This window comes from Lolium rigidum, chromosome 4 (genome assembly GCF_022539505.1).
Source record: "Lolium rigidum isolate FL_2022 chromosome 4, APGP_CSIRO_Lrig_0.1, whole genome shotgun sequence".
Lineage (NCBI taxonomy): Eukaryota > Viridiplantae > Streptophyta > Magnoliopsida > Poales > Poaceae > Lolium > Lolium rigidum.
Genome location: NC_061511.1, coordinates 257721760 through 257793848, shown reverse-complemented (window position 1 = coordinate 257793848; position 72089 = coordinate 257721760). Strand labels below are relative to the sequence as shown.

Genomic DNA, 72089 nt, shown 5'->3' with positions numbered 1-72089 from the left:
GTTGTCTTTGGTAAACCCGATAACTTCAGGAAGGAAAAGATCGAGTTTGAAGTAGTGAATTGGGAATCACAGTACCACGCTATACTCGGAAGATCAGCTTATGCCAAGTTCATGGCTGTGCCACATTATGCATACCTCAAGCTGAAAATGCCTGGGAACAATGGGACAAATATCACAGTCTATGGAAGTTTCTCACGCTCAGACAATTGTGATCGCGAGTTTCAGAAGATTGCTGCAAAGTTCGGGCTCAGGCAGGAAGCTGTCGACCTCCCTTCAAAATCGTAGGTACGCGATGATAGGGAAGATGTACGCATCAGGAGGATAAAGAACAAGCCAGCTGATCTGGTCACAGAAGTCACTGCAGCAAAAACATCGGCAGCCGCTGGTACTGCAGTCACTGAAGGAAGCAAACCCCTAGCAATCACCGCCCATAATTCTGTTGAAATCGGTGAGGCTTCCAAAACCGCGGGCGCGGTAGACAAGCTTGAAGACAAGGAGAATCCTCCTATCGTTTAAAAGACGGCTAGTATTTCGTTTTTCCCGTTGTTAGGCAGGGTGTTTTCTCATCCCTTAGTTATTTGCTTACGATATTAATAAAAACTTGAGTTTCGTTTCTCTGAAGCATTGCAGTAATTCGGGTCACCCGAACCATATCATCTGAACTTCGTTTCGTATATTACAGCAAATGGAGGCGCGTTGGAAGAACATGTCTAGTAATTGCACTCTAAAGCCTCTGAAACTACGAGTGCTATGAGGCAAAACTGACGACGATCATACCCTTTCGCTATAGATGCCTCAACGAGTGCCGTAAATAGCAGGGGACATGGAACAAATAAGCTAACGACCCATGCTCGATACTTTACTTATGGAAGTGCCAGAGAGCGACGGAGTCATCGGCAGAGCTGGTGCTCCCAATATATTCGGGAGCTGCTGTCAAGACATACATCGGTTGAAAGCAAAGTTGCACATACAACGGGTTTAGCAAGACCCGCAACACGAGCTGATCACTCGAAATAATTTCCTGACCAACGAGTATACATACATTTTCACGAGCAATTGAGATTCGCTCCTTCAAAATTTGCCAACGGCACTAGCATGATAACAAGTTTCTCTTTCTTCAGGTGTCTTCGAGTCTTGTTCAAGTCTGTCGACAATCATATTGGCAGACATCATCACCTTCGGGTACAGAAGTTCTAAATCACCCGTCGCTTTGGCAATTGAAAGTAGATTTGCCGAAGGATAACGTGCCAGAACAAGGGACAGTGTAAATTCGGCCCCCGCGAAAATTTGAGCACGAACCAAGTCTCGGATCTTCCTGGCATTGCAAAACTCTGACATCAAAGTTAACAGCGTGGGAGGAACCGCATTTAGGGGAAACATTGTCTTCCAGATCACTCTGAGTGCCTTGTAAACCTTGTCAAAGAAGCGATGTACTTGCTGAACCCGGTCCTGGAACTTGGCGACAGTCGAAGCTTTTGCTTGTTCCCTCCAGAACACCTCATCTGCCGATGATAGTTGGGTCAGTGCATGTACACGTTCTTGTATGCGTTTGTTTTCTTCAGCCTTGTTCAGAGCTATGACTAGCAAAAAGAACCAGCAGACAATAAGAAGGTGCATTTCGAGATAAAGATGAAGCAAGAGGATCGGGGCACTTACAGTTTAAAATTTTAGCGGCCTTGTGCAATTCAGTCAGCGCGTAGCGCTCAGTGTCAGCCGCAAGCTCGTTCTTCTTATTAACAATGGCAGCTAGGGCATAAGTGTTGCGCATGTCCCTTTCCATTTGCGTGACCCGATCCCTCATACGTTGGAGCCGATCACTTTCAGGAAGGGAACTCGAAGAATCATCAACAAAGGAAGGCACAGGATAAACCTGCAAAAATTGTTGAAAGGCGCGATGGATTACATAGAGTCAGCATGGAAATATTACTCCCACCGGGAGCAAGCAAATACAATTATTATAGCAAAAGATATGCTGGCAACTGGCAACATTGCCAGCATAAAAGTCATTACAATTGCATGAGTTTTATAACAAGACATTGTTCGATCAATCAAAGATACAAGGCTCAGGGGGCTTGGGTTTGGTTCGATAAACTAGGACCAGCCGATGACTTTTTCGTCTCAACCAATTCAAGGAGCTGGTGAGCGCATATAAGGGTCGAGGCTTTGAAAGCACTCAGATCAACGAATTTTCCGTCGGGTCCCTTTGGCAGCTCTTTGGACATTTCTTCAATATTTTCTTTGAAGCCGTGATCCATCATAAGTTGAAAGGCTAGGAGGGCGCCGTAGGTATGTGAAGTGCGTTTGAATACCTCGATAACCTCCCTGGTGTTGACGCCAAATGCGTCGATCAGTTGGCCAAGAGTCTTGTCCTGGCTGATCTTGGGAAAAATCATCGAGTGAATCCGCGCCATGGCTCCCTTGCCCTTCTGAAGAAGATCTTGCACAAGCTGATGGGATGCAAGCGTCATTGATAGAGCGTTTGAAGGAGAATTTCTTGGGACCTTGTCCAGAGCTTCGACAGGGATGTCAGCAGCCCCTGAGAAGAATAAAAGCATGAAGAAGACATTAATACAAGAACCAATGTTTGCAAAGGCAATAATCAACAAGGGCGCAAGAGGAACATTACTGAGCAAAGCCAGGGAGGACTGGCGAAGAAGTTCATCCTTCTCCAACACCCGAGCCTCGACAGCAAGTTTGGCTGCCTCTTCATCCTTCAGCCTCTACTTCAGCTCCTTGAGCTCCTCTTTCAAAGTGTCGATTTCTGCGCGAGCCTCGGCAGCAATTTTAATTGCACCTTCTAACTTTGAGGAGGAAGACTTGACCTCCTTCTGCAGCCGCGCCTTGTCAACCTCCAAGGAAGCGTAGTGGGAGGTGAAAGATTCCAAAGAAGATATCACAGCTCACAGGTCCTTGAAGACGAAGGCAAAAGTTTTATCGAATGATGTATGTAAGGCCTATTCGAAAGTTGTTGAGCTTAAACGGAGAGAAGACTTACAGGCTTTCCAGAAGGAGGAGCTGCTACAACGTCAGCCGAAGGAATATTCTTCCCTTTGGAAAGGGAAGAAGCAGTCGACATTTGGGCCACAGGGATTGTAGCAGGGGCCGAAGCCTCAGAAGCTGCAAGATCCGACGGGGTGGCTCCGGTTTTAGACTTCTTGGGCGGAGGCTCGATGAAGTCTTCATCACTATGGAAGCAAGTGGTTTGCAGAGTTAAAACAGAGAATGGCAAAGGCAAAAAATAAAGCAAGGACTTACAGATCCCAAAGATCACCCTCATCGGCGAAACCGCCGGATGACCTCTTCGAAGGCAAAGCTTCGGATTCCTCCACAGCTGCATCAACAAAGGCAGCGTGATCAGCGTCATCATCGTGCATCGATCCCGCTGTGTCGCTAATATCATCGGCTGCAGATTTGGGATCGTTAAGGATGGCTTCAGGGTTTATTGGGTCATCATGCTCGGCTTCTGAGCTCATGTTTCCTTCGGTACGAGACCCCACGGGGACTGAGGAATCTCCCCTCTCGGAAGTATCATTCGGCATGTCTTGCGCATAGTCAGGATCTATGAGAATCTGTCAAAGGTAAAACAAATAAGTACAATGGCAGTTGTGTTAATCAAGAAAAATAGTACAATGAGAATGTAAGAGCAAGGGATTACCTCGGTTGGCGGGTGATCAGCATCAAAAGGTATATGAGAAGATATGAGAGGAATCAAGTCTTCCTGACTGAAGTGAGTGAGACGACGAACTTCGTCAAGTAACTCTTTTTCAGATAGTTCTGCAGCATTTATCCTAGTCTCGTCCTTGGGACCCGAATACAACCACATCGGGTGAGCTCTGGCTATGATTGGCTGGACTCGACGTTTCAAGAATACAACAGCTACTTCTGTGCCTATCATGGTTTGGCCATCGGCTCCTTTGATCCGAAGGAATCTGGCAAATAATCTGTCGACTACTGGTTTTTCGTCGGGTGAAAGGGTATTTTTCCAAGATTGTTTGGGTTTGGCTTCGAGAACATCGGAAAAGTGAGGAAGTTGGAGTTCGGCAGTCGAAGAGTCTCTAATGTAGAACCACTTCAGCCTCCACCCTTGTACAGACTCCCTCATCGGGAAATTGAAGTACTTTACTTCCTTGCGGGCAACGAAACCAACTCCACCAATAACGAAGGATCCGCCACTACTGTTGTACCTTTTCACAAAGAAGATTTTCTTCCATAGGCCGAAGTGTGGTTCAATGCCCAGGAATGATTCGCAGAGAGTTATAAAAATGGCAAGATGAAGGATAGAGTTGGGAGTTAACTCCCATAGCTGGATCTCATAAATTTGGAGGAGATGGCGAAGGAAACTGTGGGCAGGAAGCGAAAGACCTCGATGCAAAAAAGATAAGAACATCACGGTAAAACCAGCAGGGGGATTAGGCCGTGAGATCGCACCTGGGAGAATAACATTTCCCTCTTCGGAAGGGATATAACCAAGGCTTTTAGCCTTCTTCTCGTCCCGCTTCGTAGCAGTGGAGGCAGGCCAGTCGCTGGGGGCGGACCCAATGGCGGAACTCGATGGCGCCGGCGGCGCCGGAGCTGGAGGAGGAGCATGGGAGGTGCTCCTTTTCGGAAGGTTTGGACCAGATTTGGCGGCGGCGCTTCTGCTCGTGGCATCGGTAGCAATGGTGGAGATCTTCTTCTTCCCCATCTCACAGATTCATGAGGGATCTGGTTTTGGCGGCGGCGCAGTAGGTTTGAGTGCGGAAGATGAATGAGGAAGACAAGGATGCAATGATGAAGCGTAAAAGAGGAAAATATTTGCCATGAGATATTATAAGATGCAGAGTCAATGGTTGAACGGGCACGTGTCCTCAATTTACTGAAAGAGTCTCTTTTTCATCAAACAAATCGCGGGAATCGAGGAGACGTTTTGATAACCGCACGCGAGAAGCGGTCATTTCTCAAAAAAAAAAGGACCACACAGGAGTAGGATGGGCCCAACAGGTCGTGTCTTGTCATGTCAGGACTGCGCCAGTAGTTGCGTCATCACTGACGTCATGAAGCTCGATTGAGGAGTCGAAGGAACAAAATTGTCGGGTGGTCAACTTGAGTCTGCGCACGGATTGCAAGCATCCGCACTTAGACTCGGGGGCTACTCCCATCGGAAGCGCAGGATGCACACCCGATAAACGTGAACTCGAAGATTTTTCCGTAAAGAAGATCATGAAGAAGTATTTGAAGAAAAGGACAGTATGTTCGGCTCGAGTCTGCGCCCGGCCACAAGCGCCCGTGCCCAGACTCGGGGGCTACTCCCATCGGGAGCGCAGGACGCGCACCCGATAAAAGTTTTTTGCACTCCAGGATCATGCTCGGGGACTTGATTCTGTGTAGGGTAACGTTGTTTTGTCAACGGCAGTTAACCAGCAAAAGCTGGGCACGTTACTCACTATCCTTTACGCATTAAATATTATTGGGAAAACACAAGCCTCAGTATGAATTTATCGGATGGCTTATGAAGACTCACAAGAAACTTCGGCAGGAGAAAACATTCGAGTAGTACAACTTGAGTCTACACACGGATTGCAAGCATCCGTATATAGACTCGGGGGCTACTCCCATCGGGAGCGCTGCACGTGCACCCGATAAAAGAAGACGAAGCCAATACAAGATGGACAAGAACTATCGAGAGAAGAACTTTCAGCGGAGGCATGCTTTAGTCTCTACCCGAAGTTCCTTTGGCTAGACACTCGGGGACTACTGACGTGGGCATTACCCTTCGGGTAACTGGAATTGACCTATCCCGTGTAGCCCAGCTGGAGGCCCATGAAGACAATCGAAGGCAAGGTGGGCCACAAGGTCGGTGCCGAAGAAGATTCCTTGCAGACCAAGACAAGGATCGATCGAACAAGGAAAGTTTAGAACTAGGTCTCTTGTAAACCTAGTCGTACTCGTGTAGATCTCTTGAGACCTAGCCCCCTTTATAAGGGCCGGGAGAGGGACTGCCGAGGGAGACAATCAATCTCAACAGCCATAGCCACCGTAAGTCCAGAGCTAGGTCAACGTAGCACTTAGCTTCTCGACGAAAACTCAGCTGAAACCTTCGCACCCCATTGTAACCCGATATTTTCATAATCAAGATCAGACAGGCAGGACGTAGGGGTGTTACCTCATCGAGGGCCCTGAACCTGGGTAAATTGCTCTCCTCGCTTGTCTGTTAACCGATGTCTCGTGTCAGCCTACAGGATTCCGTCAACCCTAAGCCCCAACCGGAGGGCATTGTCGAGGAGCACCCTCGTCAACTGCTTGTGATGCAACACAAATTCATCAGCCGAGGGGTTAGTACATATCACCTCGCAAAATATACAGACTTAGCATCAGTTCTCATTAAACCTAGCTGCTCTTAAAATATACATCATCATCATCATCATCATCATGTAGTTCATCATCACCAGCAGAACAAGCACCACAACAAACACATCGTGCACTCCTCAAAGGTAATACTTCCTACAGTTAACCAACTCATCCTCCTGTGAGGGCTCATCGCAAGATACCTGGTAGTATGTTCCTTATGGTCCATGAGGTGAATCAGAGCATGGTGGATCGCTGCCGGCGAGATTGACGCATTTGAAACACGGCCAACAAAGATGATCTTCAGGTGACCATAGTTCTCTATGAGTTTGTTGATGAAATCAGCATCCTTTGGATTATCCTCTAAGCAAGAAGTTAGTTAGTTAGCTCTTTGGCATATGCTGGCTTACGACTTACTGGATGTGTCATCCTCCATCATGATAGCTGATGTCTCCTCCACCCATCGCACATCCTCAAGCCTTTTTAGATCTGCGATGGGTCAACTTCACATTCACAAAATTTGAGAACATCCTCTACAAAAACTTTAAATTCCTCAAGCCTGAATCCCGTATCCAGGGGGACCCCATTCTTGATGAGCTCACACATTCTCTTTTTAGGATGAAGGTGGATAGAGCAATTGGCCGTGTCGTGATGTTCCTCTTTCGAAATGGACAGTACTTGTAATGCACCAACATATATCAAAGTGACATCACCGGTAGCACTGAGTTCGTACATAGATCGAGATAGTTCTTCTTGTCCTATAACAAAAATCAAAACACCAGAATACAACAATAATGTTAAGGAATCTACTTCTAACAGTCTTACAAGCTAAGTGAGGATGAATAATGGAAGACTATGAAGCTTGCTAGATGCTCTTCGTTGTTTGGTGACATGTATAAGCGCAAAGCTGGTACAAAGAGAAGAACTACATATTGTAGAACCAATCCTCGTACCAATCATTATGCTTATACATGGACACACAACAATAAAGACCAGATAACGTATCCAACACACGGCCAAAATATCTTCCGCAAGCTGCATGATGAAACTACAGTTGCTAAATCAACTATATCACTATCACATCTTACTTAACAAGTCTATACTAATAGATCTAAGAAACCGAAGCTAACAGATCTAAGTTATTGTAGGTATATTACTCACAACAAACTGGCGGTCAGGTAAGGAAGACGATATGTTGAGGAGGCAATCATAGATGGCATGGTGTGAATAGGCGAGGCGATTCGGCGAGAGGTGACTGAATTCTTCCCGCAGGATTTTCTCGGACGCGCGTGACCTCCCGCCACTCCTCCCTCGCACGAGCTCGGCGTAAAATTTCCCCTGCCAGCACGCGAAGGGGTTGGCTCGCCAACGTCGGCCAAATCAAGCGTGCATCCTCGTACAAGTTCTAGGCTGCTAGAAGTGTGCGATGCAGAAAATATTTTCGACATGGAGAACCTAACGAGCGATTTTTTTTTCTCTTCCTAGAGGCGAGAAACGCTTGTAACTTTCACGCACATTAGAAGAAACGACACAACTACCTTGGGTAGGAGATAACAGGAACAAATATAACTTTCACGCACATTAGAACAGGTGGGATGGATAATCTCCAGATATGACTTTTTTTCTCGCTTTCTAACTACTTTTGCCCATTTAAATGATTTTCAGATTATTTTCTAAAAGTAATTCAAATTTAAACTACAGTCTTGCTCTTGTTTGGTCTGGAAATTTGGGAAAAGATATTAACCTTGCCTAGTACGATCATATTCATCATCCACAAAGAAACTTGAAATATTCGACCATCTCACGTCGATGCCCATGCCACCAATTTTGACCTCATTTTTAAAGAAATCAAAGAAAATGTAGGGTAATCAAAAAAATTCAAAACCAACGCAGAGTCATATTATGCAGTCTACTACCCAGTAAAAAATATCAAACTATGTTAGGTCAATTCCTTTCAAAAATTCCTCTAAAAAAATTCTATCATGTGTGACTTATCTTGGCATTCAAGCCAGATTTCCAAGGAATGGCCACATTCATGGATCCCTTCATGATAATCCACCCAAAATTTGCACATAGGTGCATCTTGGCATGGAAAACAACATTAACAACTATAATTTTAAAATTTACTATTTTATAAAAATATGATTTTGCAATTTTCTAGTGCCCATGAAGGATTTGTTTTTGTGAAGCAACTACCACAAGTAAGATGCAAAATGGAACAAATGTAATTTTCACGCACATTAGATCATGTGGGATAGGCAATGTCCGGATATGACGCTTTTCTCGTTTTCTAAATATGTTTGCCCATTTAAATGAGTTGCAGGTGATTTTCCAGAAATAATTCAAATTTGAACTAAAGTTGTGCTCTAGTTTGGTGTGGAAATTTGGGGAAGATCATATTAAGGTTGCCTAATGCGCTCATATGCATTATGCACAAAGAAGGTCGGAATATTCAACCATCTTATATGGATGCCCATGCCGCCAATTTTGACCACATTTAAAAAAAATTAAAAAACTAATGCAAAGTGTCCTATTATGTAGTCTACTATACAAGAAAAATACCAAACCTAAGTTATGTCAATTCGTTTCAAAATATCTTCTAAAAATTGCTATCATGTCTAACTTAACTTATACAGAGGTGTGTCAATCCTCTCTCCCTGAACCTTTTAGAAAGTTCAAAGAAAGGAGTTATTGGCATTCGAAGCTTTTGGACATACTCTACATAATTGGAGTTGTAGAAGTAGTTCATATTTGCGACCCTCTCATTATCTCGTTGTAACATAAGACTGTATGTGATGCAAGAAAAGGCGTCTGATGGATAAGATCCGACTAGTTGACCTAATCAAGTTGATCTAACATGACTACCGGCTAAATTGACCCTGTAGAGTACTGGCTAACTCGATCTATGATGGGACAAACATAGTAGAGGAGGAGAGTGTGATTTGCCTCCGCCATGGCAGATGAGGGAGATGAGCCGTTGTTGAAGAAGAAGGAGAAGAGACCCTGCCCTTACTAAATACGACGGTACGGATCTGGTGTGGTAGATTTTTGTCGCTCCACCCCCCTCGCCGCCGGTGTTGAAAGGAGAAATGGAGATTTCAGGTGGACGCAAATTCGCGAGGTGTCCAAAAATGGAGGTGGTGACAACGAGTTTTGGCACGAAACGTAGCCAGGATTTGCACGCACGGCTTCTCCGCCTTTTGCACCTCTGGGGCCTACTTGTCATCCACGCAACAAGAAATGCTTCTATAAGTTATATCTGCTTCGAGCATAATATGTGTACGACGATGGTTTGACAAAGATGTACTCCCTCAGTTCAGAAAAAAAGAATGTCTTATATTTTTGCTAAATTTAGATATATCTATAAACTACTAGTAGTATATGTACACATATCTCGAATAAGTGGTGGTCTCGTGTCACATATTCGTATCCATTGTCAATCTCTTTTGCCCGTCAGACGTGCAAGCAGACTAGCTATAAGAGATGTTTGGTACTGGTATTATTACAGTACATGGACAGACGGCGTCGCTGTCTACTGTCCGACGCTTGGAGGGATCTGAAATCTTGGCAGTGCGATCTGAAGTTGTGAACTGGAGTTGGCTGAGCAGTCGTTACTCGTTCGTCAGTGTCAGCCCGTTAGGTCGCTCGCGCCAACCGCTCCTCACTGAATCCAGGTTGCTTTCTGGTGGAGAAAATGGCGTAGGAGCGGGTGATCCGGGAACAGCCGTACGTCTTACTTTGAGCGTTCAGTGGCACCAGTTAGGAGGATCATTCGTCCGTGCAAGAAATGCGTCCCAATCATTTGGGAATATGGTCGCTCAGCTTGAACGGTCCACTTCATTTCCAGTATGCTGTTTACCTATATCGTGACTTGAATCGCACGCACTTCAGGATGGATAAAAGGTTGTGCAGCTTGCCGGTTTTTCTGAACTGTTTGTCTAATCGTTGGTGGTGCCAAACGTCTTGTGGAAGTAGCCAGGATGGTTTTCTCAACTGTGCCCAGGTGAGCTATTGCGCGAGAGAAAGAATCGTTTCATAAAAAGGCAGATTATCTCATCCACATATACTATCATCAGATGGAACAATACCACCTTTTCAAGTCAGGAAAGCACCAACTTTCGAGCCAGCAAATTCTTTGGTATTCCTCCAGCAGAATGGAAAGGATACGGAGACTTTGTGGCAGGCCGTTGTTCATACATTCGACAGGTCAGGTAGACTGTGATGGGCGGAAGCAAATTTGGTGCACATGAGCACCAGTGCTCTCAGTTTTTAAAATATTTAAAAACTGAATTTCTGCATTTCAAAAAATTATCAAATTTATTTCATGAATACATACACATATTATGAATAATCGTGCAAAGTTTCGGTAGAAATTACATTGTATTTTGAGCTACAGAAAAATAACAAATTTGTGGCTACGTATAGAGGTATATGTTTGTCAGAAATTTGTCTTTTTTGTATAGCTTAAAATATAACATATTTTTCTTCAAAATTTAAACCGTACCTTCAGACTGTTTATATGTATGTGGTTATTTAATTTCATATTTTTTCAAATCCAAAAAAATTGATTTTAAAAAATCAAGAGCACTGGTGCTCATGTGCCAAATACACTTTTCGGTGATGGGCTAGCTATAGGTAGCCCAGTCCGAGTCACGCCGTATTCCGGCCTCACCTTGCGCTTGCCAAGTGGCTGCACAATCAAGCCCAAACTCAAAAAAAACTGGAAAGGAAAACTCCATCGCTCTCAGCTCCAAATCGTCTAGATTAGGAGAACGGTGGCATGTAGAGCAGGAGCACAAGATCTAGGAGTATTCGCAAGAGATAACGTCGGTCGAGGTTTAAGCGCGATTCGTCGGTGTAAGCACCGTAGGAATCGCCTTTCCTTCCTCCGAGCGATCGATGACGACTCGGTGCGCTTCCGCTACGGTGTAGCCTTTCTGCCGGTGATGCGACGTGATGCCGCTCGCACGCACGGCCACGTCCGGCGTCCAATGGCGGCGGGGCTTCAGCAGTGCGCCGCCCCTTGCCGTCGCCGTCACACGATCGGCCGATTTTAGTAGCCAGACTCCTTTGGCGGGTTGAGATATCGCGTGCTCACTTTTCCGTACACGCGCGGCGCCGGCGTGCGCGTGCCCGTCCGCCGGTTTCTTCGAGTGGCACTGGCATAAGATTTTCGAAGCGATCGATCAGCCATGCAACGTGAACGTCACCAGATCTTTGAATCGATCGATCGATCAGCTGTGCGCCGTGGACGCCACCACATCATTGCCCGATGGGACGCCCTTGTACCGAGAACGTCCATGAATCCCAAAGCGTGTAAAGAAAAAAATCGTAAAAGAAAATATATATCAAGATAGATACAGATTATATTGGGTCTCATCAACAACATAATGTCAAAAGCGGTCTAGATATTAAAGATCCACATAGCCATATAAAAAATAAAAGAAAAAAGGCCTCAGCTAAGCGAAGTGTCATCTTCTCCCCTTCTTCTCCAAGATTTCCCTGGAACAGCAATCTCGACTCGTCACAAGCATGCGAGAGGGTACCCCGAGAGCCTGGTATTCGAGTCAATGGAAGTGTCAAGGTCAACGTAACCAAGATGTGGACATTTTGCAGTTGAAGGTCGCCCAATAGCCAAGCTCACAGCCTACAACGGCGTTGGCAATGCATCCAAAACCTAACCAAGACACGTGTCGTGGTGGATCAGATGGCATGATGCATAGCCCTTGGAGGCACACAACCAATTGAGGCATTGTGGGGGCAACCATAGGTAGCGCCACAAGGCCATATGCAGTCCGCACGGGGTGACACTCCTAGGATTATAGCTTTCCATATATGTAAATAAATATGTTAGGAGTATAAAACATATTTCGATCTAGTCAATCCCCCTGATTTAGTCAATCCCTGTAATCGCGTGTTACCAAATATGGGCTACTCGGCTGACTATATAAACACGGAACTGATGCGAGACAAAGCATCGCTTCCACCACACACCACAGAAAACTCACATGGTATTAGAGCGGTTTGACTCACGTCACTGATCCTACGTTCCTCACACTTCCGCATCGCGCGCTGCCCCTGGGGAGATGAATCTCTTCTCCTCGGGGGTGCGGCACCCGGTCTCGATCAAAGATCTATCGATTCATTAGTTTTTCCCATATTTAATTAGATCCATTTAGCCACAAACAAAATCCCTTCATCTCCAACATCCGTGCTGCATCAAGCCGAAGTACAACGAGCCGAAACACGACATAAGTTGCACGACTACATCGGGCCACAAGCCAAGATTTTCATCGAGCACATCACACCGTCGATATCATCGCCGCCACAAGGGACGCCTTCAAGCGACGTGATGAGGGTCAACGTGATCCAAAAGGGTTTAGGCCCAATCTTTCGCGGCGATAGCAACAACGATAAGTAACGTGGCTTACGATCTAGTAGATGCAAACTCACGCGAACAACAAGCAAACCCTTCTCGGCGAGAGAAATTACTTGGACGGTTCTAGACGAACCACGCAGCAATTAGAAGCACGACACCTCCAATCCGACGCACGAAAACAACCTCGATGGGTCTGAACGGCAAAAAGTTCAGTCAGCGGTCGGCAGATTCAGGCCCGACAGAAAATGCGGCGCGGCTAAACAAAACACGGTGGTGAACTTTTGTGTTGCAGTCGTGCAAAACGCCAGCAGCGGCCCGATTTAGTCAATCCATGTAATCGCGTGTTACCAAATATGACCTACTCAGCTGACTATATGAACATGTAACTGGTGCGAGACAAAGCATCGCTTCCACCACACACCATAGAAAACTCACATACACGACCTAGCAGCCCATCTAGATCTGGACCAGAAGAGATCCAACGGTGAAGCATGGCCGCATGACCTCGAAGAAGAAGGTGAATGATGAAATCTAGGACCCCAATCCAGAGGAGGAGTTGAACGAGATGTCGCCGGCTCCGACCACCGAGAGACTACCGACTCTAAAAGATCATCGAGTCGTCGCCTTCACCATCGAGCTATGTAGTTGTTGCCTTGGATCCACCTTCCTAGGCCACTGTCGCCCCACTAGGGGTGTAAACAGATCGGATCGGATCGGATTTTCTTCATACCATATCCTCTACCATATATTTTTCTTGGATTCGGATCAGAGTGCATATTGATAGGTTTCGATTCGAATGCGGATATATCGGTGTGCGGATTCAAATCGGAAATGGATCAGACTCGGATTGGAAACAAAACTATTTGGATATATGCTCTCATCGGTAGATAGTTATAGCTCTTGCAAATTTTGAGAGAGATTTAAACTTTTAGTCTTGTGTAGTTAAGAAGAAAGAGACATAATGCGCTAAAACTCAAGCATTGTTCGAAATTTAGATATAAACATGCTCGCCAAATGAATTTGGTAACTTAATAACTAACAAACTTTCCAAGATTGGCCTTTACTTTTGACTCAAAAATTGGATTATCCGGTTTCAAACCTTCGGATTATCCTAATCAAATTTCGGATAATCCATATCCTCATGCTATTTGCTATACTGTATCCTATACCATAGTTGGAGTACCACTTCGGAATCGGATATCCATATCTGCCGGATCCTTTAAAATCGGATATAGATACCATAAAACGGATTCGGCGCCGATTTCGTTGCGGAAATTATCATATCCGTTTACACCCGTACGCCCCATACAAGGCAGCTTCCACCGACGGAAGAATGTTGTGCCACCATTTGGTAGCGAGTCCACCGCCACCACAACTCAAGCCGTTTGTAGTGGCGTTCGGGGGAGGTTAGGAGGCTATGGTGGCGGCATAAGGTTTCTCATTGGCTAAGCCTAGGGAGCGATGCGAGGTGTTCTCTTGTTTTATCTATTTATTAAATTATGGAAGAATTTCACTTCTTGCTTAGTCTGTCCTCCCGTATTATAGGTTCCTAAATTCATGTCCGTGAGAATTTAAACCTAGATACATCCACTCCACTTGTGTTTAAGCTTGTGTTTTATCGCAGTATTTGTGAATGATATTCAGTGAAACTGAATAGATGATGATGCGGTTGGAAGCTACTCACTAAGGGTCTGTTTGTTTGGGTTGCAGCTTTTGAGAAGCGATTTGTACTGTTGATTGCGATAAGCATTGGTGAAAAGCATTGTGAGAAGCAGAGATTTGATGTTTGGCAGGAATGCTGTTAATGGCTGCTGTAGGTGTGATGATGGATGTAATCTCTGAAATGCCCCTGAATGCTGAAGAAGTTGTATAAATGTTGATTTGACACGAATCAACTAATTCTGCTTGTTGTTTTACGAGACTTGTTCATATTAAATATAAAATATTACATATATTCAAGATCGGTTTGCCCTAAAATAATATTGATTTGGCACGAATCAACATCGGCTTGCCCTAAAATAATTACATATATTCAAGATCGGCTTGCCCTGATTATGAGTGTAGAACTTAAATAAATAAAAATCAGCTACTTGGATAATTTCCGCAACACACATGCGCCATGCCGGAGTTTTACCGCTGTTTGTGTTCTTTCTTAATTCAAAATATCACAAACAATCACAACTAAAATTTGCACTAAACCAAGAGCTAGAAAATTTTGTACAGATGCATACCAGATACATACATACTAGTATTACTCAGATTGCAAAGAGCTCATGTCAACATGCTAGTACTATTTCCAGAATACGGACGTGGAGCTGCTGACCGGCGACGGTGACGACCAGACACGGGCGTGCGAGGAGGCCAAGCTGAGCAGTTTTGCACATCAGGTTTTTCCACAGCGCGGCGACGTACACGTTGTACGAGGCCACGCCCGGCACGAGGCCACGCCCGGCACGAGCCCACGCAGGAGCATTTCGTCGAACGCCTCGTCGGCGGCGTCGAACTGGCAGCGGTCGCCGAAGGCGCGCAGCATCAGCTCGAAGTCGGCCGCCCCAGGGGCCAAGCCGTCGGCGCCCATCTCCTCCCTGGCCTAGGAGACGAGGGCGGCACGAGCTGGACGAGGACAAGGACGCCGGCACCCCGACCTACAGGGACATGGACGGGGACGGGTCAAGCTTGGCGTCGACCTCCTAGGACGGCGGTGACCTCAGGGCCGGCCCTGGGGAGGGTCTGGCGGGGCGGCCGCCCCGGGCCCAGAAAAATTAGGGGCCAAACTTTTTATATAGGCTACTGTACATTGTAGGAAAAAACAATTAACGTTTTTAGATGGGCATGAATTTTTATGTTGGGCCTTTCCTTTTTCTTTTAGTTTTCGATCCGGTCGGCCAACCAGGAATCCCACTCAGCGCACGTACGACTGTTGGTCCGTCGGCGGTTTCCTGCTCTCCCGATCGTGACTGCTGACCACCGACCGCACGCGACGGTCGATCTGCTGCCCTGCCTGCTGGTCCACCGGCCGCAACAGTCCCAGTCCGGCAGTCTCCTATCCCCAATCAGGCAATCACCGAATTTGCATAGCTGGGTAATTCTGGTAAACCTGATACATGTGGTGTTGAGTTGAATGCACTTATTTCCAAGTTAAGTGTTATGAAATTCACTTTGCCAGATACACCAATGTGTGCTATGGAGATTTTTGAGTTTGTCAGAGAAACAGATTGTTATCCTCATATTTCTACCGCTTATCGGTTCTTATTTACTATGCCTGTGACTGTTGCATCAGCTAAAAAAAGCTTTTCAAAGTTGAAATTATTGAACAACTATTTGAGACCAGTAATGTCTCAGGAGAGGTTAAATGGTTTGGTTACTCTATACATCGAGAAGAAGTTAGTGGACGAGATTGATACTGATTCCATCGTCACTGACTTTGCTTCTAGGAATTGGCGCAGAACATTTTAAGGTATCATGTAAACATTGTTATTTTTCATGATCTCATACATGTGGGAAAAATTATAATAAGAAGGGCCCAAAATTTTAGTTCCTTCCCAGGCCTTCGAAATCTCAGGACCGGCCCTGGGTGACCTTGAGAAGGACGGGGACGGCCCGAGCTGGAGGAGGACAGGGACGGCCCGAGCGGGAGGAGGACAGGGACGGCGGCGCCTCGACGGACGAGCGCGAGCTCGCAGACGACCTCCTGGGACGGGGCAGAGGACGGGAATGGAGCGCGTCAGGACGATAGGGACGGCGGTCGCGGAGAATGGCGTCGGCGCTGGCCGGGAACGGCGGCGGCGGGCGGGGCGGGGAAACCCTAACCCTAACCCTAGCCCACCATTGACGGGAACGGGGAGAAAGAAAAAATGGGGAGGGGGTGTCCGGCCGGGTCTGATTTGGGAGGCTATGGTGCACATATATGGGGTGGCATTTTTGGGGTAAATAGTACGAAGGGTAGAGGACAACTCGGTCATTTGCCATTCGGGAAGCCGGGCGCAGCTCGGGAAGCAGGTTCCGACCTGCTTCGCGCCTTGCAGTGTATTTTGTGGCAGCGCTTCTCACAAGTGCTTTGCAAAATTTTGCTGTTTGTTTGGGCTGCTGCTTTTTAGACCCCAAAAGCAGCAAAAGCAGAAGTAAAAGACCAAACAAACGGAGCCTAAAGCAAGCTGAACCGATGGTGTTCATTCAATGCACGACAGAGGATACAGCTTGGGTAGGAGATGACAAGGAACAGAATAAACCTACAGCGAACGGTGAGTTGATGAGCACACACTGCCCGTGGCATTATGAGCTCTACAGCTTTGCTTGTGCTTGCGTAGTGGCAGCCGTCCAACTCATTACGATACGTGTGGCCCGTTTTGCCTCAATTGGGTCAACTCAAAATCCGAACCCCATGCTGGACGGGCACCGATAACATTCGCACGAAGCAAATCTAGACAGGGTACTGCTCAATTACGACTCACTAGTCACCCATCGTTGCCGCATCAGCTACAGCTAGTCAGCTACAGAATATGGGCGTAGACGGGGCGTGACGCACCGTCATGAATTGCAAGACAAGATTTTGTCTGCACGGACAGACCATATCTCTGCGAGTCCTACAAACATGCCTATGTTTTCTCGACTTCTTCTCTGAGATTCAGCAGGGTGTTGTCTCAGAGCCCACACACAAACGGATGCCGAGCTCTATAGAGCCTTTTATTTTGAAATTTTTGAAAACTATATTTACAATTTCCAAGAACTTCCTGTGAAAGGTCTGGATATACTGAATTAATGCTGTATACTCCAAAACGTGAAAAATCTCAACATAACATTCTTTGTGTTTTGGGATACAAGAAAATGGCAAGATCTGACAAATTGTATATATAGTTTCAAAATAAACACGGTTTACTATACTCACATCACTTTTCTGTCATTTATGTGTATCCTGTGATACAAAGAACTTCTGAGTGGTGTTTTGCACCCTAGTATACATCATTGTATAAGTAACTTTTCAATAAGATTGAAAGTTTCAAATGTTCTTTACACTGTGTATGTTAGGATGCATCGAATTTGAGTGTGGAATTGAATTGGACTCAAATTTCAAATCTAAGATGGAAATGAATTGGCTTCTAATTCGATTATGTTGTTCGGATGTGTTCGGAAATTGTTGTTGGAATCAAATTGTGTAACCGGTTCCAAATCTTGTTTGGATGAACAAACTATGGAAATGAATTGGCTGCTCACCCTCCCTGCCACCGGCAAGTCCGGGCCGGCGCCGCCGCTTCTCACCCTCCCGCTGCCGTCAATTCCGGACCGACGCCGCCGCTTCTCACCCTCCCGCCACCGGCAAGTCCGGACCGGTGCCTCTGCCACTCATCCTCTTGTAGCCGGCAAGTCCGAACCAGCGTCGCTGCTGCTTACTCTCTTGCTGCCTCCAGCACCACTGCTAAACCTCCCGCCGCCACCGTTGTTTACACTTCCGTTGCCGCTGCTCATCCTCCCGTCGCCTCCAGCCCACGATTTAGGTTTGGTCAGTCGGGGAAGGGAGATGGGGAGCCTCCATGGGAGGGGGAGGTCGAGGAAGGTTTAGCTCGCTCCACCTCCTCTATTTTGCTCAAGCGAACAGGTATGCATGGTGGGTGGGGGGCGTGTTTCCAAGGGATTCCGAGGGTCCGACCTCTGAATCGTGGGAGGGGAGTTTGCACGCGGGCAACCGGTCATGGAATTTGATTCGGTTTCCACAGATCAATTCCGAGCGCAAACCAAACGGTACAATTTGTGGAATTGAACCAAATTCCAATTTCATGCCCAGTTTCTACGCATCTAAACGGAGTGATTTTTTTGTAAAATGATGGGCTCTAAGGAGATTAGCCGCTGCTTAATTGGCATTTCTAGGTGTTGAAGGCATTATATCCAACCTAGCGCATCCTGTAACTTTCACAGTTTCGTGTATTTGGGCCTCTTTGCTTTAAATGTTTTAGTTTGAAAAAAGACAAGGAACATTGGAGGATTGCATTTGTCACGATATTTTCTAATGGAGCTCCTTTGTCTTGTAAATTTCATAATCGTAGAGTTTTGTTATGCTCTATTTTGCATATAATTCAATATAATTTTTTTTCCTTTAGGTCTTACCTGATGGAAAATTTCTTTTGTTTTCACAATAACTACGATGTACATAAATTTCTTCACATATATTAATGTGTATTCCTCAAAGAACAAAATGGCATGTATTATACATTCTAGCTTCCTGCTTGGAAAAAAACATAAGAGAGAGGGCTCTGCAATCTGCCACGTCTTCGGTTGTCGTAGTTTAAAAAAAAGGAATTTGAAAGCTTTGTATAGGTTTAGTTTCCAATTAATCCAGAGAAATCATGCAAAAGTATTTGTTATAAACAAAGAGGATGTGTGTCAGAACACAAGGAGACACCAAAGAGGGGGGCCAAGTGATACTACGGTGCAACACACCCTGGCCAAGTGGTGGGGCCTACAAATTCCCCAAATCTTCATCTCGCCCTGTTCTTCGGCCAAGGACTACATCTTGACCTGAAAAAGACTATATGCCTTGGTACTACTTCGGTACTACATTATGCTTACCAATCTGTTTGTGCTTCATGGCAACTACATTATATGCATATTGTGGTGTGCATACATGATTACAATGTTCCTACATTATTGCACATTGTATGAACATTAATTTAAGCACATTGGTACAATGCACTTACCACAATATTGTTGCACACTGTTGCTACATTGTTTGCACATAGCTAGCATGATAACAAATATATGTTAAATTAACAACAAGTTGCTTGAGGAGGAGTGGGACATAGTGGGTAGGGGCTGGCATCCCCCATTTGGGTTCCATCTTCCATGTCATGCACTTGTCCAACTGCTAGACACTAAACCTAAGATGCAGGGTTGGATATAGGCAGTAGCAATGAAGTTACACACTCCTCACGACCATCAAGCAAATTTGGACACATTACTAGAGCGTTGGTGATGGGGATATGCCCTCTGGGGCCCATCACCAAGCTCACTCGCCATAGAAGCAAGGTTCAAGAAGGAGCTAGTCGGCGGCGACTAGGGCAGGATCTTCGGCGACTGAGGCCCAAGATGATGCCTTGGAGAATAGGTTAGGGCCCATCCGGCCTCTTCGCTGGTAACAACCTTAGTGTTTACCCTTCTACCATAGCTAGGGGTACTCATATAAACCCCCGGGCAAAACCCTAGAAGGGTTTCGCTCTGGCCATCCCGTAACACCTTAGCTTGCAGTGGCTCTCAGCCGACTCAGCGAGCATCCCCATTGTGAACACCCTTATCAATACAAGTATAGCATGATGTAGGCCTTTTACTCTCCAGATGGGCTGAACCTAGGTGAAATCGTGCCTTAGTGCAATCTCGTTCCGCGGATGGCTTCACCCTCCTTTCCTCACACCAACAAGTGCTACACCTTGTAGTATTTGTTGTGGTAACATCCATAATAGTTGGTGCCTTGCCGGTTCCACTCCAATTAGATGTAGATGACATGCACATACTTTTCATCCCGTTGACTTTCCAGAATCCATTTAGGTACTTGCGAAGGATCCCTATGTCATGCATGCATGTGTCAGCCTGACTATGGTGTGAAGAATGTGTGCATGTGGCGCATTTCGGAGGCCAAGTGGTGCTCAACCAGAACAGGAAGTATCTCGTCCTAAAGTGCGACTAAGAGTTCAATGACATGGTTGAGTTCAAGCTTTTGGCATGCGGTTTCAAGGTGGCGATCTGCAAGGGTGGCACCTCCACTACCAAGGAGTATACCTGCCTGACCACGGGTAGCTAGTAAGTTTGTATGTGTTGTAAATATGTCTATATGTGTAGGATGTCGTGGTCATATGATGTGTCGTTTGGTTATGGGTTTGAACCCCTATGTACTAACTAGTGTGCAAGGACATGGGATTCCCAATTAATGGTCATGCAAGGGTGCATGTGTCAAGGAACTTAAGCAAGACGGTATTAAGAAAAGCTACTTAAGTATGCACGTGTACAATAAATGTTTATGTGTTGTTTCATGTATTGTTTAAGTTCAATATGTTGATGTGTATCAATGCGGTGGTAAGATCACTATATTTGAATATTGTGATCAAAAGAGATGACAACATGACACAACCAAAAACATTTCCATTTCCATTTCAAAAAAACACCCATTTCGTACACTAATCCACGTGTGTGGTCAACCAAAGACCACCATAGCGAAGCTCGTTTAGAATGTTGATCTCACTCGGATAAGCGGGATCTCAATTTCATGTGTCTACTCTAGACCATAGACTCTTATATTTTGTGGGACAATTGTGATAGTAATTAAATCCAGATTTATTTAAAATGAAAAAATGCACAGTGTAGAATGGAGATATAGAAGAGAATCCTACTATTTGTCCCACTCACACACCCTTGCAGATGTACTCTCCGGCCGTATCATAATCCATAAATACTTGGAACGATAGATTTCTTCGTGCAAGGACACAACTAGTAATACGCAACAGTGGTACTTCCCTGGCACGGTGGTGGTACTATCAACGAAAATCAATGCCGTTAGGCTATTTTGAACAGTTGCAGTTTTATTATTTTGAACGTACTGCATGGCGCGTGCTCGGTAGTACATAGCCGAGGCATGCACTTTTTACCCGCTCTTGTTCTCATCCGTCGCACCGTGCTGCCGCTCACGGCTCACGTACTACATACATGGTTTTCACCATGGGCCTTGTTCGCGTACTGATGGTAGTTATCCTCTGCCCCCAATCAGGCACAGTTCAGCCCATCAGTGTACACTCCTGCGACTGCAATCCATACAAAGGCGTACCGCGTACGTGAACCGCACCGCTGGCAGTTGAAAATACAGGTAGACATACGGTCGCTGAGGCATCGATCATTGGTTTGTGAGCGTAATGCAGTGTTGGCCTGCAACTGCAAGTGGATTGTGGCCGAGAGCGACCATCGCGCGCGTCCCTCTGCCCCTGCACCCGCAAGCAGGCGCGCCATCATTCGCGCGCGCGCGCGGGAAAAGCTCCCGGCACGCCCAGAAATGGCGGGAAAGCGAGGCTCGAGGGCGCCAAAATTTGGTTTGACCAAGCACAGCTGGCCCTGCGACCGCATGCAGGAAAGACGAGCCGCAGCGAGCGAGCGAGTGAGATCGAGGTGTGCACTGCTGTCGTCTGCATCTGCATGCTCGCCCGTGGTTTATCTACCTGGCAGTCGCATAAATATCTATCTCCAAAACCATCCTGCGCTGTCACCTCACTTCACTCCACTCACAGGTAGTTTCTCATTTTTCAAGCCCGTAGCCCCATGCCCTTGTCTGTCTCTCCCTGTAGCATGTTAGTAGGAGCAGTTAAACCAAGTGCAGAGGGACAGATTGTCCCACGAGGACGCCGCAGGGTTACTTATTTAACATCGTCCATTTGACTGCACTAATCTAATGCGACTCCCAGCAGCCATGCAATGCTCGGCTGCAGGCGCGCGCAGTGTAAACCCTAGAAAACCTAGGTCACGAGGCGGCAAGCAGGTCAGGTGTGTGGCGGCAAGCGATGCATCGCAGAGGGCGGCTGGCTCCGTCCGCGGAGAAGCAGAACCTGCGAGTGCCGCGCGCAGCGGGAGCGTGCAGGCCGGCATGGAGACAAACGCCGAAACCTTGCATTGGTCCTTCCCGCCACTCCAAAAATAATACCTCGGTCGGGTCGTCTTTGTTTGTGGTTCCGTTCCCACCTTTCGCTCCCGTGCTTCTTCTCTCCACGTTGGAGTTTTGCGTGCCTCGGGCTCTCGGAAACAAAGCAAGGTACGGTGGGCGAGAGATGTGCGCTACTCGGAGTAGTGTTCATGCTTTACGAAACCCTGCCTCCCTAAACCGCTCGGCCCTGCCCAAGTGCCCAACAATACGGGGCCCTAGGCGAAACAACGACGCTAGCTTGGCTAAGCTAGCGAGCTGCTTTATCGAAAGAAAAGATACCACGTCCCGGTCTCGCTTGCGCGGCGAAGAGCGAAGAGCATCCAATGCGCGGACGGCGAGTTTTCGCCGCAAAGACAGAACCATATGCCGTCCATCTCGCTAGCTTCATCCTCATGCACGGAAAGAACAGTGCTAATCTCGCGGGCTGCCGACGTCACGAGAACGCAGCCGACACGTACGCATCATTAGAGAGGTGCGTACTTCAGTTCAGATCAGTGCCATGTATGGATAGCGCCGAGCGCGGTCCATGCAAAGCGGACGCAGCAACATGTACCCGGTCAAAATAATACCACGTCACGTCCTGTCAAGAAAAATACGTCACGTACGTAATTGCTCCACGCTACGTATAGCATATATTCTTTTCCTGCCCGACCATGCAAACAAATACGGCGCCCGTTGGCGACAGCAAAAGGCGTAAGAGATGCTTAGAGCAGCTCTAGCAGCTACGTAAAAGGTGCAAAATCGAATAATAACCATAATTTTTCCGTTCCATGTAGAAAAATACGGAGTGCAGCACCCGTATTTCGACCTAAAACCTTGAAAAAATTCCAGACAACATCAAATTAGTTCGTCGAACCGAGTATACGCGGGGCGAGAGGCGAAACTGAGGGCGGCCTCTATCTGCGCGTGAAACTTGGCGTGCTGAAGTTTCATCCCCCCTCTCCTCTTCCTTCTTCCCCTTGCTTGTTCCTCCTCCGCCACTGCCCGTCGCCAACGATTCCGACCATCGTCTGCCACGCCCGAGCCAGTTCCTTGTGCCGAAGACCTCGTCGCGTCCGTGCAAGACAAGTTCAGATTCATCAAGCGGCGCAGGGGGTCGATCTCCGGACGGCTTTGCAACCCGTGGAATCGTACACTCGGCCACGCCAATCTGATGCAAGACTATTTTGCTGAGGTATCAAAATATCTGTCGCATCTTTTCCGTTGGAGGTACCGAATGCGCCTCAGTATGTTCGTCGACATAGTGAAATCTTGCGAGAAGCACTCCCGGTCTTTTATTCGGCAGCCGAACGCGGCCAGGATCTTTGGATTTAGGTCCTACCAAAAGATCTCGGTGGCAATGCGTGTGATTGCCTACGGCATCCCCGCAGACTACACGGATGAGTACCTTCGCATTGGCGAAGATACCACCATTTCTTGTGTTCGGATGTTTGCTAAGACGGTGTTGCGGGTGTTTGGGCCAAAATATCTTCGAGCCCCAAAAGATGAAGATGTGCAAAGATTCTTGCACATAATGAGAAGAGAGGTTGGCCGGGGATGCTAGGAAGCGTAGATTGTATGCATTGGAGGTGGAAGAATTGCCCGTAAGCCATGGTATGGGCAATATTGTGGCAAGAGTCATGATCCCACAATTGTTCTCGAGTTGGTGGCATGCCAGAAGGACATTGAAAGAACATTCGGTGTTTTGCAAGAACGGTTTGTTATAGCGCGTGGTCGTGCTCGTTTTTGGGACAACAATACTCTACGGAACATCATGACTTGTTGTGTGATTCTCCACAACATGATCATCGAAGATGAGAGAGGATTAGACTTAAAGTTTTTCTATGACAATGTTGGTACATGTGTGCAACCTCAAAGAAACCCTGATCGCACTCAACCTTTTCTTGAGACCCACAGGAGAATTGAAGATGCAAGCACACATGAATAACTCCACAAGGATCTCATTTAGCACCAACGGATGCTCAAAGGCATGAAATGATGTGCCCATTTCATTGTATTTTGTATTTGATTTGTAAAACTATTTGATTTGAGTTGAACCATTTCTTATTTGGGTTGTAAGACTATTTAATTTGTATGAACTATTGTAATTTCATTATTCAAAATACTGTAATTAGAATTATTATTGTGTGGTGTGATGATAACTGAAATGTTTTCCGGTTTGGGTTCATGGTAGCTGCACTGTGCCAGTTCCATTAAAATCACTGTTTTCCTCGAACTGAAGTAAAAATCGCGTTTTACGGTAGGTGCTAGAGCTGCTCTTACACTGTTACACACTACACATACAGGAGTGTATCTAGTACGTACTCCTAGTTGGAGATGTGATTAATCTCGCTATGTGTGCGTTGCGGGTTTTTTTCATTTGCCGCCAATTATTTACGCGTAGATAACTGCAGCGGAAAAGAGAGCGGTTGCTTTCAGGCTGGTACGCACGTCCCCACGTCCACCGCCTGAACCCCTCCCACACTCGCTCCAGCCTGCAGTAAATTCGTCGTGTTAGATAGGCATGAAGGAAAAAAAAAATAGAAAAGAGCTCACGTCTCAGTTTTTGCTGGCCAGAGAAAAACCACCGCGCCCGGCGACAGTACTACGTGGTAAAGCGTATCAAAAGAGACAGAAAATGAATTTTATGTCAGCACGAGAGATAAGTTTTCCTTCGCGGTGGATAAAAAAGGTTTTATATCTTTTTTTTCAAAAAGGTTTTAGAGTGGGAGGGATATTTAAGCGGGTATGATAGGCGACGTCTGGCATCCGCGAGGTTGGCGCCTGTGGGCGAGACCCACGCCGTCGGTAGCAGCGGTTGGGCAGGCCCCAGGAAGAAGGTGAGGTGAGTCGGTGTGCGTGGCCCGCGAGAGCGACGTGGTGGGACCGGCTCACCGTGGCGGCAGGGATCGGAGGTCTTTGCGGTGCGGGTCGAGGGATCTCCGGCGTCCTGCTCGCGCGCGGAGATTCACAGGATTCCGCTCGGTCGGGTGGGGTCCAGGATGTCTACCACCCGTGGCCCCGCCAGGCGAATGACGGGTGGGGTCCGGCCTACGCCAAGGCACAGGGGCCGGTGCCGTACTTTCGTACCAGGTTGCTGTTTGCCTCCTCACTTCTTATCCACATTTTTCAAACTAGCAGCTCCGTACTCGCCGGCCGGAAAAATTCACCCGAGCAGACCGGCGGACGGACGGGCCTCGCCGGCGCGCCGCCGCGAGGCCGTCGGCTTCACCGCCTCACCGGGACATGCTTATTCCGGCGCCGCCACCGCTGAGCAATTTTTCATGTTTTTCTACAGCTCCACTCGAGCCATCTGTGTACTCTACCCGACATCACGCCATCGGCCCACGCCCTTTTTGCCCTTTTTCCACTCGCTCCGTATGCATACCACACCCCGCCCGCCTTTAAAGCAGCTCCGCCCGCAACCCAACTTTAATGCCGCGCACATAAAATTCAACTTTAATGGCGCTGTAAATAATAAAAACCATAAATCGCGAAAACCTCGTCCCAGTTGGATGACGCAATTCCCGTGACCGACCCGACCGCAGGGCGAAACCCTCGCCGCTTCTTAACTCTTCCCGCCCCAAATTTAATGGCCTGCTAACCTCGCCTGAATCTTGCGCTGCCACTGGGCGGCGGCGGCGGTTCAGCTCCGCCGTCCCTTAAGATTCAGTGGATAAGTTTTTGCTGTACTAGAAATCAGTGGTTTGGGTCCTTTTGGAGCTGATGAAAACCGGTGGTTTAGGTTCCTGGTGGTGCTGCTCTCCTCTGCGCGCCAAAGCTGCTGGGTGTTGGTACGAACAAGAGCCTGCTTTTCCCGCTATTCGGATTTGGTTGTCTTGTCCGGGTGGAATCGGTTCAACCACCGGTTAACGATCGGGTGAAGCAGGTGCAATGCCCTTGACTCGTACACGCACGGTAGAAACTTTTACTACGTCAGGGCGTACCGCTTAGAGCATCGATCAAATGGTGTATAATATACATCACCAACCGTATTTTACACCATCTGTTTTGACTTTCTTTTGAGGTTTTCACACCACTGATTTTTTTTCTTCTCAAAACTACCGTGTAAAATAAAACACCAACTGCTCTACTAGATGATGTATATTTAGACGGTGTATATTTCAGATTTGCAAACATATGGATGAAACTCATATTGTATATAAAATGGTTTGAGAACACAAAAAAAACTCAATTACTGCTAAACATTACATAACACTAATTGTTCATCATCAAGTTACACACAAATCAGCTCACAATTAGGCATAGTTCAACACGACCACACATAGTTCATCCGCAAACGTACCTACTTGAACAACTCCGTGCCCATCCGAAACCGGCAACGGAACCACTGCTCATGACGTATGGGTGGGACGGCAAAGTATTTGCAGATCAGCCGGGCGTCGGCATCAATCCTCTATCTCCGCTGCTTGGTATGGCCGGAATATGATGAACCTCCATGCTTTCGACGCTTGTTCTTGCGCCCGTGCAATGGAAGAACCATGCGATGTCTTCTTCCACTTCCATGCCAAACTCCTTGTCGGGCGTGATCTAGTCAAAGGATCCTGAACTCATGCTGGAAGACATATACAAACCAAATGGTTGTGACATTAAATAAAAACAACACAATATTACAAACAAAAATAAACAAAATTATAATAACAAAGATCAACAATTTACCTTTGACAAACCGTCGAACACAGGCTGTGACCGGAGTTCCGTGGCCAGCGGCAGTGCCTGGACGCGTCGATGGTGGGACGGAGGGGCTGGAGGCCGGCAGGACCCTCAACGTCGTCGATGTGAGCCATCTAGTCGGGGCGAGGCTAGTGGGCGCGAGGTGGAGTCGGTGACGTCCTGACCAATTCCGACCAAAATCAGCAGCACGGGGGATCCCGGATGGCCAATCCACGATGCCCGGTGTCAGGCGGCCCAACAGAACCCCAACAGATGGCCGCAGCGAACAAACGAGCAATGGAAAACTACGACTGCGACGTGCCGTTGAAAGAACACAGATGTCGCCTAGAGGGGGTGAATAGGCGGTTTAGAACTTTTACGAGATGGGCTTACCGAATGCGGAATTAAACTAGCGTTTACTTTGTCAAGTCAAAGCCTATATAGTATGGTTCACCTATGTGCACCAACAACTTATGCTAAGCAATACAAGCAACTATGTAATAGAAAGATGTATAACTTCAAGCACGATGGCTATCACAAAGTAAAATGCATAACTAAATATATAGGGTATACAAATAACCGAGGCACATGGGAGACAATGATTTATCCCGAAGTTCACACTCTTGCGAGTGCTAATCTCCGTTGGAGAGGTGCGGTGTCTTAGTGCCCCGAACGCCACAAATGGCATCACCTTGAGGTGTGGTTGCTCGATGCACACCAACGCCACAAACGCCGCACATGCGATAGTCACACCACAAACCAAGCGCCACGAAGGCGCCTCACCTTATTTTCCGGTGACCATCGCCATAAAAGTCTAGGTCACGGTTCCACTAAGAGATTTCCTTCGAGGCGAAAACCGGGCCTTACACAAACGTTACGGCACACATCCACAACTTAATTGGAGGCTCCCAACAAATCACCACAAAGGCCTAGAATCCGTCTAAGGTTCCAAAAACCCAAGAGTAACAACCTTCTTGCGTTCACCACCATGATTCACCGTGGAGAACTCGAACCGATGCACCACATGCAATGGCAAATCCTTCACTCCCAAATTCCACCAAAGCTAGAAAAGCTTGTGGGGGAAGAAGAGAGGAAGAACAAAGGAAATTCATAAAGAACGTCAAGATCAAGATCTAGAGGATTCCACTCACAAAGAGATGGATTTGATTGGTAGAAATGTAGAGCTAGATCTCGTCTTCCTTTCCCTAAAAAAGATTGAAGAAGCATTGGAGGAGTAGAGGGATATGGCAAGCTCTCAAGGTCAACAATGGTGGAGAGCAAAAGGAGGAACAAGAAGTGGGGAGAGAGATGAGGAAGAAAGCCTTACAAAGGGGTCTCAGATTTCTGCCCGCTGGGGCCAAAATTGCGACAGACCGGCATTGCCGGCCTTGAGCCACTGGCAGTGCCGGGGTGCTCCCGGCGGCAGTGCCGGGGTGCTCCCAGCGGCAGTTCGGGCCTCTTTGTTTTTACCCAAACACTCGATACGAAAACCTTATGAACTTTCGCATCCGGACTCCGATTTCGATGATCTTCGTCTCGTTGAAATCACAACAACGAGCTCTACAATAATATGCATAGAAACATAATAGTCCAGCAAAGGACGATAGAAACAAATGAATAAAGGTTTTACCTATCTATAAAAGACAACCCGGTAAAACCTCCAATATGAAAAATGGAACAACTTGATTTAGGAGACTTGAATTTAGGTGAAACCAATTTTGTTGTAAAGAGGATGACAATAGCTAACCCTCGAAGAGAGAGAAACTTAAGAAAAAATGGGGTAGATTTTTCTATGTATTTTAGAGTGAAACCTCTCAATACGAGAAACCGAGAAAAACTCCAATATCGAAAACACAACAAGAGATTCATGCGAAATTCGTTTTTGATGAACTAGAGCTTGCTATGGAAATAATCACAAACCCTAAATCACCACATGGATAAGATCCAAGTAACAACCAAAAAAGATGATGCAAGGATTTAAAGGTTTGAGCTCTCTCCGAACGATACGGCCGAGTAACTCACTCGAGAGCCCTCTTGATAGTACGACAACTAAACTATAAACCGGTCTTCAACTACACCATGAGACCAATAAGAAAGAAACCCTATAAAAAGCAAACCTTATCTTTGTGCGTTCCTCTTGAGCCCGATGATGACGATGTTGACCACAACAAGATGGAATGCATTTCTGGATTGTGCTTGCTTGACGAAGTCTTGTGGATTGCTCCCCCATAATCCACCATGGGAGAGCTTCTTCTTCGGTGCATCTTCACATATCCATGATCACCATATGGATTTCAAGCTTCAAGCAAAAGAACTCTTCGAGATGACTTATCTTGAACTTGCACTTCATTTCTTCATTCTTCATCATGTTGATGTCTTGAAGTTAAACTTGAGGGATCACTTCATCTTCATCTTCAAGACATACTTGACACTTAATATTTTTCATCAATTTCTTCTTATTGCAATCTTGAAGCCAACATATGGTTCAAGCAATACCTATGGACAACTTTTACAAATATAATTTAATGCAAACATTAGTCCATAGGGATTGTCATTAATTACCAAAACCACACATAGGGTCTCCGTTCACTTTCAGCCGTTTCCTCGTGTATAATTGCGATCACTTTTTCTTACACTTACACAATGTGAACTAGCTATTTTTGTTTTGCTCCCAAGTAGTGTATATATCAGGTTTTTTACACATACACCATCTGATCAATATGCTCTTATCACTACTAGATATCCCCTTTTTTAGCCGAGGGTCCATTTACCGTCGGATATTTTAGTTCACCCTCGGATACACTTATATCCGACAGTTTACCGTCGGCCATCTCCCGTCGGCTATGCTCGGTCGGCCATTACAATAGTACCCGACGGTACGGTCGGCTAATATCTTTTCCCACGGTAACAAGCCGACGGTGAGCCGTCGGGTATGTTCTGGTCAATAGCCGATAGTTTCCCATCGGGTATAATTTATCCGATAGTTATTACCTCCCGTCGGTTTTCATAATAGTGGACGGTGCATTTGACCCGTCAGATTTAATTATAACTAAGAGGACAAACAAACTGCCGGTTACTATGATTACTGACCATGGGGTCTCTATGGTTGGAAGTTTGGTAAACAAGGTCTATTTCTAAAGTTCTGGCCGTGTAAAATATTTGGGCCTACATGATAGATTCAGCCCATTTTGTATTTCGAATTCGCTCTTTTTTTATTTCTTTTTGTTATATTTCAGCTATGTTGCCTAAAATTTATATATCCCAATTGTTGTATTTCCACTTATTAGAGCTCGTATCACCCAGGATTTCGTACGCATTGGAGAAATACAAACCATTGATAACAGCCAAATAAATCCAACGTACAGAGATTTCACAGGTTACAATTAACAATCGCAAAAAAATATGATCACAGTTGCAAGATCTAGCGCGACCAAGTGCCGTAGCATCGAACTTTTCTGGATCTCATGAAGGCAATTCGCCGGAATGATACGGTAGTAGGTATAGTTCGGGGCTGAGTGACGCATGTGCTCCTGTCGGCAGAGGAATAAACTCCGAGTATGGCACCTCCGAAATGCATAGGTGACCTGGCCGCCTGGCCAGTTCGCTCTCGTCGTTGCCAGTCACCGCATCCTTACAAAGAAACGGAAACAGATATAATGAGATAAATCAATACTGAAACATGGACATAGATAGACGGGGATGAGAACTACCAACTAGATCTGCTTTTGTTTGTTATCAGGAATCCACGCCTGCGAAGGCTTTTATCTTTCGTCGTGGCCGCTGCACACCGTGGCTATTGGCTCCAATTCTTGGAACCTGCCGCAATTTATAAGATGATACAACAATTGATTAGTAGTTGGAAAAGATGAATCTGAGCTTTTTACGTAGATCAAGATGAGAAGCCGATTGATTAGCAGTTGAAACGGATGAGCATGTGCCAGACACACCCACCATCGATCTGATCTTGCGGCGCAATGAGGCCATGGCAAGTACAGGATTAGAGGAGACAAACCATGGACGGAGATATAGTAGAGACGAGATTACCTCACTGGAGGATCTGGAGACTCGGCGTGTTGTGCGCCGCCAACCTTGAGCATGAGATGCCTGCGGCATGTGTTGGAGAAAGATTGCCCTCATCTGCAATCGGCATGGACACCGACAGACGCTCGCCTCATGACTCTGGGCTCGGGCACCATGTGTGTCGCGAGATTGGCCGAGGACGGGAGCTGGAGGTCGCAGGAGGAAGATAAATGGGAGGGATCGTGCGTAGTGGATGCGAAGATTGGGGACACATATAAGATAAGCACGCGGTTTACTTTCCATCGTCGCGTCCAAATCTCCCGCGTCGTGGGCTTTATTTAAACCATGCGCGCGGGCGCGCTGGGTTCCTCACCAAACGAAATCTTTTATGATATGAGATAAATAGAACAATAAACTAAATAAATATAAATTTACGAGATAATACACCTGAACTTTCCGCCCGGGCAGGATGAGAAATTTTATTGGCAAATGCCCGGACAGGAACAAATTGGCGGTCCCCTACTATTATGCTAAATTGAACGAAATCCTAACTATTTATGAGATATACAATTTTGACTACATATGCACAAAAGAGACCTCTAAATGCAAGGAAAATACATATTTAAGTACTCATGTATATTGGAAGCTCCTATCAAGAATATATATAAACATCAAAGATTGGGACAGTTCAAACACATGCATTTTATTGTTTTTCATTTTTTCAAAAATTATAAATATGGTCTAAAAAGTAGGAAAATTAATAATGCACCTAAAATAAGACTTCCACTTTACTACTAGTAGCCTTCGGACCTCTTCACTATGACTGACGGTTACATTTGGACCCTCGGCCATTACCAAGAATAGCCGAGAGTTGCAATTCGACCGTCGGCCATTTTAGAACATAGCTGAGAGTAGCAATATGACCTTCGGATATTAGTACAAACCGTCGGCCATTCAATTAGATAGCCGAGAGTTGGTAACACCCTCTCGTGCAATTGACCATACCGTCGGTTATTTGCAGTCATACCCGAGAGTTTGCTGATAACCGTCGGCCATTAAGCTACTGTCGGTTATTATCATATTAGCCGACGGGCCGTCGGATATTAAGTTTGACCGTCGGGAATTTGGGGATTTCTGGTAGTGTATGATGCACTCCTGCTATTTTTAATAATGGTTTTGCTACAACTAATTTAGTTCTAAGTCAATTTTCAAACTGTTTAAAATTGACTTAGAACTAAATTAGTTGCATCGTGCTTTGTTAGTTGGATTGTAACTGAGTTTTTTCAGTTCTAACTAGGTTGCAATTGATATTTTTAATAGAATAATGGCATTAAAAAACACAGAACAATAGAAACCACCTTAAAGTGAATGTTACAACGGAATTCTTGAGATGACTGTGCAAACCACGTCGACGACCCCACGGCTAACGCTCCTTCCCTGCGTTGGCATGCCTTTGTTGGCCACGGATGGGAAATCGTCGGGCAGGTCAAGGATACCACGTTCATCCAGGAGACAAAGAAGAAGGAATAACTGTTGACGGACCTCCTTGGCGACTCAGAGATCACCATATCGAGAACAAGTACTCGAGAACCACACCACTCCCACAACCTTCTCGATATCGTCGTCAAGATTAAGAAGCGAGACTATATTGGAGAAGATATCGCTGTCACCACTGAGCGCCGCCCCACCAAGCGAAAAAACCCTAAAACCAGGGGAACGGAGCCCTCCAATCGACTAGGCCCGAGATCCATCCCGCCTCCATGTTATGCATGTAACCTAACATCATGTTTAGTTTCTTGAGACTCTAAAACACCCTACTAATCGAACGGGTTTTCGTTTCTCCACCGAGCACCGACTGAAATTGTTAGCAACAAATCATAGTGTAGATGCTGGCAAAGGCAAGTATCCACGATTACGATAACTGGTGGGCTAAGTTGCACGGGAGGGAAAAAAACCTATGCGAGCAACAATCACGCCCCGATAAGTATTTAGTGTTGTAAATATTTTATATATTATCAGATATCTATAAAGCTGATCAAATTTGAATAACTAGACTTGGAAATAAGGTAGAAGTACACGGACGGATAGGTTAGTGATTAAAATACAGGGTGAAATACACGAACGGATAGGTTCCAGCAAAAATGGAAGGAAATACTGGGTGATAGTTTGCAGTTTCGGAACTACGGTGTACACAGCTGGTCACCGTCACAGGTCACTCCACTCACAAATGCAGGAATTGTGGGAAAACAAAACTCCCAAATGAGGGAAAAGAATTCGTTCCCCCCAAATCTCATCGCTGGCCTCTCTTTTATAAACCCAGCGGAGCGTGGTCGAGCAGCATTTGGACCCTCGATAGATAGCCCATCCACATTCCCCTCCTCTCCTTCTCCGTCCCACGACTCCCACCTCGCGCATACTCTTTCCTCCGACTAGTAAGCGTGCCCGTGCAACGCACGTCTTATTAAGTTGAATGCCCCCATAAGCATTACATAATACATGTAACGTTCTCACAAATTATAGACATAGACATGGAGGTCATAATTAGCATGCCAATTTTCACAAGATGTATATATATAGTCGCAGGTGAATTATAGTAAAGAATTTCTCAGAATGTAACACATGCTCTCTTTGCAGGTATCATAAATATCAAAGCAGGTTAGATGCTCAATTTATGGAAAGAAAACACCATAATTGAATCACTTGTATCAATGCTTATGTTTAAACATCAATAAAAGCAGTACAATTTTCTTGACAAACATGGCAGTGGCGCACCACCTAGGGTGATTAGCTGCAGGAGTAATCTTGGTATAGTCAGAGTTCATGGTTTTCTTCACCCCAAGCCGAGGTATCCAGGTTAATCTTCCCTGAACAAATTTTCATTGCCGCCAAGACAGTTGCAGCACCAGGCTGCTCACTGAAGCAACAACATCAGGTACAGGTAGCATGCTTGTTGCTAGAAAATTGTGCATCGCAGGTACACAGAGAATTACTCTATGATTTGTTGACAACATCAGAAACGGACTAACGAATTTTGCATTGGCATGAAATGCTGTAAATTCATACTAACTGAGAATGGAGGACACTTGCGCTAAAGAAGTAACTGAGGCCGTGCTTCAAAAAATAAGTTCACTATGCTTACCTGAATATGTGGGCATAGGGCAGCCTAACACTCCATGACAATGACAATACATATCCACCAAGGAAGCTCCCCACACTGAACCTACCAGAAATAAAGAAAGAAGACCACTCATGAATTTACAACGGGATCTAAAAGACACTTGAGTAGTATAAAAGTTGTGGACAAACATGTAAATTTGAATAAAACAAAACCCTCAAAGCAGAGATACTATAATCCAGTATTAAGATGTAGACCATTGATTTTTTATGCTCCGTTTCACCAATATAGTATGTCGGAATCACATATGACACATATAAGTTTATTGTCCATGTTGACACCTTTGCCATTTAAATCTGAAGTTTATACCCATTTAAATCTGAAGTTTATTGTCCATGTTGACACATTTGCCTTTCATCATTGCCACCGATCCTAGCCGGTCTCTTTACTAAATCTTTCCATTCGTGTTATTTTCCTGCATTACAAAAGAAGCTTATTCAGAGAAACCCAAGATAGTTCATGCCATGCAACAAACTGGGACCTAAAAAAATCAACAAGTGAGCTATGCGCCTATCAACTTTTGTATCAGAATCATTTTGATGCCACATATTAATATCCTATGGAGATATTCAGCTCCATTTGCGCGGTGGAAAACTAAAATGACAATAATCGGACACACATTAACATATCTAGGCAAGATCGATAAAAAGATCAATCATGACCTTCTCAAATGAAATCTTAGAGAAAAATTATTAGAGCAATACAGTGAAGGCTCAGGTAGTCAGGTATATGTGATTAGATTATTACAGTGCAAGCGCTTCCAGTTATCTAGAGAACATTCCAACAACACAATTAAAATTCGAGTCTAAATCTTTGATGAAAACTGTATCTAGATTTCCGATGCATGCACCCAAACTTTTTCATAACTTATATGGACCAGCTTTACAATGGATTGAACAAATCTCCATCTCCCAAGTCCCATCCATGCAAAAAAATACACAGGTAAGTTTCATAGGCAACGTTGAACACCTGGGGAATCAAAACATATTGTCGCAAAGGGCCCATACATATTGATTAAACCTTCTAGTGGCGAGGATCTGGGCGGTATCCAAGTGCTCGGTCTGGGGCTGGCTGACCTTCCCTGCATTGAGGAGGAGGTTGTGGACGAATCTGGCGAGGAGGCCGGCGGTACCCGCGATGCTGTAGGCGGGCGCGTGGAGAGGTGCCCCGCTGGTCCAGGGAGGCGTGGACGACATCGAGGACAGGACGGCGGCGCCAGCAAGACACTGCGGCCAGGACGACGACGGCGCGCGCAGGCGTGAGATCTCGTTTTGTTTTCAGTTTCTTCTATCTATGGGCAGCCAGGGACTTTCAGTTTCCTTTTTACTGCGATTAGATTAGCGGATGCGGAGGCGTGGAATGGGGAGTTACCTTTTCATTCTTTCCTCAGCCGGTGAAGCACGGTCAGTCGATCTAAATTACTAAATGCACACAAACCAACGATTGGATTAAGAGTAGCTGTTAGATTGAGTTAAGGTGGGCCTAAACGGAATAGATCTGAGGGTTATGATTGTCCCGTGTACATTTTGTTGGGTGTCTTTAGAAGAATTCAAGTTTGCTCTTTTATTAGTAGTAGAGATAAGCACAGCCCTCCGCCGTCCTCCACCTTGTACGTTGGCCGCTTTCATTGCTCCTTTGCCGGCCGAGAGTCATAAAGAAGGGCGGAGGATCATCGGAAGTGGAGGAAATGACGATGGAGTGGTCTGACGGCGGCGAGGAGTTCCTGCTGCCCGACGAGTTCCTCGACGACGACTTCTTCTCCGAGGAGGAGAAGGCCGCCGTGGCCGCGCGGAGCGAGAGCGACGAGGAGGACTCCATGGCCGGCCTCTCGCGCCGCCTCGCCGGCCTCCTCGGCGACGGTGGCCTCGCTGTCCCGCCTCCCAAGGTTTGTTTCTTGGTCCGTTTTTTTGGTTTAGTTCGTTACTTCTCCATCAGCCCGCAAGTTCCTTACGATTTTGTCCTTGTTTCGCAGGAGGAGGTGAGTTCCGGGTCCCCGAAATCCACGCTGTATGGCCTACCCAAGTCCGGCCAGGAGAGCCCCAACGGCGGCGCGTCGCAGGGCAACTCCCCGCCGTCCTCGCCGCTGGAGCAGAAGCCGACCGACCCGTGGGACCTCCTGTACGAGGCTGCCGGCGAGGTGGCGCGCATGCGCGTGAACAACACCGTCCCGGTACCGAGTAACCCGTACGGCTTCCACGGCCACGGCGGCTTCGCGCCGCCGGCGCGCAACACTTCGCCGCCGCCACCACCGCATCCTCCCGTGGCAGCACCAGCCGGCGGCGCCTACTACCACCCGTTCGCCCACTTCATCACGCAGCGCCAGATACAGGCGGCAAGGGTCCGTATTCATTGTTTCTGGTTGCGGAGCTCCTGTCTAAAGAACTCCTTTGTTCCTGAAAATATTTACGTTTTGTTCGGTTTTCTTGCAGTTCCATCTCCTGAAACAGCAGCAGCTCCTCAAGCAGCAGCGGGAGCGGCAGCTCTTCGCGGCCGCCGCCTGGGGCGTGCGCCGCAACGCCGCATGCAAAAGGCCAAGCGGCGGCGGCAGCGGCGCAGCACCAATCGACCTGAGCCCGGCGGCGTTCCCACCGCTCCTGAAGACGCAGCTGCAGCGCGCGCCGCCACCACCCCCTCACGCCGCCGGCGCCGGCATGCGCGCGGTGTTCCTTACCCCGCCCGGCGCCAAGCGCGAGCGTAACGGCACCGGCGTCTTCCTCCCGCGGCCGGCCGGCGCGCCGGCGGAGCCCAAGAAGAAGACAAGTGCGTCCTTACAAATTCTACTTCCTAGTTTTTGGCCGTTTTGTTTGTTGAATCCGCGTTCGTTGGTGGCTAAATATTCCTCCTGGTTTGGTGTTTCTGGCGTCACTGCAGGCTGCTCGACGGTTCTTGTCCCCGCCCGTGTCGTGCAGGCCCTGAATCTCAACCTCGACGACCTCGGCGCCCAGCCGCGCTACCCCGGCGGCTTCGTGCTTGACCATGGTAAGCATCTGGAGTTATTATGATTGGGCTGAAACTACCTGAACTTTCAAAAGGTTCTCATTTCTGATAGCGAGCTGTGCCGTTTGCAGATGCTTTGATTAGTCGGAGCAACGCCATGATCGCAAGCCAGAAGCTTCGGGCAGCGCAGTCTTCCTCGCCGTCGCCGCCGCAACCCTCCCAGGCGCTCTGCCACAGCTCGTGAACCCAGTCGCCGGCCGGAGCAGTGGGGAGGGAGGGAGCCGCCGTTGAAGCGGCAACGTTGTGTTAGGTCGTAGTACTAGCAATATAAGTCGGTACCGGTACGTTGTGTTAGGTCGTAGTACGTTGTTAGGTCTAGTAGTTTAATAATTTCAACAATAAAAATCGGTACCGGTACGTTGTGTTAGGTCGTAGTACTAGCAATATAAGTAGGATTAAGCAGTAGAGTAGCGTCAGGTTTTAGGTGCGTTCTCATTTTGGATTGGTGATACATTGTTTTTTGGGTGAAGCGGCGGGGCATGGATGAAGAAGGAAGAAATCCATGTCCTGCCAGTTTGGTTCGTAGAAATAATAAGTGGTACTTTTGGAGTTGAGAGAGATGTTGAATCGGTTTGTAGTAGTAAGAAAGAAGATAAATGTTGAGTGGAAATGGGCTAATCTTGCAGAAGCAGAAATAAAGAGACCCTTTTTCTTTGCTCCTTGCATCCAACCATACATGGCCTCTGCTTTGCTTTGCGAGGAAGTACCAGCGCACATCCAGCTAACGTCTCTCGCTAAGCTCACTGCTTTTGCAGCCTTTTGCTTGCAGGCGAAGCCTTCCGTGGGCTCCATGAATAAGGGTGTTCGGTGCTTATGACAGGAAAAGAAATGATTTGTTATTCATTCTTGATGTACTCCTCCTATCTAGCGGTGGGCGGGCGGTAACTTTTGTTTTCTTTCCCTTCTCACTAGGAAATTATGTGAGTGAGGAGTCGTGCTTCATTCGTTGCTCAGCCGCAAAGTTGGGCTCGGTACTATATAGTATTGGTAGTATTCGATATGCCAGTTGCAGTATTGTACTGTGCTTTGTTCTTCGGAAATTAAAGAAATCCGAGATGGGAGATTTTCCTCACCTAATGATGCTGTGTCATGTCTTAATCAACTCTGCTCTTCCCTTCTATGCTTCGTGATTTTGGCGTACTAGCGGCGGTAGTAGTACATGTGAGATGAAGGGGTTTGTCTGTTGCGGCTGAGAATCTGGGCGGCCGGCGGTGGGTCATGACGGGATCTGCATCTCCGCCCTGATACCGACGGCTGTGAAAGCCTCCTCTCGTAATCTGTTGGCCTTGCTCGCTCGAACGGGTGGCTCCGGCCGGCCGCTCGCTGCCGTAATCATCCCCATGCTAGAGATAGAGCTCTCCGCCATTGATGGCCTCTCAGACGACGCAGTGGCAGGCGTCGTCCTCCTCGGCTGGCGCAACATACCGGTCAAAGTACTGGGCTCTGGCGTGTGCACTGTGTCTATTTGGAGCGGCTTTGGTTGTTTTTAAATTTCGGGGGCGCGCATCGGTCGCCGAGCACATCCATGGGTCGCCGGAGAAAAAGGCGTGTTTCCAAGAGAAAGCGGCCCTCCTCGGGTTCCGTCGGCCCGGCTGCATGGGGCCCTGTTACGATGATCCTGTCGCTTTTCCGCTGGGGTGAAGTGCACGGTACCCGACGCCCAATATTATACAACTCGTACGTACGTTCTCACACCGCTGGAGTAGGCTGGTCTGGATGGATAGATCGCATCGGTACGGCTGGACGAGGGTGCGTTTGGGTGGTATAGGCACGAGGGCGGTGTGCCAACTCGATCAACCGCCGGTGGTGGTGGTGGTGCGGCTGTGGCTGAACGATATGCACGGTGGAGTTGGAGCTGGGGCGTCGTGATCGGTGGAAAGGTGGGTTCAACTGGACTGCCGGTTGGAGCGACCCCCGCCCGCGGCCATGTGGTCGTCACGTTGGGTCCATAAGGTCGAAGGGTGCAGGGGCCACCTGCGGTGTGGGTGGGCTGCACCTCAACTCCTCGAGTCCCATCCCTACTTTTTTTTGGGTCAAGTTCGTCCTACACCCACCGTTTCCATTTTTTGGCCTGCTTCAACATACCACAACTCCTTTATATAACCATATTCCGTACAGCACGTCTAATGTTCTGCCATAGTCAACTTCCCGTCGCCACCGAATATCTGCAGATCTAGCTGTGGAGTATATCGACTTTTTTAGAGGAGTTATTATAGATAATCGTAGGAGAACCAAAGTCAACTTCTTGAAATTACTAGTAATATCGTTGGTTGACCTTCTGCCCCCACCTAATGCTGAAAACACCAGTACACGCAGTCACATAACAACATTGCTGCATCGTAGGCATTGGCTACTTTGACACCGACTCAATCCGGCTCTGACCGCTCCTCCCGGAGAAGCCGTCGGGACAAGCAAGATGCCGATACTGGCTCCTCTCGTCGCCGACCGGGGAACTCAACGACGAAGCAGGCTCGGTCATATGACTTGTTGGCAAGTTGGCCGCCTTCGAGGGGGTGTTCTACGAGGCTCAACAACTGGATCATGGTTGTGACTTGTCGAAGATTTCGTTGTGTGTGAAGAATAGGGTGGGGAGAAGAATAGAGTGGGAGAGAGCAAATATGGAGCTTCATTCACAGGTGAGTTCAATTTCTTATTCTCCTCTTGCAGGACGACGAGGTGGATCTGGACAAGGAGGTGACCGTCGTGGGCAGGACTTTCCCTGGTTACCGGTGCTCGATCATTGGGCAAAGCCTACACCGTTGTCTTCATTTCCAACGGTGATCACTTTGGTAAGCGCCTAAGAACGTACGCATATTTTCAAATTCGGAAACTAGAGTTATTGTTTTTGGCTAAACAAGCACCCAAACCCAACATGGAGGGACTTGGATCTACCTTTGGGTCCTACATACCCGAGTGAAGCTAAGGCCGATCGTAGAATTAGGCAAATCCTAGCTAGGTTCGCGTGTGGAGGTAGAGTCGGTTGATCCTTCACACACCTAGCGTATATGGGTCTACTAGCTAAGAAAATCGACGTCTCCTTGTCGCCATTGGTATGTTTAACCCACGTGGAGGGACATGAGGTGCTAGTGTTGGTGCCAGTGGCGAATGCCATTTCCATGGCAACCAAGAGGTTCGACCTAGTGGTTTCAGTGGCTAGAGTTGAGGGAACAACATTGACAATGTTGGGTATGATGTAGTTGGTTTTGATTATGGTGGCCATGTCGGTATAGGTTGTTTTGAGACTGGACATGAAAGACACAAATATGGAGGCCGTGGGTGGGCGCAATATTATACGAGATTGTTTAGGGCACCGACCAAAAAAATTCACCATAAGAGGAGATTATGATTCTAATGTAGCATAGCTGTCTGCAAAAGAGACTAAGGGCTTCTTTGATTCATATGATTTGTTTAGGAAATGTGTAGGATTTAAATCCTACGGTAAATTTTCCTATACAACTAGTTTGATTCATATGAACACATCATATATAAACTTATCCTATATGAATCTTGTAGTGTAAATCTTAAGGGTAAAAAACATTATGTCATACCTCACGGAAAGATTCCTTTGCTAGAATCAGACATACTTCATCTTTCCATAGGATTCAAGTGGGCATGACATCCCAATCCTATGCTTTTCCTATTCCTATGTTTTTCATATCCTATGAGTCAAAGGAGCCCTAACATTCTAATAACGAATTTCACGGAGAAGGAGGTATTTCTCAAATGGAACATAATAAGGCTTGGCGACAATACGGGTTTCCTGCAAAGTTCTATCTAAAATGCAAGTTCATTAAAAAGGACTCAATTGCCAAACTTTTATAATTGGAAACAAATTGATTTGCCAATATATAAAGTAACATTTTTGTGTTATGACCTTAGTACCCAAAAAACATAAGATGCGGTATAGGTACACCATTATAGACCTAGTTTCAAAATTGGCCTTAGTAAGAGGTGTAGGGAAATGTACATGCTATGGTAGCTAAAAATCAAAATTTATATCGCATCACACATGAATAATATGAAAAATGAGCGACACGAGCGTACCACTTGATGATCATTTTGACGTTGAAATATTGAGATGTCGTCTATAGGGGGTGAAGATGCATCTAAAAAATAATTATAGTTACGCATGGAGCGGCTAGCCAGACAAATATGCTTTAAAAACAATCAGGTCCACCTTTGTTTAAAACCATATCGTTTCTTCAATTCCATATAATCTGAAGCACATGTCCCCATCTGAATATGTGCATTTTTCTATACCTCATTTAGCCAAGTTTCTAACATATTTACAACAATGGATGGGATATGTGAAAAGTAAAATGAACTAAACTCTAAATAACGTAAATAAAGGGACAATTTAGAAATACTCAAATACATGGTTGACACACTCCTCCAAATCAGGGAAAACACATTTCTTACAATCCCCGCTTGGAACTGCTACTATTAGTTCTTTTGATTGAATAGTTTGATTTGTTCTCAAGTTGCGTGTTGTGAGGTTATATTTTTTAAGAATTACTTTATTATGGAGGAATGACATAAAAATCCTAATCTCTAAAGGTACGCTTTAATTTCGAAATACATTTTCTAAAAAAATTGTATCTCCATCAACATGTCCACATATATAGATTTGAACGTAAATGATCCTAAGGTAGTAAGTCTTCACACAATCTGTCTGCTTCACGTGTTAAGTCAACCGTCATAAGCCGATGTATCAAATTGAACCAGCAATCCACTTTTGTATGGTCAAAGTTTTTTATGAACCATCCACAGGACCCGCAACCAAAAAGTTTAATAGGGCACGATGGTATAGAGGGATGGATACTGTTGACCCAAGATGAGTTCTCCTAACCATGTTTCCTCCCAAAAACATGTTTTCTACCATTTCCTGTAATGTAGGTTCCTCTATCAAATAAAACTTTCGTTTGGCTCTCACTTGATACTCGACCCTTCCACAATTGATAGTCATTGGGTTTTTGTGTCACTGTGGACAGGGTCTTATTTTGGTGTTATTTTTATTATGCAGTAACAGTTGCCACACTCCTTTCTCATTTGTAATTAAAAACCTGCTTGTTCAGTAAATTCTTGCTCTTTATATCTAGAACCTCGACTCCTAAAGCCCCTTAGTCTTTGAGTCGACATGTGATGTTCCATTTACTTATGCAGAATTTTCGTTTAATTTGATCACTTTGCATAGAAAAACATGATATGTAGAAATTTAAATTATCCTTATCCCTTTAGTCTTTATGTATTGATGACTGCAAGTACACAGATCACTTGTAGCTAGTTTCGAAATAAGAGTATCCAATCACGAGAAGCTACTAGTTAAGGTCTTAATGGCCCTTACTACTATATATTAAATGCTAGTTATAAATCATCCTTTAATCTTAAATGAAGGTGTTTTAAAAGATTGTTGTAATTGGTTGTAACAAATTAAACGAAGCAATAAGTAAAATCGTAGTGAGAAATGAGTTGAAACTTAATAAGACAAAGTGTTCTCAGGGATTATTGAACCCACCTCTAGCATTACGATTCATGTTAATCAAGATTAAATATGCTTTTAATCATATTGTGTGTGTAGAGAGCAACATAATAATATGCGCCCAAAAAGCCATCGGTCATTGCATCTCTAAATAACCACTACAGCTAGCCTTCTGCAAACCACATATTGACCATCCCAGTTAAGGGTTTTACCCAATGGTTATCGATATGAGCTTGGTGAGTCTCCGTTTATCCTCCTCTTCCATGCGTTAAAGTGACGATACGGTAATGTCACTTCTCACTGTACACATTACCACACTTCAAAGGGTAGTTCCCTCTCGAGAACATAAGAAAAATATTACATGGTGCACAAATATATAATATCAAGAGAGAGAACTAACACACGTTAATAATTTAAAATCTTAGATCATCTTAGATTCATCTAATATTCATGCCAGAGTTTCTCCATCTGCCCAAAAACGAGAGGAACTACTCACACATGAAAACAATCAAGAACATCGTCATATTCTTATTGATGGGATGAAAGTACTGGTATAGATTTGAATTCAAATCCACAATAACAATAAAGATCACAACTATGGTTGAAGGAGAATGGAATCGGTGATGATGATGGAGAGATGCAACGGTTGATGATGAAGGGGTTGATGCCTTGTCCTCCGATGATCCGTGTAGCAGCCCGGATGATGTCTTCTCCAAAGTTTCTCCTCCCGATCTACCCAAGAGGTGGTGTTTCTGCGTTTTCAAAAGCTGCGTGTCTCTGATCTCTCCACCGTATGCGTGAGATGAAAGTATTTGAGGAGGCGGTGCTCCTGGTACGGCGTACGGCCGGGGTCCTCCCATACCGATACCCGCTAAACTTACTGGAACTTCTCCTCACATTCAGTTTTCACCCATGTGCATGATTAAGTGCTTAGATGATTTTTATCACGTCAAAATACCATAAAATGATAGTTTATTGAGATCGTTGCCTCTTTTGCGCAGAAAAGCATAAAAGGCTGCGGAAGCGCAATAAAATACAAAAATCCTATTCTATTAGAGATATGTATATAAAATAATGGTGTAAGAACATGCTCAAAATGCACTCATCATGTATCTATAGAAAGGATAGTATCCCTACTTATAACGGGATTGTATTTTATTTTTTGCACATAAATGGGTCGTATTTGTTGTTACTACGCATACTTCCTCTGTTTCTAGATATAAGGTGTATAATTTCTGGCACGAAAATTTTAAAAAAATATGTGGAGAAAAAAATGCACCAGTTTTGGGTGAAGTAAGTCTAGCTCATTGAAATGAAAAAAATAGATGAGTTTGCGTAAGATAAGGAAATGTAAAAACTTAATTTTTTTTCTAAACGAGTGGTGCAATGCAGAACACACCATATTCTTGATTTCTCTTCAAAGACAAATACTCCATAGTATATCTTGTATATAAAACGGAGGGAATATTTTTCAACGCAAATGACGACCTAGATTACAGTTGACGCAGATGACATGCTGAGCCGGTACTTGCACGTATTTTTCCACCAGAGCGACAACTTATTTTACGGTTGACCCAGATGCCAAGCTGAGCGAGTAATCAAGATTATCATATATTGTTGTATCTTGTATCTACAGTTCTACACAAACGGCACGACGAGGACTGCTGTTCGGTCATCTCGTTCGGTGTATGGTATCCTTTTTCTTATACGAACCGCCCACTTTGGAGCATCGTATATTGAAATGTTTCCAGACTACGCAAAATGGCATATAATTTGACCTTTGGGCGATAGCCAACTGGGCTCTGATTACCTGTTCTTCTGTGATGTCACGCCCTAGTGGCCATTCGCAATCTTCCGAATTCTTAAATCGCCTGTGTGAACTTCTTCTCATGCAAGCAGCAAAAGTCTGATGAAAATCATGCAGCGCAAGTGGAGTATTTTTTAGCTTGCAACCCAACAAACAAATCACCGGCCTGCCTAGACCCCATTTGTACAGCAACCTTCACCACTGGTTGCGCCCACTTGAAGGAATCCCTTTGCCTCAGCGCGCACTTCATTCGCGACCGGCCGACGTTTCCGCTGCCGATTACTAATCACTAGGGTTTCGTCTGCCGACGGTGATATTTTCATCTTTTTTTGTTAGCACGTACTCTGCTGTCCGCTGTCGTTCACCCACCAAACCGTCTCAAGTTCTTTTCAGTAATCCACATCAGGATGGTTCCTGCTGCTGAAAGCTGTGCATAATTAGCTGCCGGTTGGCAACGTATCATGCAAGCTATACGAGTGCATCCAACGCCAGCGAGATGAAACAACCACCTGACATATGATCCTTATTTCTTCAACTTGCTTTGTACCCGCGCATCGCATGTTGGTCCATTGGCGGCAATCGATTCTTCAGTGACGTTAAACTGAACCTAAAACGAACATCTGGCTCACCGGTGGGGAGTCAGCCGCGTTCAGTACAATAAGGTCCAAGCCTCCAAGGACGTGATGTGCTAGTTCTGCACATGCTTTTTCCCACGCACTACCTTCGTTTCAAGGAATAAGACGTTTTCGTTTTACGAGTTTTTTGTTTGATCAAGAATTACTTTAAATAGATAAAAATTGTTTGTATAAAATTAGCATCATTAAAAAGTATGCTTTTCAATACGAATCCAACAATACTATATACATATAATATAATCAAGATTTTATTGCTCAACTTTTATGGTCAAATTTCATCTTAGAATACGTGTGCGCCTTATTTCTTGATTTTTTGAAACGTAGTAGTAAGTACTTGTAACCAGCTCGCCTAACTTAGCCTACATTATACCACTACTTGTACTACTAGTACTACTATCTTTGGCATGATGATACAGTTAAGTACGTATACATTCTGGTTGGTGAATGGTGATGTGTGTAGCGGAGAAAAATATGTATGGCACCAGCCACCAGGGTGGGCGCCGACAAAATGAAAAGAGAAATTGGTTCCTAGGTATCTGTCTGGATCTGGGCTTTGGCATGACAGTTCATACTACTCGTGCCCAGCGGTTTGAGCTGTTGCTAGCTGTTGGACCATCCAGTGGCCATTTTTCTTCCCAAAGACCACCATCCGAACCGAGCTGCCTGGGGGACCGAAACGAGGTAGCATAGCATAGCTGTGCCGCGGGACGCAGCAGCAAGAGATCCAACAGCGGGGGAGATCTAGTAAGACAACCAGTTAATTAACACTGCTACCTTTCACTTGATCGAGGACCCCCTGCAGTGGCCGCAACCTGCTGTGCTCGGGAAAACCTGAACAGGATGGGCATAGGGGGAAATCCTGTGCTACTCTATTTGGATTGAGAAAATTGTACGTACAAACAAGTAACTATTGGGCCTATTCTCGTACGAACAAGTGACTTCAAATTTATGAGACCAATGGTGGGAGAAACCACCATGGTACTTTAGGTGAGGCTTCAACTTGGGCTGCCTAGCACAGCCCCCCAAGTCTTTCTGGACCACTAGATGCCACAAGAATAAGATATCGGCGCTCCTCTCCAAGCTTGACATTCGCAAAGCTTTCGACTCAATCCGTTGGGCTACCTCATTGATCTACCACAAAGAAGAGGATTCCCGAATCGCTTTGGGAATTGGATTGTGGTTCTTCTCACTACCGCTACCCTGAGGGTACTCCTCAATGGGGTGCCCGGCGTTCCCATTCGGCATGGTCGCGGTTTGTGCCAACGGGACCAGCTTTCGCCGCTATTCTTCGTCCTCACCATTGACACGCTTGCACAAGTCCTCGAAAGAGCGTCGACGCTTGGCCATTTACACAAGTTGCGGTGTAGAGGCACCATTCTTCGCACATCTTTATATGCGGATGATGCGGCGGTTTTTGTCGCCCCTTTCAAGGAAGATATACAAAACCTTGCTCGCATCCTACATGACTTCGGGGAGGTTACCGGCCTTTGTACACATTTCCTTAAGAGTTCGGTTGTGCCGATTAGGTGTGCCCACCTAGACCTTGATGACATTCTTCATGAGATCCCGGCTAAAACATAATCTTTCCCACTTCCCTTCCTTGGGCTACCTCTTTCGGTCAAATGCTTGAGGAGGAGGGACATCCAACATTTGGAGGATAAATGCGCCTGTAGGTTGCCTACTTGGAATGGGAAGTACGTCACCACGGCCGCCCGGCTCCCTTGGTTAAATCAGTCCTCGCCTCTCAAGCTATTTACTACTTGACCCCCCTTTCCATCCCGGCGAGCACACTCAAGTTTATTGATAAGATTGAGCGTACATTCCTTTGGTCGGCCATGGACCACACTACGGGGGGCCAAGTACAAGGTTAATTGGGAAACGGTTTGTCGCCCAAAGAAGCTTGGGTGCCTTGTGTGCTTCACATGGACAAGTTTGCCACGGCCCTACGTCTTAGATGGCCTCGTCCGAGGGAGGTCATCGGCTTGAGGAGGTGCTCGTGGGAGGTAGGGAAAGAGGAGGAGGATGAGGAGGGAATGAGAAGGAGGAAAAGAGTAAAGAGGAGGAGGAGAGGAATGGGCTGGTTTTCTATATACAGTAAAGGTTACCGCCGACGCACCAACATCGAATTATTTGATTTTTACCGAAATCTAAAACGTCAGAAAACTCCTATTTCCTTTTTGATTTTTAGAAATCTAAAGAAAATCGGGAAACACCCATAGGCGGTTGAAAAGGGATGCAATATTTTCCGTAGATAATTTTTATATAAAAAACTTTTTCATCGGAACTCATATGCGGAAAAAGGCATGTATCGAAACATGACACCATTTTGCATAGTGCATCGAAATTCATGTTTGTTAATTTTCCTAAGAACTAGGACAATAACACATGGTCATCTGAAAATATATTATTTTCAAAATTTTCTTTTATTCTTTTGAAAATGGAAAGGCGATTCCCAGGTGGGTGGGGGTGCAGATGTGCACCTCAGTTACTGTCGGCACCCATGTATAGTGGTGCGCCGGTGGTAATCAATTTACCACCAGCGCACCAGAATACATGTGCGCCGCGGTAAGTGTGGCGCACGTCTACACCCCTCCCGGATCGGGCCCAGACTTATTGCCAGTGGGCCAAAACAGGCGTGCACCGGCGGTATGAAGTTATTACCGGCGCGCCGGAAAACGCGTGCATCGGCCGAAAATACCACTGGAGTGCACTTTTTTTGGTGTGCCAGTGGTAACCGTGGGTCTATTATTGTTTTCCTAGTAGAGTCTCCTACTTCGGGAGATGTCAGATTCTGCTGCTCCGAGGTCTTCGAAGAGGGGAAAATTGAAGCAATCGTCATCACAACTCCTCCTTGGCGTAGAGGGAGGCCTCTCCATAAACACTAGCATCAGCACCATCCACCTCGATACCCATAATAGTGGCATCCTATCCGTGCAGATCAACATCGAACGACACAATCCTTGCGGATTTTGCGGGTTGCAGGAGAGTCGGTCAAAAAGTGAGAGTCGAGCTTCGATGCGGTTAGAGCCGATGATGGCTGTTCACGGTGTCGTAACTGTTGGAGATACCGTCGGCTTGGTGGTGATATGCTAAAAGTAAAACAAAAAAATCTCTCCAATAAGACAAGCAAAGAGACAAGCGATTGTTGACAGGCTTTTCTGAACCATAGAAAACACATTTCCCATAACTACTATGTTTGCATTTTGCAAGGCGATTGCTTTTTTTAATGGAGGAACTACATGAACATATGAACCTTTGAAGGTAGCTTTGATTTCCAAATACATTTTCTCACTAAAATTGTATGGCCATTCGACATGCGGACATATATAGATTTGACCGCAAATAACTTCGGAAGCCGCTATAACACTTGGAGCCAAGCAAATTACTTGTTTCAAATTACTTGTTTCCTGTTAACGTTCTTCTAAATTTGATATTTAGAGGAACTACCTGATGTGGGCATTATCTTTCGGGTATTCAGCATTGTCCTACCTCCTTCGACCTAACAAGGGATCCATGAAGATCATTGTAGCCCATGATGGACCTATGCGTCGGTTCCGATGGAGGAAAGGTAGAAGGACATGGATTCTTGATGGACAAAGCGAGGAAACGTCGAATAATAGAAGATTAGATTAGATCTCATTGCAACATAGTCAAATCTAAGAAGGATTCTCGAGACCTGGTCTCCTATATAAAGACCAAGGGAGGGCCTGCCGGAGGGCATCGAAATCATCCTACACAATCCCGCATACACCAAACCCTAAAACCTTGCCTTCCAGCGAGTTCACCATAACGCAGTCTATCGGCTGCCTCATTGTAATCTTTTTCATCGATAAATCAAGATCAGACAAGCAGGAGTAAGGGTTTTATCTCATCGAGGCCCCCGAACTTGGGTAAAATCTCGCCTTCTGTTTGTTTGGTATCCGATATTTCGTGCTAACCTGCAGGATTCCATCAACCCTAAGCCCCTCGTGGTGGGTATTGCCGGGGAGCCCCCTCGTCACTACCCATAAGACATTTACTTCTAAAACAATTTTCCGGGCATGATATTGTAGAGAGAGTTATATTGCTAAGCTAGTGGCAACCCTCATAGCCACGTGTCCTCCCTAACAAACGTTTTGTGCTCGTCCCTTATAGTAAAAGATTTTCTATCAATGAACACTTTTTAAATTTTTATTAGACCTTTCAGGCAACAGTCGGAGGTTTTGTTCTATCACTTATGACAAATTATTATTTTAGATATATTTATTATGCAGTAACTCTTGTCACACCGCCACCTCACTCATAAGTTTAAACATCCATTTACAAGGAAAGACTCACTCTTTATATCTAGAACATCGACTTCCCAAATCCTTTGGTCTTTGGGTTGATACATGATATTCTTTTTAGTCAATAGTCAACCGGTGTTTTCGTTTGATAGATAGAAATCTAACATTTTCTTTACACCTTTATATACGAAAAGTGTATTTGGCACATGAGCACCAGTGCTCCTGATTTCTAAAAATCATATTTTTTGGATTTTAAAAAATATGAAATTAAATATCCACATACATATAAACATTCTGAAGGTACGGTAAAAAATTTGGAGAAAAATATGTTATATTTTAAGCTATACAAAAAGACAAATTTCTAACAAATATATACCTCTATACGTAGCCACAAATTTGTTTTTTTCCTGTAGCTCAAAATACATTGTAATTTCTACCGAAACTTTGCATGAATATTCAGAACATGTGTATGTATTCATGGAATAAATGTGATGATTTTTTGGAACGAAGAAATACAGTTTTTAAATATTTTAAAAACTGAGAGCACTGGTGCTCATGTGCACCAAATTTGCTTCCCTTTATATATCTCTACAAAGGCAGTATCTTTTTTTACAGGAAAAAGATAGTATCTTTACTTATAATTGGATTTTTATTTCCTACTTGGACATACTTTTTTTAACCCAAATGACAACTTATTTTACGGTTGACCCAGATGCCAAGCTCAGCGAGTAATCAAGATTATCTCTAGAAAGGACAGTATCCCTGCTTATAAAGGGATTCTATTTTCTATTTGCACATAAATGGACCGTATTCTTTTATGCAGTAACTCTTGCCACACTCTCTTCTCATTTTTTCTTCAAAAACAAATTGTACATCTTATATCTAAAACAGAGACAACTTATTGTACATCTTATATCTAAAACAGAGACAAATTGTAGGTATTTTTTCCACCCGAACGAGTGACAACTTATTTGACGGTTCACTCATTTGCGAATCTGAGTGAGTAATTAAGATTATCATATATTGCTGCATCTACACAACGGCATGACGATGACTGATGTTTGATCACCTTGTTCAATGTATGGTTTCATTTTTATATGAACCACCCACTTTCGAATGTAGGCAGATGTATATTGAAATGTTCCCCGACTATGCAACATGACATATAATTTGACCTTTGGGTGATAGCCAAGCCAACTGGGCTCTCATTACCTGTTCTTCTCTGCTGTCACGTGACCAGTCGCAATCTTCCGAATTCTTAAATCGCCTTCGATCGTGAACTTCTCCTCATGCAACCAGTAAATGTCTGATGAAAATCATGGAGCGCAAGTGGAGGCGAGCTTCTTGATCTCAACCCGTGCAAGTGGAGTATTTGTTAGCTTACTATTAGCCAACAAACAAATCATCGGCCTGCCTAGAGACCCCTTTGTACAGCAACCTTCGCCCCAGCACGCACTTCACTCGCGACCGGCCGACGTTTTCCGCTGCCGATTAACCAACCACAAGGGTTTCGTCTGCCGACGGCGACATTTTGATCATCTTTTTTGTTAGCACGTAGCTCTTGCGCCCGCTGTCGTTCACCAACCAAACCCCCTAATGTTCATTTCAGTATTCTACATCAGGATGGTACCTGCTGCTGAAAGCTGTGCATGATTAGCTGCCGTTTGGCAACGTATCATGCAAATCACATGCATCCAACGCCAGCAAGATCACACCTGGCCATATGTTGCTTCGACATGCATTGTACCCGCGCATCGCATGTTGGTCGAACCATCTGCTACGACGTTAAAACGAACCTAAAATAAATATCTCGCTCACCGGCGGGGTGTTATTCGCGTTCAGTACACCGAGGTCCAAGGACGTGATGTGCTAGTTGGGCACATGTTTCTTTTTCCACTTAACGCAAATGAAAACTGAGAGCAACTATTAATCACTTAATCAGCTCGCCTAACTTAGCCTACATTGAACTATATCTGAAGGTTCTAATCCCAACGTAAATAAAAGAGGCCCCCCGTCTCGCTCCTCTCGCCCCCCGCGCGGGCGAGCAGGGGCGAACCCTAGCCGCTGCTCTTCCCAGCCCAGTTCTTCCCTCCCTCTCTCCGCCGCTCTTCCCAGCCCAGTTCTTCCCTCCCTCTCTCCGCCGCCGGCGGCGGCGGCCGGCGGTCTTTCCCCGCGAGCGTGGAGCCCTGGCACGGCGCGGGGCGGCCCGTGGCGGTGCACCTCGGCCTATGGCGGTCCGATGCGGCGGCATGAGATCCGTGTGTCGGGTGGAAGGAGGCGCAGCGGCGCCGTCGTTGGCGGCGGAGCGGCGGTCGGGAGGGGTGGTGGCGGCGTCCGTTCGGCCAAGATCTGGGCCCCTTTTGGGCCCGATCTGGGCCCCTTTTCGACCTTGCTGTTCCCTGGTGGCGGAAGAGGCTCGTCGGCGGTGGAAGGGTGGTGGCGACGCCACGATCGGCCTACTGCAGCTTGGCGGCGAGGACTTCACGGGCCTGGTTGGGCCCGATCGGGCCAGGAGGGGCCTGGTTTGTCCTTGCTGCCTCGTCCGGTCGGCTGCCGTGAAGACCGTCGGTAGTGGTCATCCGGTGGAGGTTGTTCCCTCCCGCCGGTAGTGGTGTGCTACCCCGAGCCCTGCTGTCTCCCTCTTCCTCCTCTAGGCCTTGCACCGGTGTCCACGGCGAGACAGCGATGAGGACTTCAAGACCGTGGGGGCGTGTGTTGGTGGGCGGTAGGTTGGGGGAAGCTCATCGAATCGTCCGGGATGGTGGTTTTGGGGGTTGGGAGAAATCCATGTCGGCTCATCCGACTCTGACGCGGTGACGCCTGAGGGTGCCGCCTTGCCTTCTTGGAGGGCGTCGGATGTACCCCCTCTCCATTTCCTTCCGTATACCGGGGGAAACCCTAGGAGTATTCCGGACATCAGTGGCGTCGTCGTTGTCGCTTTCCTTGTTGAAGGTGCTGTTTTGGTATGCGGCGGTTCGAGGTGCTAGGAGTGTGGTGGGAATCCTCCGGAGGACGCAGCGGTTGCAGGGTCGTCATCGTTCTTGTCGAGCTACCGGTGTCGGCATTTGTTTCCTTTTTTCTTTCTCTTCCGTTTCTTTTGGGCATGGTTGTGATGCGGTTCCAGCGGTGCTTATATCGTGTGGTTGCTATATTAATATAGCGGGGCGAAAGCCTATTTCAAGGAACTTAGCCTACATTACCACTACTATCCCTTGGGCATGATACAGTTAAATATATTCTGGTTGGTGAATGCTGATGGGTGTAGCGGAGACAAATACGTATGGCACCAGCCACCAGGGTGGGCGCCGACAAAGTGAAAGGAGAAATTGGTTCCTAGGTATCTGTCTGGCTGTGCCTGGATCTGGGCTTTGGCATGACAGTTCATACTACTCGTGCCCAGCGGTTTGAGCTGTTGCTAGCTGTTGGACCATCCACTGGGCATTTTTCTTCTCAAAGACCACCATCCGAACCGAGCTGCCTGGGGGACCGAAACGAGGTAGCAAATGTAGCATAGCATATCAGACGCAGTAGTAACTAGCAAGTGATCCAACAGCTGGGGGATCTAGTAAGACAACCAGTTAATTAACACTGCTGCCTTCCACTTGATCGAGCAGGCCCACAACCTAAAAAGGATGGGCATAGTGGAAAATATTGTGCTACTCTATTTGGATTGAGAAAATTGTACGAACATGTACATTCTTAGGGCTACTGTCGTGCAAACCATTGACTCAAAATTTTGTGTTGTACACACTAGTGATTCCAAGGCTTGCAAGGAGCTATCAGGATCTACTTACACCGTTTAATTGTGTACCTAACAATGGGGCCCGGTGTGCGCTTAACAAGTTACCGACTGCCACCGTGGCATCAAGTGTGCGCCAGTTATGTGCCAAAGTAAATCATAGGGCCAAAGCAAGTTGAACCAGTTTGCGGCCATCTGAAGATGATCGTTGCAGTTGCTAGTCCTTGACAAGGGCCACTCCACATTTGAGCCGGGCTAGGAGTCCCCGGTATGTCATCTTTCTTGGCAACATCAAGATTGGGCCACCTAGAGGTGACGGCAAATGCGTGCGTTACCGGCCAGCTACGTCGGTGGCTCCACGTGGTCGATCCGGGTCGGATCAAACCATCTTGTTGCCTGTATAATTTCTTTTTCACATGCTTCCGCGGCTCGATGGAAGGAAAGCGTTGAATGCTACGGTGGGCCTCCACCACCTCCATTGCCTCTAGGTGCTTGTATCGGGCCACCACGCCTGGGCTCGGGCAAGCCCTGCCTAAGGTAGCAGGGAATGAGTTTCACAAATTGGTTTGTCTCTATGGTAAAAACGAAGAGACACACCCAAGGCCACGGTGGCAGCGGTGCCACATGTTAGGCACACATCCCCCCATTAGTACATGTTAGACGATGTAAACCTATGAGTCATTGGTTTGTGCAACAGAAGATTTAAATCACTTGTTTGTGCAACACTGGCCCTATGGGTTACCTGTTTGGGTAATTTTTTTCATTTGGATTGTGGAGTGCATGCGCTGTGCGTACTGAGGGATATGTTTATGCCTTCGATGATGGTGATTTACTTTTGACAAAGTACTACTAGCAGGACACATAGTGATTAACAAAGTACTAGCAAGGACATGGACATGTGTGAGGACGACGTGGTAATTGAGGTGCAATTTCTTCTGCATGGCGATTTACAGGCTGGCCGGCCGGGTGCATTTATGTGAGGTCAAATGTCAGCGCGCGAGAATAACGTAAAAACCTGCATCGCTGCTCGCCTGCTCTCCGTGCTGTTAGATGGTCTTCGTGCTGTTAATTGGACTTTTGCCGTTGGAAACTTGGAATATGGCGGCAAGCCGCAGTGTGTTCCATTTAGTAATTTTGGTATACGACCCATCGTCCTCGCCTTGTCCTTCTGGGTCGTGTGTCGCCTCTAGTTTAAAATGTTTTAACTAGATTTGCATTCATATAAGCCCTAACAAGAGAGATTACACTAAATTTTCTCTAAACGGGTGAGATAAACTAATAATTACATTTAAATCGTAAACCCTAGGCTATGGTTTGTGTTGGTTGTCGGTCGCCGCCTGGGCCGTGGTCCTCATCGCCGCTCTCAACTGTGATGATGATGGGGGTTCTAGCCTCCGACGCCTGATATACGGGCGAGGGAGGCCACAACGGCCACCGCGCCTCCTCAATATGTAGATAACTGGTTCGAAGGGTGTAATATCCCAGGTTTAGAGACAATAAAATGAGAGAACACCAAAGTGTGCATTGCATTCATGCATAGAAAATCCGGGGAATTTTCGCGCTTCAAATAAAACTTACCACAGTAACTGAAGTTTCACTTGACTTGATGGAATTGAAGTAGATCATCAAGTCAAGCGCTATAAACTTCACTGTGACCTTTGCTAAAACCTTGTTTTGGGTAGAGATGATTTGATCTATGGGCTAGATCAAATGAATTAGTTTTACAACAGACAACACCTTAAGTAAGGATCAACTACAAGATCTTATAAAGGATCTCAACATGACATTCCTTACAACAACACATGAATAATTATTCTACTATGAATCAAAGAACACAATTAATTAAGAAACCATTCCTTACTTATCTTATCCATGTCTTCTACTAAATAAATGTTCCTACCATGAGTCACATGGTATATCTTTTCCACTACAATAATTGAACCATGTCAAGGACATTCATATTCATTCTTCATTAACCTTGACCATTCCAATCTTATTTCCCAACCCATTCCAGTAAACCTTAGAGAAAGAAGAGAATCATCAATATGCTTATATCATCCATTAAATAGAACCTAGCTAAATATTTAAACCTTGTCCAAGGGAGGTAATTGTTGATACTAACCAATGTTATAATAAGTATTAGTAAAGTATTAAACCCTATTTGACCTAGCTAAAACTTGATAGTAAGTAAGAACCTATTCTTCTAGTAATTATAGAGAGGCAAGTGTTGTGATCATTACACCTTGGTAATGATCATAAACCCTAGAGAAAACCCTACCTATCTCGGAGAGCTTAAGCTACATATGTATACTCAAGTATATGGACAAATACTTGATCTTGGAGAGAGAACCATAATTCACTAATGAATAATTATGAGGCCAATACTTTGATCATTTCAAATTGGGTGATGATCATAAACCTTAAGAATCTAAGTGAGTGTGTTGAGAGAAGTATTAAAGAAGAGAGATTAGTGAGGAATAAGTGATTCATGTATGATGCATGATCTTACTTGATAAATATAGATGATAAGTTAAACCTATATATGTGATCCATAGATCTCATTCTTCTCATGAAATAATAAGTAACTCATTAGTAATTAACCAAACCAATACTCATGCCTGGTATAGAGTAGTGATGATATTGTATTTAACCTTGCCTATCCAAACACTTGAGACAAACCTATCATTGCCTTGATACAATAATTCTACCTAAGTGAGGAGGAAACCCTAGCCAATTAAATATACCTAGCTTATGATCATAGTTCAAACCTAGTTGTGTATCACTTGGGTGATCACTACTAAAACCCTAAACTACATTTGAATTCCAACCCATGGATTAACTTGGATTATAATTACAATCCTGCCATACCTCATGCCTATTTCATACTTCAAATAGTGAAGTATTCCCAAAACCCTAAACCTTGTCATATGGAATCAATCCCACATAAAATAACATGTCCTAACTTGTGTATCATGTATCACAAGTAAAAGCCAAGCCATATATACTTAAGAACTACATATCATTGGGTGAGTAGAGTGAAACCAATAACCAATTCCACTTTGATATCCAACCACCTTGCTTAAACCCTTAGAAACAATTCTCTACATAAAATCATGCACCAATCCCATTCTCATTGCCACTTACTTTAAACCATAGCCATAAATAAATTATATGTGAGTAATCATTATGGTTAAGCACTAGAAAGATATAACCTATTCACCATTTACTCGTTATAAATTTCCAAACCACTTAAATAGATTTGGTTTTCAAATGAAAAAGGAATTGAGATAAAAATCTAAACTTATTTCTATGTTAATTAAACCTCTCAACATATCAATCCAATCAAAAATTCAGTGTTTATCTAAACCACAAAATGATACAGTAAGCATTATTATCAATTTATGTTGATATTCAAATAATTAAGAACCTGCAAAACAAAGCAGAAATCAATTTGAATTCAAATCTCAAATTCAAAACAGAAAATAAAAAGAGAAAATGAAAAGGAAATAGAAGAGAGAAGGACTTACCCTGGTGGACCTCCGCACCGCAGCAGCCCAACAACCAACCCACCACCACAGCCCGGTGCAGCCCAGCCAAAGCCACTTACCGTTTGGGTTGCTTTAAAGATCGTGCGAGAGGAAAAATGAACCCGTCGTCTTCTCCAGGGGCGACGACGCGATGAAGGAGCTCGGCCACCTCACCGCCGACGATAAGATCAACCTCGGACGTCGTCGCAGGTCTCGTAACCTCGCTCAATCATTCTCGCGTCCGAGTCTATCTTGAATCATCACGATTCGCGCCCGAAACCCTAAAACGCGTGACCGCCACATCCTGGCCGCAGGTCGTCGATGCTCGCCGTCGATATTGACCTCGTCGGGAGCTATAAATAGAAGGGGAGGATCGTCGTGGAAGCCCTAATCGTTGCCACCTCACCTCATTATCTCTTGTTCTCTCTTTCTTCCGCATTGCACCAATCTCTGCCGCCGGTGACCTCCATGGCGCCGTCGATTGAGAGCACCCCGGAGTCCACCGTTGGGTCGAGGAGGTGCGCCTGGCCGCGTAGAGCATCCTGGAGGAGTCTAGCATCGAGGGAAGCCAAGTTGAGGAAGAATTTCGCCGTTCCCTTTCATTCGGGTTCGCCGGGAAACCGTCAATCGCCGTTGTCTCCGGCGGCAATCGTCGTCGCCGACCACACCATCATACTCACGGTAAGATTGCGCATCTCTGGACTCCACTATTGTTTCCTGGAACCATCTATAGCACCGTTTCGCCGTTTCGCCGGAGTAAACCACCGCGGGACATGAACGCCGGCGTAGCTCCGGTGATCTCCTCGCCAAACCGACACCACCATCGTGTTCAGTGAATCGAGGCGAGTCGGAAAACCCCAGTAGTCCATCCCGGGGAGCCATAAATCGGCAGCGCCGTCGTGCGCTGACCGCCGGCGTCAAGCCGCCGGCGAGGTCAACATGGCCTGTAGGACCCCGCGTAGTTTTTGACTGGTCCACGCCAACGTGGCAGTCGGCGTGTACCTGGCCCCACTCGTCAGTCGCAGAGACTAGAAACGAACCGGTATGCTTAGTATTTTCACTTTATTTCAAATTCCAGAAAATAACTGAAACCTTGCAAAATTGTATAAACTTCATTTCAACTCAGAAAAATATGAATAATATATCAAAATGCTCACAAAAATAAACTCTATTCAAATAAAATATAAAACAAAAATGTGTGACAAAATAAAAAGTCACTTATTTTTAACCTTATTAATTATGCCATTTCAATTATTTAAAATACAATTTGAATTCAATAAATTGTTAAGTGTAAAAATTAAATTTTAACTATTCAGTAACTAAGTAAAATGTTAAGATTAATTTTATTTACCATAATTGAATTAACTTAATTATTAGTGGTAATTCATAAACCCTAATTGCAAATTACTATTTTCTATTTTCTTTAAATAGTAATAATCAAGAAAATATTAAAAGCCAAGATTATTTTGATAACTCAAATTTTTTAACTTAAACATTCTTTAATTAACAAGTCAATTATTTTAAAACCTAATAACAATTATTAAACCCTGATTCTTAATTAAACCAAAATTAGGAGTTACTCTAATTATTAATTCTGGTTGAAAATTAATAAAATATTAAACCATTACTAATTTTGATTCAAAGTAATTAGTAACCACAACTCTTTTACCAATCATCATTTTAGGAGTTATACCATAATTTAGAAACCCTAGTTTCAATTTGAGTAAGACATTGATTCCCTTATTTCATGTGATCATCCTAAATTAGTGCAACCCTAAAACCCTAGGGGTTTAGCCCATGTGATCATAGCCACTTCAACTTTACATATAGAACCCTAATAAGCAACAATTGAATGCATGCTTATGATCCATTAGCAAAAACCAAGTCACATGAGATTATCATTTCATGTTCCTATTTTTAATTAACACATATATGATTCACTAGTATCACCTAGGTATAAACCCTAGCTTGTTACCACATATTAGCACCATTGATCATCAATCCTATATACCACACCATTAAGATCAACCTCAATCATCCAATCCTAGTAAAACCATAAGATAAACCCTAGTATCAACCTTGTGTAACAATTCACATCACATGCTCCTATCCAACTAAACCCTACTTAGTAAAGCAAATGTAAAGCCATAGTAAACCTAATAGCAAACCTATGGAACTATCTTAATAACCATCCTTTAGTATGATGTTTAGAAGAAACCATGGTAATAATCCTATCAATACTTGCTACATATAAACTATTCTACTTAAAGAACTCAACTAGTCCCTATGAGTGAACTAAATGAATCCAATAGTAAACCCTAGAAAGCCATAGCTTCTATATATAGTAGTTCATATTCTTGTTTAACTCTGTTCTTCAAAAGTTATTCTTTTGAGGTACAAATGTCAATCAAACCTTAGAAGCCCTATCCTTCTTTGAAATACTCATTATTCCTTAACTAACCTGTTCTTCAAAAGTTATTCTTTTGAAGTATAGTATAAGTAATCATCAACTATGATCTGTAGCACTTAAAATTGATAACTGTTCTTTACATACTATTACATCACTATTCTTTATGTGTATGATTGTTATGATGTCTTATATCATTTGATTATGATGCTAATATCACCAAACCCTAATAAGAACCTTGTTTGAGAACCATCCTAAAAGTGCAACACACCCTAAAGAAATCTTTACAACTCATACATCCTAAATCATCGAGGTTAGGTTACGCTTGGGACGATTGCATCTCATACTATGCATTATAGCATCTTTGCCAGTTCTTTAAACATTGTCCTTACCGGACGATGATGGTATTTCAGAATTTGGAGTTATCACGTATCGAAGCTTTTGCCTGCATAATCTTGCAGTCAAGAAAGGCAAGTTCACCCTTGCTCATGTCAATTTGATTATTTTCTACTACTTTAATGCAAAGCTATATACTTATCATTCCTGCATCGCAAATGAAATGTTATTTTCCAACTATGAATATGACTATGTGGCTGGCAATGGAACCATGGTATGTGTTGATATGGTGGAGGTTCCATTGCAAAGGGTTATATCACCCTAGGATTAATTACCAATGCCGTCCAGTGATTCTAGCGCCGTACAAACCGCGTTGACCATGAGATCTATAATGGCTCGGAAAAGCCAGCCGTATCTTTTCCCTTCTGCACGCCAACGGATCGGAGAGACGGTGGGGTGCTGGAGGCACTGCCGCAATAGGTTGGGAAATCCTTTTAAATCCCCATCCATTGGTGATGTTAATCTCTTCCGATCTATGAGGGATTGTCCGGAGTACACCATGAGTAAAGCCGTATTATCGGGGGAAGTCTACTCGGAGGTGTACGGTCGGACAAAAGGGTGGGTTTGCGGTCGCGGAGAAGGCGGTGTGGGCTTGGATCTTTATACCTGGCCTCACACCTAAGGAAGTGTGAACGGGGGCAAGTCCTCGCGGATGGCGAAAAGGGTGAGATCTCTTGTGGGAAAAGTAACGCACCTCTGCAGAGTGTATCAAATTGTGGATGTCACTCCCTGTTCCGGGAAGGGAACTGCGAACGCGGCAGGAAAGGAACTCCACGAAGTTCTGTTCAACCTGTGAAGACTGACGGGCATAGATTTCAAAATAAAATAAACCTTTTGAAGAAATGTTTACAAAAACTTGCATTGGCCTATGACTTTCTGGTCTATGGCTGTAGCTAGTGCATGATACACATATTTCCTAATATGAACTTGCCGAGTACGCTCGTACTCATTCTATCTCGTTTGAACCCCCTTCTTAGAGCAATGCACCGAAGGAGAAACTACCGTGGAACTCGAAGACAAAGGAGTCAATCGCAACAAGAAGAAGAATCCAGTCAAAGAAGCCAATGGAGTCAACTTCTGCATCAGCTAGAGTGGAAAAGCTTAGACTAGTGATAGAAGGGAACCTTTCCCTAATCATAGCACCTAAGTAGCTAGAAATCTATAGCAAGCCAAGTAGCTCTTAAACTTGAGTTAGCAATAAGATAGACTACGAGTCGTTCTTCTGGAGCTTTATTTGAAGTTTTACCTCACTGTAAAGTAGGAGGCTATGTTGATCTTATGTAAATAGTTCGTGTGTACTTCTATAGACATACCTTGGACTCGCATATGTTTCTGTTGTACCACTCGAGGGATGTAATATGAGTGGAACGGTGTTTCACTTGTGTTATGTCAACGACTTGTGTACTACACCATGCAGTGGTACGCTGGGTCACCGCAGCTGGTATCAGAGCAAATGCTTTGACCCTAGGATTAAAACCCTTTAAAGGAGACCTATAGGTTTGGTAGTGTCTATAGGAAGTATCTTAGCTAAGTTAACTATGCCAAACCAATTATTCTTTTGACTTGAGATGGGTATTCACTTGAGAATAATCCTGACACACTTGAGTCAATCTTTCTTATCTATCTTTCTTAAGTAAAGTTATTTAGTTATCTTGCTTCATTCCAAATAATTAGAACCCCATTGAAGCTTAAGATAAATGGTGGTAGTAAACCACAGTTGGTATACAACACATGGTAGACCAAAGAGAGGATACAACCATAAGGAAGATATCCTATTGGAAGAAGTATGCTAATGCAAGTTATAGTTAAGTAAGAGTCATTTAAAATGTCAAATGACTGATGTTAAGTAATGTAGATAAGTAATATGAGGTAGTATGTACCTATGATGAGTCAATCATAGGAGGTAAGGAAGAGTGATAGGAGTTACATGAGTCTACTTTCAATAATAAACTAGGTACTCATATATGATTCACTTGGGAATCCTGGTATGATGGAGTAGAACATCATAAGTACGATAACAAAAGGATGATAAGGAGTAGGATTTAGGGAATAGTTCGAAAGCTTAGGCCTTGAAATCCTAATAACTGTATCAAGTATGTTAGAATCATAGTCCTTAATTTAAAGAAGGCTTATTTAGAGCATATTACACAGAGAAATCCTAGAGTTAGAGGTGGTATATTCTAAACAATCATGTGTTTAGAGTAGACATGTTAGAACTAATTGTATTATAGGAAGTAGTCCTCAATAGCACATATATATGGTAGCCTATTTTGTTAGTACTTCCAAAGAAAACTAGGTTAACTCCAACTATCCCAGGCCATTTTGTTTCAAGTTTGTCTTATTGCAAATGTGCAGTTAAGATAAATGTTGAGACGGATAGTAGAAATTCACGTATTGTGCTAAGTATCACAACCTAAACCTATCTTATGTGGTGTTATATACTACACATCTGATCCTGATGTTTAGGGATGTCTTACCCAATTATTATATTCAGGCATATAAGGATGTGTATTATAAGCACAAAGCTGGATTTTTCTTGGATTTTCTTGAATCTTCATTGATTGACTAGATCCATACATGAAGTTTGACTTTGATATGCAAATGCATGTTGCAATATCAAGCTCTTACTTGATGTTATAGGTCTAGAGGGTAAAGGTATTCGTGTAAGGAAGTGACGAATTCTGAAGATTTTGAAGAAAAGATGAAGATTCACTGGAAGAAAGAGGTCAAATTGTGGGAAGCAACCACAATACTCCAAAGGAAGGACCAATCAAAACTCATTTTTATCCTTAATTAAGGAGTACTTCAACATGGAAGTATCATGAAAGTGAGAAAAATAGTGAATATGGAGCAATAGAAGTGGAGCTATATTCATTATGGAAGAAGGGAATGCAAGTGAAGTCACTTACAATACTATTTTCATAGTGTCAACAAGTGGTTTTCTTGCAAAACAAACCCTGGAAGAAGGAAGATAGACAAGTGAAGTCGCAGTTGGTATAATAAGACCGTAGCTGATATAGGATAATCATGAAGAGAAGGTATGTGCAGTGAGGTATATCCTAACCAAAACTATGTAAGTAGCCACAGCTGGTAGGTAGATATTGCCTAAAACCATAACATAGTCACAGCTGGTATCCAATAAGCCACATCTGGTGCTAGATAATCTGCAGCTGGTACCAGATAGCCCACAGCTGATATCAAGTAAGCCATATCTCATGTTAGATAATCTGCAGCTGGTAACAAATAATCCGCCACTTAATCGTTCTTTCATTCTAAAGGAAAAGGGATTCCGCAGCTAGTATTTCACAGCTGGTAAATATTTAGTCGGAGGATTCATAATGGATACCCACAACTGTGTGGATACACCGCAAAGAATTCTTCGTGAGACGTTAGAAAGGTACAAAATATAAACCAGACTTAAACCAACTACCTAACCTTGGAGTTTAATGATTAGAAGAAAGGAAGTTTGAAGATCATTAGTAAACTCCAAGGGGAGAGGAAGGCTGAAGGAGAAGTATTAAGATATTATTGGTAGTGTGATAGATGGAGAAAAAGGTCTGAACTGAAAGGAAGTCCGATCTTATTTTTATAAGATTGTTGGGAAGTACCCATATAATAGTACTCTCAGGAGGATGTCAGACCAGAAGCCGAGGTTCATATCTCGAGGAAGTAAGGGTTAGACCTTAACTTGAGTGGGTAATTGTAATTACTCGAAACCAAAAGAACTCAAGTAAGTCTAAGATAATGAAGTTGGATGAAGAAGATATCGGAGGACAATCAAGGCCAAAGAAAAACAAAAGATCGAAGGGTTTGACTATACCAAAAACTAATGATTATTGGAAAGATTCCTTTCATGGAACCTAAAGAAACCAAAAGAAGAATAACTAGCATAAACTAGAAGCCATGATTGGATGGACTAAATGAGTCTAATCCATTCGTAGGAATAAACCACTAGGACCATGCCTATTGTAAATACCTTACCAAGTACCATTACTTTCGTTATGGTAGTAAGGGAAAACGATACCCTGTTTTAAATGAATCTTTTAGATTTAAGGCTTGGACATCGTAGCTGGTACACCATAGTGCCATATTACATCGCAGCTGGATTATCGCAGCTGATAGAACCAAGTTTTAAGTACCCAAATAGGAAGATTTCACCACAGCCATTAGTAAAGTCCATTAACACAATAAGATGTCTTAATCCAAGAATCTTTGGATAGTAAGCCTATAAGCTTAGAGTGTGGAAGATAATCATAGAATAGAAGAAAGTATCAGTGCCAGACATCAGAAGACTACATGAAGGATCTGGACTAGGGATATATTCAATTATATCTAATGTGATCACCATAGAGTTGAAGGATGGTGATCTGTTCAAGTCCGTTCCACATTCCGAAACATGAGAGCGTTCGAACTTCGGGACGAAGTTCAGTTTAAGGGGGAGAGGCTGTAATATCCCAGGTTTAGAGACAATAAAATGAGAGAACACCAAAGTGTGCATTGCATTCATGCATAGAAAATCCGGGAATTTTCGCGCTTCAAATAAAACTTACCACGATGAATCGAAGTTTCACTTGACTTGATGGAATTGAAGTAGATCATCAAGTCAAGCGCTATAAACTTCACTGTGACCTTTGCTAAAACCTTGTTTTGGGTAGAGATGATTTGATCTATGGGCTAGATCAAATGAATTAGTTTTACAACAGACAACACCTTAAGTAAGGATCAACTACAAGATCTTATAAAGGATCTCAACATGACATTCCTTACAACAACACATGAATAATTATTCTACTATGAATCAAAGAACACAATTAATTAAGAAACCATTCCTTACTTATCTTATCCATGTCTTCTACTAAATAAATGTTCCTACCATGAGTCACATGGTATATCTTTTCCACTACAATAATTGAACCATGTCAAGGACATTCATATTCATTCTTCATTAACCTTGACCATTCCAATCTTATTTCCCAACCCATTCCAGTAAACCTTAGAGAAAGAAGAGAATCATCAATATGCTTATATCATCCATTAAATAGAACCTAGCTAAATATTTAAACCTTGTCCAAGGGAGGTAATTGTTGATACTAACCAATGTTATAATAAGTATAAGTAAAGTATTAAACCCTATTTGACCTAGCTAAAACTTGATAGTAAGTAAGAACCTATTCTTCTAGTAATTATAGAGAGGCAAGTGTTGTGATCATTACACCTTGGTAATGATCATAAACCCTAGAGAAAACCCTACCTATCTCAGAGAGCTTAAGCTACATATGTATACTCAAGTATATGGACAAATACTTGATCTTGGAGAGAGAACCATAATTCACTAATGAATAATTATGAGGCCAATACTTTGATCATTTCAAATTGGGTGATGATCATAAACCTTAAGAATCTAAGTGAGTGTGTTGAGAGAAGTATTAAAGAAGAGAGATTAGTGAGGAATAAGTGATTCATGTATGATGCATGATCTTACTTGATAAATATAGATGATAAGTTAAACCTATATATGTGATCCATAGATCTCATTCTTCTCATGAAATAATAAGTAACTCATTAGTAATTAACCAAACCAATACTCATGCCTGGTATAGAGTAGTGATGATATTGTATTTAACCTTGCCTATCCAAACACTTGAGACAAACCTATCATTGCCTTGATACAATAATTCTACCTAAGTGAGGAGGAAACCCTAGCCAATTAAATATACCTAGCTTATGATCATAGTTCAAACCTAGTTGTGTATCACTTGGGTGATCACTACTAAAACCCTAAACTACATTTGAATTCCAACCCATGGATTAACTTGGATTATAATTACAATCCTGCCATACCTCATGCCTATTTCATACTTCAAATAGTGAAGTATTCCCAAAACCCTAAACCTTGTCATATGGAATCAATCCCACATAAAATAACATGTCCTAACTTGTGTATCATGTATCACAAGTAAAAGCCAAGCCATATATACTTAAGAACTACATATCATTGGGTGAGTAGAGTGAAACCAATAACCAATTCCACTTTGATATCCAACCACCTTGCTTAAACCCTTAGAAACAATTCTCTACATAAAATCATGCACCAATCCCATTCTCATTGCCACTTACTTTAAACCATAGCCATAAATAAATTATATGTGAGTAATCATTATGGTTAAGCACTAGAAAGATATAACCTATTCACCATTTACCTGTTATAAATTTCCAAACCACTTAAATAGATTTGGTTTTCAAATGAAAAAGGAATTGAGATAAAAATCTAAACTTATTTCTATGTTAATTAAACCTCTCAACATATCAATCCAATCAAAAATTCAATGTTTATCTAAACCACAAAATGATACAGTAAGCATTATTATCAATTTATGTTGATATTCAAATAATTAAGAACCTGCAAAACAAAGCGAGAAATCAATTTGAATTCAAATCTCAAATTCAAAACAGAAAATAAAAAGAGAAAATGAAAAGGAAATAGAAGAGAGAAGGACTTACCCTGGTGGACCTCCGCACCGCAGCAGCCCAACAACCAACCCACCACCACAGCCCAGGTGCAGCCCAGCCAAAGCCACTTACCGTTTGGGTTGCTTTAAAGATCGTGCGAGAGGAAAAATGAACCCGTCGTCTTCTCCAGGGGCGACAGCGCGATGAAGGAGCTCGGCCACCTCACCGCCGACGATAAGATCAACCTCGGACGTCGTCAGTAGTCTCAGAACCTCGCTCAATCATTCTCGCGTCCGAGTCTATCTTGAATCATCACGATTCGCGCCCGAAACCCTAAAACGCGTGACCGCCACATCCTGGCCGCAGGTCGTCGATGCTCGCCGTCGATATTGACCTCGTCGGGAGCTATAAATAGAAGGGGAGGATCGTCGTGGAAGCCCTAATCGTTGCCACCTCACCTCATTATCTCTTGTTCTCTCTTTCTTCCGCATTGCACCAATCTCTGTCGCCGGTGACCTCCATGGCGCCGTCGATTGAGAGCACCCCGGAGTCCACCGTTGGGTCGAGGAGGTGCGCCTGGCCGCGTAGAGCATCCTGGAGGAGTCTAGCATCGAGGGAAGCCAAGTTGAGGAAGAATTTCGCCGTTCCCTTTCATTCGGGTTCGCCGGAAACCGTCAATCGCCGTTGTCTCCGGCGGCAATCGTCGTCGCCGACCACACCATCATACTCACGGTAAGATTGCGCATCTCTCGGACTCCACTATTGTTTCCTGGAACCATCTATAGCACCGTTTCGCCGTTTCGCCGGAGTAAACCACCGCGGGACATGAACGCCGGCGTAGCTCCGGTGATCTCCTCGCCAAACCGACACCACCATCGTGTTCAGTGAATCGAGGCGAGTCGGAAAACCCCGTAGTCCATCCCGGGAGCCATAAATCGGCGACGCCGTCGTGCGGCCGACCGCCGGCGTCAAGCCGCCGGCGAGGTCAACATGGCCTGTAGGACCCCGCGTAGTTTTTGATCGGTCCACGCCAACGTGGCGGTCGGCGTGTACCTGGCCCCACTCGTCGACCGCGAGACTAGAAACGAACCGGTATGCTTAGTATTTTCACTTTATTTCAAATTCCAGAAAATAACTGAAACCTTGCAAAATTGTATAAACTTCATTTCAACTCAGAAAAATATGAATAATATATCAAAATGCTCACAAAAATAAACTCTATTCAAATAAAATATAAAACAAAAATGTGTGACAAAATAAAAAGTCACTTATTTTTAACCTTATTAATTATGCCATTTCAATTATTTAAAATACAATTTGAATTCAATAAATTGTTAAGTGTAAAAATTAAATTTTAACTATTCAAGTAACTAAGTAAAATGTTAAGATTAATTTTATTTACCATAATTGAATTAACTTAATTATTAGTGGTAATTCATAAACCCTAATTGCAAATTACTATTTTCTATTTTCTTTAAATAGTAATAATCAAGAAAATATTAAAAGCCAAGATTATTTTGATAACTCAAATTTTTTAACTTAAACATTCTTTAATTAACAAGTCAATTATTTTAAAACCTAATAACAATTATTAAACCCTGATTCTTAATTAAACCAAAATTAGGAGTTACTCTAATTATTAATTCTGGTTGAAAATTAATAAAATATTAAACCATTACTAATTTTGATTCAAAGTAATTAGTAACCACAACTCTTTTACCAATCATCATTTTAGGAGTTATACCATAATTTAGAAACCCTAGTTTCAATTTGAGTAAGACATTGATTCCCTTATTTCATGTGATCATCCTAAATTAGTGCAACCCTAAAACCCTAGGGGTTTAGCCCATGTGATCATAGCCACTTCAACTTTACATATAGAACCCTAATAAGCAACAATTGAATGCATGCTTATGATCCATTAGCAAAAACCAAGTCACATGAGATTATCATTTCATGTTCCTATTTTTAATTAACACATATATGATTCACTAGTATCACCTAGGTATAAACCCTAGCTTGTTACCACATATTAGCACCATTGATCATCAATCCTATATACCACACCATTAAGATCAACCTCAATCATCCAATCCTAGTAAAACCATAAGATAAACCCTAGTATCAACCTTGTGTAACAATTCACATCACATGCTCCTATCCAACTAAACCCTACTTAGTAAAGCAAATGTAAAGCCATAGTAAACCTAATAGCAAACCTATGGAACTATCTTAATAACCATCCTTTAGTATGATGTTTAGAAGAAACCATGGTAATAATCCTATCAATACTTGCTACATATAAACTATTCTACTTAAAGAACTCAACTAGTCCCTATGAGTGAACTAAATGAATCCAATAGTAAACCCTAGAAAGCCATAGCTTCTATATATAGTAGTTCATATTCTTGTTTAACCTGTTCTTCAAAAGTTATTCTTTTGAGGTACAAATGTCAATCAAACCTTAGAAGCCCTATCCTTCTTTGAAATACTCATTATTCCTTAACTAACCTGTTCTTCAAAAGTTATTCTTTTGAAGTATAGTATAAGTAATCATCAACTATGATCTGTAGCACTTAAAATTGATAACTGTTCTTTACATACTATTACATCACTATTCTTTATGTGTATGATTGTTATGATGTCTTATATCATTTGATTATGATGCTAATATCACCAAACCCTAATAAGAACCTTGTTTGAGAACCATCCTAAAAGTGCAACACACCCTAAAGAAATCTTTACAACTCATACATCCTAAATCATCGAGGTTAGGTTACGCTTGGGACGATTGCATCTCATACTATGCATTATAGCATCTTTGCCGCTTCTTTAAACATTGTCCTTACCGGACGATGATGGTATTTCAGAATTTGGAGTTATCACGTATCGAAGCTTTTGCCTCGCATAATCTTGCAGATCAAGAAAGGCAAGTTCACCCTTGCTCATGTCAATTTGATTATTTTCTACTACTTTAATGCAAAGCTATATACTTATCATTCCTGCATCGCAAATGAAATGTTATTTTCCAACTATGAATATGACTATGTGGCTGGCAATGGAACCATGGTATGTGTTGATATGGTGGAGGTTCCATTGCAAAGGGTTATATCACCCTAGGATTAATTACCAATGCCGTCCAGTGATTCTAGCGCCGTACAAACCGCGTTGACCATGAGATCTATAATGGCTCTGGAAAAGCCAGCTGTATCTTTTCCCTTCTGCACGCCAACGGATCGGAGAGACGGTGGGGTCCTGGAGGCACCGCCGCAATAGGTTGGGAAATCCTTTTAAATCCCCATCCATTGGTGATGTTAATCTCTTCCGATCTATGAGGGATTGTCCGGAGTACACCATGAGTAAAGCCGTATTATCGGGGGAAAGTCTACTGGAGGTGTACGGTCGGACAAAAGGGTGGGTTTGCAGTCGCGGAGAAGGCGGTGTGGGCTTGGATCTTTATACCTGGCCTCACACCTAAGGAAGTGTGAACGGGGGCAAGTCCCTGCGGATGGCGAAAAGGGTGAGATCTCTTGTGGGAAAAGTAACGCACCTCTGCAGAGTGTATCAAATTGTGGCTGTCACTCCCTGTTCCGGGAAGGGAACTGCGAACGCGGCAGGAAAGGAACTCCACGAAGTTCTGGTCAACTTGTGAAGACTGACGGGCATAGTTTTCGAATAAAATAAACCTTTTGAAGAAATGTTTACAAAAACTTGCATTGGCCTATGACTTTCTCGGTCTATGGCCGTAGCTAGTGCATGATACACATATTTCCTAATATGAACTTGCCGAGTACGCTCGTACTCATTCTATCTCGTTTGAACCCCCTTCTTAGAGCAATGCACCGAAGGAGAAACTACCGTGGAACTCGAAGACAAAGGAGTCAACTGCAACAAGAAGAAGAATCCAGTCAAAGAAGCCAATGGAGTCAACTTCTGCATCAGCTAGAGTGGAAAAGCTTAGACTAGTGATAGAAGGGAACCTTTCCCTAATCCTAGCACCTAAGTAGCTAGAAATCTATAGCAAGCCAAGTAGCTATTAAACTTGAGTTAGCAATAAGATAGACTACGAGTCGTTCTTCTGGAGCTTTATTTGAAGTTTTACCTCACTGTAAAGTAGGAGGCTATGTTGATCTTATGTAAATAGTTCGTGTGTACTTCTATAGACATACCTTGGACTCGCATATGTTTCTGTTGTACCACTCTGAGGGATGTAATATGAGTGGAACGGTGTTTCACTTGTGTTATGTCAACGACTTGTGTACTACACCATGCAGTGGTACGCTGGGTCACCGCAAAGGGTTGGGCTCCGTCCGGAACCTGGCCGCCCCCCTCAGCGCAGCCTCCAGTTGGGACGTCGCCGCCCTAATAGTCGATGTTTGCTTGCCCGCCACCCATGCCACCTCCTCCACCATGGTCACCTCCTTTCTCTGGGTGTCCTCCCTAGTAGATGCCTCGCGCCCTCACCATGTCGAGGAAATCCTCCCTATCGGCCGATTTGGCGTCACCTGCGCCTCCGCCTGGAGAGTGGAGAGGCGAAGCGTCTCCATGAGGTGGGCCCACCTAAGCTCCTCATTGGCAGCCACCAGGTCTACATCATTCTCTGATCCTGGCGGTGGTAGCGCTGGAAAATGTTCTGCCTCGTCTTCGAGGACCTCCTCCTTCACCGACAAGCAAGAGTAGGTGGAGTCCTCCATTGGGGTGTCCTCCATTGGTGACATCTCTGGCGCTTCCAACAAGAGACCCTTGTCCTTCATGAAGCTCCTAAGGTGGCTTTGCCAACAAGAAAGGTTGCGAAGAGGGTTGTAGAGTGCGTCAAGTGGCATGTGAAATAGAATGTGAACCCGTGCTAAGCTCTCATCCAGTAGTGGGAGGGAAAAGTGATCTCTCACCGCGTGCCTGTTGAACCGGGACGTGAAGTGCATCCCTTGTCGCTGGTAGTGCTCCCACTCTAACCAACAATCCCTTTGGAGAGACTCGTCTGCATGCACGGGGTTGTAGCGCAGTTCCGGCGGCAGTGGACACGACATCGTTGGATCTCGATCTGGTTTGTGCGACCTGGTGCGGGAATGGGCGGCACAACCTTATACGGGCTCATGTGCCAGCTTGTTGGAAGTTTCACGTTGTCCCACGCCATGGGAGCTCCAGCCTCCCAGAACGTGCAGGCTACCACCACCGTCACATTGATGAGTTATCTGCACCCTCCTGGTGCGGTGAGGCGGAATGACGCAACATCAGGAGCTCGATGGTGGCTGGACAACGCCGCATGATCGTTCTTTTTGAATCACCGCTTCGAAGCCATGGTGCCCTAGGGCTTGGTGGTCCCATAGTGGACTAGAGTGGGGATTTTGCGCGTGGAAACGATGACCGTGACACTGTTTCCATTTAACATGACACCACAAGAATTTGTTATGTTGCCGACAATTAGGGCCAAGTATGTGGACATGTAGACGCAGGAGGCTACGCTATTCGTGTGGATATGGGTCCGATCGAGCTAAATTTTAGGTTGTATATGGGCCCTGGGGATTAGCCCGACGGCCAACTATATTGCCACGTTGGGGCATGTATTTTGTCTGCGGCGATCTATTCGAACACGCGAACCAAAATGGGGTCGCATCGGCTGTTGGTAGCTGACATGGTGGTGTTGTTTGGCGGCAAGAGTTGCTGTTGTCGTTTATGCTGCAATTAAGTTTACTCGTATTTGAATACATGGACGGACCATTGATACAGCACGGGCGGATTATATATGGACACCTGTTATCTTGTCCTCTATCCCATGAAGATTGTATGCACTTCATCAAAAAAATTATATATCCTGCAGAGATAACTTTGATGAGATGGAGCGAGTACTACGAAATTGGAACAGCACACACGTCGCCATTACACGAAGAAACCGTGACGTCCCGCTCATAATACACTCCCCCTATGGATGGCTTCCCGCCATGTACGGATCCGGAACTCCGTCGCCGCGCTCAACAGATCGCGGGCCGATCGAGCTAGAGTACAAATCGCAAGTAGGTTGGCGTGCCGGCGGCATGTCTGTCCGGCTATACGAAATGGAAGTCGCTCGATCGCCGGAGACAAGAGGGACGGAAACGCGCCTCGCGTGCATGGGACGGGAGAAACGCGTCTGCTTCACGCATCGGCTAATCGAGCTCATCGGGCGTCGCAG

The 72089-nt window shown here is 44.6% G+C and overlaps 1 protein-coding gene and 1 long non-coding RNA gene across 2 annotated transcripts; one reads left to right on the top strand and one right to left on the bottom strand.

Annotated features, from left to right (window-relative positions):
* Positions 1–30344: 30344 nt before the first annotated feature.
* On the bottom strand, positions 30345–31058 carry LOC124650332. Its single transcript, XR_006986962.1, has 2 exons — positions 30734–31058; positions 30345–30653 (listed from the first exon to the last, which is right to left on the bottom strand). It is a non-coding gene; the product is annotated as an uncharacterized LOC124650332 (long non-coding RNA).
* A 4743-nt stretch (positions 31059–35801) lies between these two features.
* On the top strand, positions 35802–37399 carry LOC124648632 (proline-rich protein 12-like). The gene is made up of 5 exons (XM_047188357.1): positions 35802–36103; positions 36191–36556; positions 36648–36978; positions 37090–37197; positions 37287–37399. Exons 1-5 carry the CDS (start codon positions 35906–35908, stop codon positions 37397–37399), a joined length of 1116 nt encoding a protein of 371 aa, XP_047044313.1. The 5' UTR covers positions 35802–35905.
* The last annotated feature ends 34690 nt before the right edge of the window (positions 37400–72089 follow it).

Excerpts from the sequence above, each read along its gene's own strand:
- LOC124648632 (XM_047188357.1), top strand. The coding sequence starts at position 35,906 with ATGACGATGGAGTGGTCTGACGGCGGCGAGGAGTTCCTGCTGCCCGAC. Across the intron at positions 36,557-36,647 it reads GCCAGATACAGGCGGCAAGG|TTCCATCTCCTGAAACAGCA; the intron begins GTCCGTATTCAT and ends GTTTTCTTGCAG. Across the intron at positions 36,979-37,089 it reads GGAGCCCAAGAAGAAGACAA|GCTGCTCGACGGTTCTTGTC; the intron begins GTGCGTCCTTAC and ends GCGTCACTGCAG.